Here is a 72,089-nt window from a genome sequence, read left to right as displayed (position 1 = left end):
ACTGACCTATACTATAGAAGCAAATGACTGTATTTCCTGTGTCTTTCTAAGCCCCTTGTTCTATGGTCTCCTTATAAAAATACTTAATTGCTGTAGCAGAGAGAAACACACACATACACACACCCAAGAGACTGCAGAAAGCAGCGAGCTCATTTCACATTAAGTTTAAAGGTATTTGAAACTTACTGAACTAAACGCAAGTATGTTGACAGTAACGTGGCCTTTTGAGCTGCAGCTAATAAATGCAGAACCAAAAATACACCCCACAACTCAGAAGAAAGCCAATGGGGGTAGAAGAGGAACAGCCTGCAAACACATAACGGAGGAGAAAAGCAGAACTAGAAAAAAATACCAGCACCAAAGGAAGAGAAGTAAAACCTCTAAAGCAGGAACAAGCTAACACAGCTCTGGAGGTGGATTGACTTTAACCTTTACCTATGCAGTTCTGGTGATGAGGAAGGAGAAATAATTGAAGGCTAACCCTTTTGTTCTTTAAATGGTTAGGGGAGAAGAACTTAACAGAGGGATATTCATGGGCAGAGCATTACTTCTGCAACCTTTTCATTTTACAAGGTGTTTTAATTGTTACTTTCCCTTCCGGACATCTACAGAAATGCCTTAAACGGACTTAGGAAGGAGGCGAGCGGTGAAGTCAGGGTCCTCTAGGCTCTGTTACACACACACACGCTCACCCCTGGGCCTTGCAGGCTCTGCCACAGGCCAGCACAGCTACACTATAAGCGATTAAAATCTCATGTGGTTCTGAGCAAGTAGCAGTTTGCTGAATTCAATGCAACATCTAAGCGACTGCCTGAGGGCCTGATCCAAGGAAGTCAACGAGACACTTTCCATGGATTTTGACAAGCTCTGAATCACATCTCGGGTTAATACCCTGAAAGGGAAGCAGGAGGAGGGAGAGAGAATGAGAAATAGTCCGTTCAGTAGGTTTTAAAAATGAAGAACAAGGGAGATCACAAAGCAGCTAATTACAAAATGCATGGGTAATGCTAGGAGATCCCAGACCGGTAAGCCTTACTCACAGGAACTGTCACAATGATTATGAAAAGTGAGCTCTGGAAACCTTAGTACAAATACACATTTAGAAACAGAATGACTCGTGCTATGATTAATCACTTCCCTAGCACTGCGATGGCCTTGGGCACTGGAGCACCTCGCTTCCTCCTGTTCTCTAACTGTGGCATATAACAATTTAGTCTCCCCTGGGCTCTGGTGCTTTGGTTTAGTTTTGGTTATTGGGTTTAGCGTGAGGGTGCTGGGTGGTGTCGGTGGTCTGTAATATACCAGAGGTCAGACTAGATGAGCTGATTGTCCCTTCCGGTCTTGAACTCTACCACTCCTTGATTCCACTAGGATCCATGGGGCGAGTATATACCTCAGGCCTCAATGGAGAAAAACTTCTCTACCAAATGTCTGTTAACATAATCGGAACAGGGGCAGTCTTGTCACTGAAAAAGACATCTGTGGCAAAAGAGGAGCAGCACATTCATCCATGTCAATGATAAAATCTTCAGCAAACAAGTCAGATGCAGAGAAATTAACCCAAGAATTTGACAGGCATTGCCACTGCTCTAGTTTTCGTCAATATATAGACAACACAGGAAAATCCAGAAAGTAACCTGAACTTGTATTCTGGCTACCTGAATTTGCCAGTGGTTTGGGGATTTGGAATTCTCTAGATTTTGCTAGTTCTCCAAGTTACGCCAGCTGCGCTGGCTTGATACACAAGAATGCAATTTGCTTTGCTTTACTCTGCAATCTTGCCTTACAGCTCCCACACAGACTCTCATTCCTCATGCTGCAGCAAAATGCTCAGAAGTGTGTTCAACTAAGTAACGTAAGAACAAATGAGGCTAGTGTGTAGAAACTGCTCACTCTGTAGTTCTGTAATCAGAAGTAAGCGTTACAGCTGGGCCAGAATATGGCCAGACACAGCTTTTGGCCAATAATGCAGCATTTCCTCATTTTAGGCTGCAACTTACAATGCCTATCCCTGCACAGTGGGTTGTACTCCAATTTTAAAAGCACACACACAGGTCAGAACTGGTCCAAAATTAAGATCTCAGTAGCTAGGAAAAATGTAAATTTCAGCAGAAACAAATTAACCCCAAACAAACATTCAAAAACAATGCAGAACTAGGACAGTGCAAAGTAACTGGAAGTGAATTTGACTAGGAACTTACTGTAAACAAAAGCAGAACTAGTCCATTTTTAATGTCCAAGCAGAAAAACAAAAAACAAACAAAAAAACCCATCGTAGTGAAAAGTTACTTATTCAAACAAAGCGTTTCCAGCAACATTTCAGATTTTGTAACAGATGAGGAAACGTGTTTTTTACCCCCCCAATAGTATCTCCCTTAGTTCCATCACTGTATTTATTTTAAATCAGTGTCAGAGTTTAAAGCCAGAAGGGACCATTCGATCATCTTGTCTGACCTTCTGTATGTCACAGGCCATTAAAATTCACCTACTTACTCCAGTGTGGAGCCCAATTAAGAGCTTATGGACCAATGGCCTAAACAGCCTTATGTTTTTTTAGTGCCACCACTCTAGTTAACACACACAAACTCTCTAAATATTTGTTCCTAGACTGATTTAGATAAACCCTGTTTAAATAAATGGCTAACAACATATGTCATGTCTCAGCTGGATGCTAATTTAAAACAGTTGAGCAGGAAAAGTCAAGATTTAAAGAGTAATGACAGGCCCTTATATTGATGGCAGTAACATACACAGAGCAGCATCCCTTTCCACTTTTTTCATCCCTGTTCCTACACCTATTGAAGCCAATACTAAAACTCCCAGCAGTGGTGCAAAATTGGGCCCTTGAAGCATTACACAATTGACCAGGAACATTATGGGATTTTTCCACGTTGCTTTGAAGCATTTGGTGCTGGCCAATGCCAGAGGCAGGATTCCAGACTATATGGCCCATTGATGTGATCTGTATTCCTGGAATTTTAACTTCTTACACTGAGACAGTAAGAAGAACGAGAAGTCTTTGTGGCACCTTAGAGACTAACACATTTAATTGAGCATAAGCGGATGCAGATGCATCCGATGAAGTGGGTTTTAGCCCATGAAAGCTCATGCTCAAATAAATTTGTTAGTCTCTAAGGTGCCACAAGGACTCCTTGTTCTTTCTGCTGATACAGAGTAACACGGCTACCACCCTGAAACCTGAGAAGGTAATGTTTGAACAGCAAGTTACATATAAACCGATTTTCACAGAGGAGATCCAGCCTGTTTTACTTTTTAATGTTGCAGCTTGTAACTTAACCCATTGCCTGCAGAATTCTTATGTTTCCAGAAGATCAAAAGTTACTCTTCAGTTTCCATGAGAAATTTCTACAACTCTAAGGTTTATTCTCTGATAGTCACCGTTAGTGACTAGTGACAACTTATTTGAAGCACACTAATGCAGTAATTATCAGAGCGCGAGCCTCAGGAAGGACTGAACGGAGACCAACCGAAAAGAGGAATATAGCAGAAATTAATAGAGCAGGAAGTGTTGCTCTGATGTGTGAAATTTATTGCCACGTCAGGTTTTTCTATGAGTTGCCGCCTATACTCTATTGCCACTAAAATAAGCAATGTCTGCAAAGCATAACGCCACAGGCATGGCTGGGTTTGTTGGGAAGAGAGAGAAGGATTTTCTTGTTAAATCCCAAACGAGAGCAAGTCATCTCCAAATCTGGAAGCGGAACGAACACACACACACACACACACACACACCAAGATTTCCTAAGCTTTAACTATTACAAAAGCAGTGCTGGGTATTATCTCAGCATGCAGCAGAAATGCTAATCACCCTCACACCACTAGCCCTTCTTGTGCAGGGTCAACTTCTTCTGTAGAAGTCTGGAGGCTTCACACCTTTGCCAGACTCACTTAAGAGGAGAGAGGAGTTTGTGCAGATATCTTTTCCCTCTTCTATCCATAGCCATGTTGCTCATCCTGCTTTACAGCCTCTCTAATGCAGCTAGGTCTGGCATCTTTTAGGGGAGGAACTGGGGAAGTCCTCATGCTCCTAATGCAACCATTCTTTCTCCCCCCAGCGTCACATGGCTGTGATCTCAAAGCCTGCCAGAAGCCAGCAGAACAACCCCCCACTACACCTGTGCATAGGTCAGTGATGCCCCAAGGGGCAGATTAGTGTCCCAGGGAAATTCTCCCCCAAGACAGAGTTTGTTCTGCCCCGGGGGCAGGCAATGAGGATGGGGAAGTGGTTAGATTTGCTCCCCAGGAGGGGAAGGAAGGGGGCTGGATTCCCCCAACCAGAGTTTGATCCACCAGGAAAACAGGTGTCTCTCCCCAGAGGAAGGAGGACTTGGGAGGAAGATCTCCATCATCTCCACCCGGTACTCAGTGTTTGCAAGTGGCTCCATCCATGCCCTATTGTGTGTGGTTGGGGGGATCCCTTTCTCCCCCGGCACAGAAGGTCCCCACTCCCTCGGGCTTTAGAGGGGTCACTTTCCCAGTACCCAGCACCGGCTGCGGCGGGGAGAGCTGCTCAATTCCTCAGTCCTTCTCTTCCCTGGAACTCACTGCACCACCTTACATGGCCCCCAGACCCCCATGCGTTCCCTGTCCTGGGTGCTCCCTGCCCGCCCCATGCCCACAGGCCACCCTCTACACCCCCAGCCGCCCCCTGCGCCAGGAACCCACTTCCCGCCCCCCCCGGCCTCAGCCGCTCCCTGCCCCCTGGACATCCCATATGCCCCGGCCCCAGGTGCTCCCTGCCTGCCCCATACCCCCGGCCCCTGCCAGTCCCTGCCCACTCTCTGCCCTGAGAACCCCCCGCCCACCGGCCACCCTCTGCCTATTCCCTGCCCCCCCCGCCCTGGACGCCCCATCACCCCGCCCCAGGAGCCCCTGCCCACTCCTTGCTCTCCGGACACCCTGTGCCCATGGCACCCCTGCCCCCACAGCCCGACACTCACTGCACCCACCTGCCGCCCCACGCCCCCGGCACTCACTGCCCGCTGCCCCTGCCCGCCTGTGCCCCGGCCAGTCCTGCCCACCCTCTGCCCTGGGAACACTTGCCCCCAGGACGCCCCTTGCCCCACTGGCTGCCCTCTGCCCCACAGCCCCAGACACTCACTGCCCCCAGTCTCCTGCCGCCCGCGCCCCGGCCCTGGGCACTCACTGCCCCCACAACACTCACTGCCCCCGTCCCCTGCCCGCCCCGGCCGGCACCACTGCCCCCAGGCCTCATCTCCCCCCAGGCCCCTGCCCACCCCAGCCCAGGCACTCATTGCCCCCCAAGTCCCCCCCCAGCCCGCGCCCCAGGCACTCACTGCCCCCCAGTCCCCCGCCACTCCGCGGCCCCGGCCCGGGCACTCACTGCCCCCCCTGCCCGCCCCGCGCCTCCCGCCCCGGGCACTCCCTGCCCCCCCGCCCGGCACTCCCTGCCCCCGCCCTCCTGCCCGCCCCGGCCCGGCACTCACTGCCCCCCGGCCCCTGCCCGCCCCGCGCCCCCGCCCCGGGCACCTCTGCCCCGCCGCCGGCACTCACTGCCCCCCGGCCCCGGGCACTCACTGCCCCCCCGCCCCGCACTCACTGCCGGAAGAGACGCTCCATGTCGCGGATCTGCCGGCGGGAGAACTGCGCGAACTCGGTGTAGGGTTAAAGACCTTGCGCGCCGCCCGGCGAGAGCTCCCGCCGCCCTGGTTGAGCTCCGTGCGCCGCTGCAGCTTGGCGCTCAGCTCGCATCCGCCGCCGCCCAGGGCCGCGCCGGGCCGTCGGGCTCGGGCTCCGCCGCCTCCCCGTTCTGCCCTCGGGCCCGCCGCCCTCCTCGATCTGCAGCCGCGCTCACTGCTGCGCAGCTCGTCCGTGGCCTGGTCCCGGCCAGCCGATACGCGCGCCTGGCGCGGCAGAGACCTGCAGCGGCGGCGGCGACCGGCCAGCTGATTAGCCGGCCCGCCCACCCAGCGCCGCTGACTGACAGCGGGGGCGTGCGGCGGACGGACCACACCAACACCGGGGGCGCGCACAGGACAGGCCAGACGGGAGGTCGGCACGGGCAGGGACAAGACAGGAGGGGCAGCTGGACAGGGCTGGGCAATGGACAGACAGACGGGGCAGGTCGGTGCACGGTGCAGGGCAGCCAGGAGAAGGCTGGACAGGGCTGGGGCACAGGACAGACAGAGGGGGCAGTGGTGCACAGTGCAGGACAGACAGACAGGAGGGCAGGCTGGACAGGGGCTGGACACAGGACAGCAGTGAGGTTGGTGCACAGTGCAGGACAGACAACAGGAGGGGCAGGCTGGACAGAACAGCGGCTGGGACACAGGACAGACAGGTGAGGTTGGTGCAGTGCAGGACAGACAGACAGGAGGGGCAGGCTGGACAGAACAGCGGCTGGGACACAGGACAGACAGGTGAGGTTGGTGCACAGTGCAGGACGGACAGACAGGAGGGGCAGGCTGGACAGGGCTGGGGCAATGGACAGACAGACGGGGCAGGTCGGTGCACGTGCAGGGCAGCCAGGAGAGGAAGGCTGGACAGGGCGGGGCACAGGACAGACAGAGGAGGGGCAGGTTGGTGCACAGTGCAGGACAGACAGACAGGAGGGGCAGGCTGGACAGGGCTGGACACAGGACAGACAGGTGAGGTTGGTGCACAGTGCAGGACAGACAGACAGGAGGGGAGGCTGGACAGAAAGCGGCTGGGACACAGGACAGACAGGTGAGGTGGTGCACAGTGCAGGGACAGACAGACAGGAGGGGCAGGCGGACAGACAGCGGTCGGCTACACATGGACAGGACAGACAAGGTGAGGGTTGTGCACAGGCAGGACGGACAAGACAGGAGGGGCAGGCTGGACAGGGCTGGAGGCAATGGACACAGGACAGACGGGGCATCGGTGCACAGTGTCAGGCAGACCAGGAAGAAGGCTGGACAGGGGCTGGGCACAGGACAGACAGGGAGAGTTGGTGCACCAGTGCAGGACAGACAGACAGGAGGGGCAGGCTGACAGGGGCTGGACATAGGACAGACAGTGAGGTTGGTGCACAGTGCAGGAACAGACAGACAGGAGGGCAGGCTGGACAGAACAGCGGCGGACACAGACAGACAGGTGAGGTTGGTGCACAGTGCAGGACAGACAGACAGGAGGGGCAGGCTGGACAGAAGAGGGCTGGACATAGGACAGACAGGTGAGATTGGTGCACAGTGCAGGACAACAAACAGGAGGGGCAGGCGGACAGGGGGGACAAGGACAGACAGGTGAGTGGTGCACAGTGCAGGACAGACAGACAGAGGGCAGGCTGGACGAACAGGGGTGGGCATAGACAGACAGGTGAGTTGGTGCACATTGCAGACAGACAACAGGAGGGGCAAGGCTGGACAGGGGCTGGACCAGGACAGACAGGTGAGGTTGGTGCACAGTGCAGGACGGACAGACAGGAGGGGCAGGCTGGACAGGGGCTGGGACACAGGACAGACAGGTGAGGTTGGTGCACAATGCAGGACAGACAGGAAGGGCTGGCTGGACAGAACAGGGGCTGGGGCCCAGGACAAAGCGACAGGTAGGTCTGGCTGGACAGGACAAGGGACAGAGAGACGCATCAGGTTGGTGCACAGTGCAGGACAAACTTACAGATGGGACAGAGGGTCAAGCACAGGTCAGAAGGACAGGAGGGTCTGGCTGGACAGGACATGGCTGGAGCACAGGATAGGAGAGGTTGGTGCACAGTGCAGGACAGTCAAGCTGGACAGGATATGGGCTCTGGCACAGGACAGACAGACGCATCAGGCGCTGCCCAATCCAGGACAAACTCAGGCTGGTGCCCAGCACAGGGGCTGCACAAACAGGGGAAGCTAATAGGCTGTCTCTCTTCCTGATGCTCTCCTAGTCCAAGCACCTCCTTTTAAAGAGAGGGAGTTTCCTTCTGGAGCAAACGTTAGCAACCAGCACAATTCTCTCAGCCTCTCCTATGCCCTGCACCCCAGCTGAATCATTCCCTGAGGGAAGCAGTCACTGGTGTGCTAGTCCTCTACACTCCCACGCGCTACTCCAGGAGTTCTTAAACTGTCTCATAAAGTGGCCCACCGCTTAGGGAAATACTGGCCAACACACCCCTTCCTCCCATTGGTGCTGGTGTGGGTCTGATGGATGGCTGCTGTTTGGGAACCATGGGTCGAGTGATTAGCTAGTACCAAGAGCCTGGACTCCCAGCTATATTTTTATCTCTGCTACAAACTTCCTGTGGGATCTTGGGCAAGTCACTTAAGGCCAGATTTTTAAAGGTTGTTTAGGCTTCTAACTTCCATTGATTATCTTTGTGAATCTGAGCCCTGGCCCTTAAAGTATCTGTGCCTGGCCTTTGCTTGTTAAACAGGGACAGAGAGAGAGAGAGTCTCCCCCTTAATTTGTGTTTTGAGATCCTTGAATGGAAGACACCACACATTTGCAAGCTAATTACGCCCTTGCAGTGTTTTATGACCATATTGTGTGTAATAATGATCTATCTGCCCCGGGAGATTATGAGGCTGCTGTAGGCAGGGAGGGATAATGGATTAGCTGGTGTGTGTAGAGATGTCAAACTAGTATCTGCCAGCATTTGAAAGAGACTAATAGGTTGGGTTTTTTTAATACCGAGCATTGCTATGATAGCTGAACATCTTACAACAATCACAGACAAGGTAACATCACAGAATGCTACAAAACGACGAGCACGCTTGGTAGGCAGGCCTGAGAAGGAATTGTACAAGACAGTAGCTTTGTAAGAGCTAATCATTATTATTGCTGCATTTTAGTATTCAGATCGCAAATCAATTTACTTTGCATGTTAAATGTTCATTAATCAACACCATTAAAGGAAGCCTCTATTGGGGAAGTCCATTTCACTGTCCCTGAAATGAATTAGACGAGGAGATAGATATTTTATTTAAAAAAATACAACCGCTAATTGAGGCTCTCCCTCCCCTACAGTGATGAACTGAACTTTCTTCTGTCCTGTCAAGCTTCTCCTTCTGCTGGAATCCCCTGCAGCCAAGTCATAATCCTGTGTTTGTGACACTGGTCTGTTGCCGTGATAGTGATTGTGATGGGCCAAACTTGGCACCGGCATAGCATGGTTACCCAGGAAGAGCTGGCTCACATGAAAAAGCAGCCAAGCCTCCACTGCCTCCCCCAAAAGAGTCTTTTTTAATTACTATCAAGAAATAAATACGTGCGTATATTTATATGCACAGAAGCACCACTATATGGGAGCTAAGTGAATGCCAGCATTAACTGACAAGTTAGAAAACTGCTGGTAGAAACACTGTATTTATATCCTTATATTAAATTAATATTAAACACAAAACAGCAAACTATCCCCATGTGAAGGAAAGATAGGAAAAACAGTAAGAGGCCAATATAGCTCCATCAGGAACTCTGTAATGACCTGCAAATAAAAAAAAAAAACCCTACAAAAAGTGCAAACTTGGACAAATTGCTAAAAGAAAAGTGCAAGCATCTAGGGACAAAATTAGAAAGGCTAAGGCACAAGAAGAATTACACCTAGCAAGGGAGAGAGAAGGCAATAAGAGGTTATTTACATACTTTAGTAACAAGAGAAGGACAAAGTGTAGATCCTCTACTTAGCGGGGAAGGAGAGCTAATAATGGATGACATTAGGAAGGCTGAGTTGTTTAATGCTTATTTTGCTTCAGTCTCCACTAAAAAGGTTATTTATGACCAGATGCTTAATACAATTAATATTAACAAAAGGGGAAAGGAATGCAAGTCAAAAAAGAGAAAGAATGAGTTAAAGAATATTTAGATAAGTCAGATATATTCAATTCAGCAGAGCCTGATGAAATTCATTGTAGGGTACTTAGAAACTATCTGAAGCAATCTCGGAACCATTAGCGATTATTTTTGAGACCTCACGGAAGATGAGTGAGGTCCCAGAGGACTGGAGAAGGGCAAACAAAGGTCCCATCTTTAAAAAGGGGAATAAAGGGAACGTGGCAAATTGTAGACTAGTCAGCCTGGCTTTGACACCTGGAAAGATACTGGAACAAATTATTAAACAATCCGTTTGTACGCACCTCAAGAATAGGGTTATATTGAATAACCAGCATGGATTTGTCAAGAACAAATCATGCCAAATCAGCTTAATTTCCTTCTTTGATAATGTTCCTGGTCTAGTAGACGGGGGGTGAAGCTGTAGATGTGATATTTCTTAATTTTAGTAAGGCTTTTGATACAGTCCACATTATAGTCTCGTAAGCAAACTAGGGAACTTACTATAAGGTTGGTACAACACTGGTTGAAAGACCGTACTCAAAGAGCCGTTATCAATGGTCGCTGTCAAATTGGGGGGAAAGCATCAAATATGGTCCTGCAGGAGTCTGGCACTAGTCAACATTTTCATGAATAACTTAGATAATGGACAAAGAGTCCTGCGGCACCTTATAGACTAACATGTATTGGAGCATGAGCTTTCATGGGTGAATAGTGCTTCTGATGAAGTGGGTATTCATCCATGAAAGCTCATGCTCCAATACTTCTGTTAGTCTATAAGGTGCCATAGGACTCTTTGTCGCTTTTTTCCGATCCAGACTAACACGGCTACCCCTCTGATACTGTCCACTCTTTTATCTAAGTATGTTATCAAATTTGCAGATGACACCAAGGTGGAAGGGGAGACTAGCACTTTGGAGGACAGGATTAGAATTCAAAATGACCTTGAGAAATTGGAGAATTGGTCTGACATCTACAAGATGCACCCACAATTTAATTGCTGATGCAAAGCAGACTATTTCAGCAGCTGCAATCAGGTAGCTAGAGCTCAGTGCCTGCAAAACCAGGCAGGGCTACAGAGCAGCTGAATACGTAACCCTTAATGATTGCTTTGCGTGTTCAATAAGATAAAGATTCTTCTTTTGTTTCCTTTAAATTATTCCTCTTTGGTTCAGGTCTTAAGTTTTCTGGCAACAGAAATACTTTTGATAAAGGTGATTTATGCTTGTCACCAGCTATTTTGAGAATATCAAGACTTAGGATGGTAGCTGGCTGACTTGAAACAGATATTTTTGAATGCCAGTCTCTTGTCAAAACCTCCTGGTTTCAACATGAGGCCTGACTGAATGAGTGGGAGAGAACTGAGAGCAGCAGTTAAAAGCGTGGTTGTTTTGTGTCCTTTTCAATGGCCTGGCAGTAAGAAAAAAACAAAGACAAAAACTCTATCAGGCAATAGGGCATGAAAATTATATTTAATTAAAGTACCAGTTCACAGTACTAGAGATGCAATTACTAAAGAACATTTATAATGGAATTAGTGGAGCAACTTTTCAGAAGCTGTTCTATGAAGTACACAGCAGTGGTGAAGAAATAAGCAGAGCATGCAAATATGTCTAAGCTATAAAGGAGAACTTGTTCCATAGATTCCAAAGCCAGAGGGACCACTGTTGTCATCTAGTCTGACATCCTGTATAACACACTCCAGAGAACTTCCCCAAAATAATTCCTAGAGCAGATCTTTCAGAAAGACATCCAGCCTTGATTTAAATATTGTCAGTGATGGAGAATGCACCATGACCCTTGATCAATTGTTCTAATAGTTAATTATCCTCACTGTCAAAAATGTACACCGTACTTCCAGTCTGAATTTGTCCAGCTTCAACTTCCAATCATTGGATTGTGTTATACCTTGCTCTACTAGAAGTGAAGATCCCGTTATTAAATATTTGTTCCCCATGAAGATACTTACAGACTGTAATCAAGTCACACTTTAACCTTTTCTTTGTTAAGCTACATAGGGTATGTGTTCACTACCCGTCAAATCTGTGGGCAGTGATCGATCCAGCAGGGATCAATTTATCATGTCTAATCTAGATGCGATAAATTGACCTCCAAGTGCTCTCCCGTTGATTCCTGTACTCCACCACCACGTGAGGTGCAGGTGTAGTTGACGGGGGAGCATCAGCAATCAACTCACCGTGCTGAAGACACCACAGTCAGTAGGGTGACAAGATGTCCCGATTTTATAGGGACAATCCTGATTTTTGGGTCTTTTTCTTATACAGGCTCCTATTACCCCCTACCTCCTGTCCCAATTTTTCATACTTGCTGTCTAGTCACCCTAACAGTAAGTCAATCTAAGTACGTCGACTTCAGCTACATCATTCACGTAGCTGAAGTTGCATAACTTAGATTGATCCCCCCCAAGTGGAGATCAGGGCATAGAAGCTGTTTGCTTCTCACTGTGAAGCATGTTTTCTAACCCTTTATTCATTCTCAGGGCTCTTTTCTGTACTCTCCTTAATTTATCTATTTCCTTTTTGAATTATGGGCACCAAAACTGAATGCAGTATTCAAGCGCAGTTGGACCAGTGCCAAATACCGAGGTAAAATAATAACTCAATGCAAGTGTGAATTGCAAAGCTGTAGATATTTCCATGCATGAGATTGCCGGGAAAGGTTATTGTAGCACATTGGCTCTGTACACTGAATCTTGAGAATAGGTATCATGTTAAAAATAAGCTTTTTAAAAATAATTTCCCTGATTTTCAAAGGTGCTGAGCACATATGTGTTCCCACTAACTTCTACAGAAAGCTGCGGTTGCTCAGGACCTCTGAAAATCATGCCAAATTTACTTCATTTATATGTTTTTAACAATTTGGGAAGAGCAGTAACACACCAAGTACATGGCTTGTACTAGTTTCTTCAACTTCTCATATTGTTTGGACATTACTAGACTTTTGGCATCACGTGCTGAGCACCAAGGGCAAAGCTACTGATTTTTGGTGTCATCAGAACTCTGCAGGAATGATATAACCGTAACAGTTTCCCTGTGCTGCAAAATATCTTGAAATATCTGAAAACCTTGAGCAAAGGTCTGATTATCAGTGATGACCTGTTGTTTAGATAAAATCTTGACTGACAATGGAAATTGGACATATAGATAAAAAAGCTGCTAAACATTGTATTTGCTAGAAAACTTTAATTCGACTATTAAGGGTCTGAAACGACCATTAACCAGCAATTCTTCTTTATGAAGTCACTGAGTGACTGCCCTCTGCAGATTAAAAGAATTATGATCAAGCTTCTGAGATGACCTGAAAGTCTTCCACTTGTAGCAAAGTTACATCTATAGCTGATGCACTGGGAAGAACAATGGATAAAACTATGAAAGAAAAAAATGTAGGAAATAATGGAGCATATGCTAGTTTGATAATGATTACCTTACTAGCAGCTGACTAGAAGATTCAATTTATCACAAGCAAGACAGAGGAGACTTTTCAAATCCTTGGGACAATATTGGAGGGATAGCCACATGCAAAACTAGATTATTCCAGGGTACTACAGCTATAGAAATTAGCTAATGTTATAGGGCAGGGGGAAGGGCAATATATGAGGATTGAAAAATAACGATGCCACAAAAAACCCTTAAGGAAGAACTGCTGCAAAGGTTCAGACAGAACAGATGGACGGGGTCAGAGCAAAATGTTAAAATAAAACAGGTACGTGAGGTCATGTATTGTTCCAAAATAAACTCAGGACATTGTACAGATGGAAGCACATTGCACATCTGGTAAGAAAAATAGGCCAAGTTCTAAACAGAGACAGACTTTACCCAGTGTGTTAGAAATTAAACCAAATCTGCACCAGAAAAGAGCTACTGGTTACGGGCTATTATACCATACATAAAATTAGCAGTGAGACACTGACTAAATCATGTCCACACACTGGACTTTTAGCACTAATGAGCCAGTTTGTTAGTGCCAAAATTTAGACAATTTGCAATATAATAAGATTTTGTCTATACAGCCTAGAATCCAAATTACCCATTGTTGAAAGGATCTGTGCAAACTGTTCAGAATACAACAAAGGGAGAATGACTGTGGGGACAATGTGTACCAGAACCACTAGCTTACTGCACTGACCCAGCAGCAAATGGGCTAACATCTGCCTCACTACTTAGCAAGATTAGCTTTCTCAGATATCAAGGATTATTTTGCGGGGTAGCTACTACCAATGTTTTGCTCTGATTTTGCAAAGGAAAATAGCCTTTAGTTTTCAAGAATGCTATAGTTATAAATAATACATCTGATCAGAGTAATAGACAGGTGAGCCCTTGCTGTTCTGTATTCACTGGAGTATGGGAATTTGGGTTGGTCCCTAAGGCTGCTTATCAAATGTGGCTCCCAGATTGCTCATGCAAGTGTATTATTAAAGTAAGATACTAGTAAATGAACAACGTTCTTTCAATTGGTTGTAATTACACAATGGACTCAGAATGGTTCTGTTCAGTCATATTTATGCAATGCTGGAATTTAGTTGCTAGAACCTGGTGGTCTATTTTCATACCTCATGCTGGAATTTTATTATGGATCTACTTGGATTTAGGATTGTGTCAGGGCTCAAGCGAACTACACCAACATAACAAAATTTAACCTAAGCAGATCTTAGGAGTTTGAGCCTATTTTAAAAAAGGACACGTATAAAGATAAAAAATACATTTCTGAATTTATATATCAATTTGTATTAAAATGACCATTTTTCTTAAACTTCTAATAATCAAAAATATAATATGGTACATAAGCAATATACTTAAGGAAAAACAAGTCCTATGTAATTCAAGATATACTGCAGCATCTCATGTATTTACACAAGGGCTAAAAGGATTTTCATCAAAACAATACAATTAACAACAGGTCTATCCCAAATAGTATTAATTACTTGGCAAATTCCTACCACAGGATTTTGCAAGAGAAATGCCTATGAGGTGGCATTACTATGTACTCTCCTCTTAAATGCTTCTATCACACGGTCTGTCGTCTTCAGCTTTTCGGGGAATGATTTTGTTTTGGGTCCAGGCTGCGAGACAGAGAGAGATTAAAAAATTGTTCTTATACGGGACAACTTAAAGCTTGTAGATTGCAATGTAACCCTGAACTTTCCTATCCTTCTCATGCTTATGTGTTCATCACATCAATATTATGCAATAAATGCAGATTTAAACCAAAGGCTAAACTTGCTAGAGTAGATTGTCAACATGCAGTAGCAGTAACAATCACACAGAGGAGGTGTAGTGGTGCAAGTGTTGTCTATGACACCTACACCTGGTTAGTACAGCACACAAGATGGAAGGCCAGGATGAGAGGATGAGGCCTGGTTCAGTGTATGAAAGCTGCTGCATATCCAGGACTTAAGAAAAATCAGGCCACTTACAATACCTAAATCTGAATCTCAGAATCAAACTTTAAGCACCCGTTTTTTAATGATTCAGTTTAATCCTCATAACAATGAGCTACTGATAGAGCTGGGTTAAACCACAGAATCATAGAAATGTGGGGCTAGAAGGGACCTCAAGAAGTCATCAAGTCCAGCCCCCTGTGCTGTGGCAGGACCAAGTAAACCTAGCCCAGCCCTGACAGACGTCTGTCCAACTTCTTCTTAAAAACCTCCAATGATGGGGACTCCACAACCTCTCTTAGAAGCCTATTCCAGAGCTTAATTTAATTTTCCCTCTAACATCTAACCTAAACCCCCTGGCTGCTGATTAAGCCCACTACTTCTTGTCCTACCTTCAGCAGATACAGAGAACAACTGATCACCATCTGTTTCACAACAGGCCTTAACATACTTAAAGACTGTTATCAAGTCTTCTTTTCTCAAGACTAAACATGCCTGCTTTTTTAATCCTTCCTCAAAGGGTGGGTTTTCTACATCTTTTATCATTTTTATTGCTCTCCTCTGGACTCTCTCCAATCTGTCCATGTCTTTCCTGAAGTGTGACACAGAATTGGACACAGTGCTCCAAGGTGTCACCAGTGCTGAACAGAGAGGGACAACTACCTTCTGTGCCTTCCGCGTGACAGTCCACACACAGCCTCACATAGCATTGCCAATGCGCTTTAATCCTAATGAGCTGTACTGCTGTTTATTGCAGTGATGAAACGGTATGTAGGAGAATCTCAGTCCCACTGCATTCTGCTAAATTGTCTGATGATTTGGTGACTTGCATAAATGCAGATTAGACCAGAGTCTGAAGGGCCTAAACATGAGGAGGAATAGCTCAGTGGTTTGAGCATTAGCCTGATAAACCCAGGGTTGTGAGCTCAATCCTTGAGGGGGCCATTTAGGGATCTGGGGTAAAAAGCTGTCTCGGGATTGGTCCTGCTTTGAGTAGGGGGTTGGTCTTGATGTCCCTTCCAACCCTGATATTCTATGATGAGGGCACTGCTTTATAAGATGATACTTGTGATTGTGCAGAGACAAAGGGAGGTAAAGTATTTTAGAAATATTCCCTTCACTGTTATCCCCACTTCCTTTTCATGAACAGACTGCATGTGACCTTTAAGTGGAACCCCTTTCCCTGCTTCTTGCCTCTCTTCTCACTCTTCTGAGTAAGCTCTGTTCTTTTAGGTCCTGGTTTCCCTTCCGGTTGCATTTGGTCTGAAAATTAGTACACACAACTGCAAGTTCTTTTCTCTGGAGTGTGACTAAGACCAGAGGTTAGGAGAATCCCTGCATCACTCATTGCCCCTCCTTATCCGACCAGTGTCATTATGCCAAATTTTCATCATTAATACTGTAATTACTAATCTTATACACGGTACACCTCTCCCTTGGTGGTACTGTTTAAACGCTCTTGAACTCCTAGTACGTTACATCTGCTGCCTCTCTCCTGTCAGCTCTCATTGTCATTTCCACAAGGAAGTTAATCAGATTTGTTATGCATGACCTACCCTGTATAATCCTTACTAACTGATCTAGGGAATCTGGTGCTGGATCCTGATTTTTTAAGCATCTGCTTGTTAATACAAATAAAATGCACTAGTTTCCTTCCCCCACAGGGGAATGTCATATTATTTGTGGAACACCACAAGTGTACATGGAGCTTTATGGTAACTAAGCAGTGAACAACAAGTCACAAAGAAATGATCTTGTTTCATCGGTGTGGCCTGCCTAGTGAATATTAGGGATTTAAGTGAGCTGTGTAGGGTAGGTGGGTGTAGATCTGTAAAGAAGATTACCAGTTACTGGTTCATAACCCTACCTTGGAATTCCCTCCGTATATCCTTGCGCCTGGGAGAACTAAAACCAATGTTCCACGGTGAAAAGATGGTAAGTGTGAGGATACCATCTGCGACAACAAATTCAGAGGATTGCCAAGCCCAAGCATTCAAAAATCATGAGTCAGGCCCCTCATATTGAGGCAACTGGTTTAAAAAATCATGAGAGTTGAAAAATAATACATTTTGGGTTCTTTTTATTCTTTTGCCTTCTGGATTCTGAGCCTCTGGTGATCACATTTTCAGGCTTTTCTCTGCAACCACGAGGGCCAGGGACTGACTTTTTAAAAAAATGAACGCTGAGAATCTCAGGTAATCACATGACTCCAGGAGATGGATCTTTAAAATGAATTCCAAGTATACTGAACAATTCTAAAGCACCACTTTACTAGAGTGATCCCCCTGTGTGGTGTATCAAGACCATATTATTTCCTACCTGATAAAAAGTAAAATGCAATAACTTGTGTTTACAGATGCTTAAAGCAAATGGTGTGGCCACATCCGTAACAAAAAGACCATTGGGCCCTTCTGGACTAGATATTTTCATAAGCAAATAACAGATGCAGCACAATTCTGTTTCAGACAGAGATATAGAGACCTTTAGATTCCATAAACGGAGTATGATTTACAAAAAAGACCTCTCAGCTGCAGAGAAGGTAAATCGTGACTTCAAGAATGTCTTCCCCTACAGACATAGAAGGTGAACTTTTTAAAAGGGTATAAGCAAAATAAATCTCATTAGACTTTTAGAGGGACTAAAGCATTTTTGAACATTTTACCCAGGTTCTATAAAAGGAGATTTACAATTAGTGGGTGAATTAGGCATAGAATGCATTAGACAGAGCATAGGTTAATTAAGGTGATTGTCTTAGGCTGACCAAGTGGTTAAGACAACCATAACTTTATGCAGTATGATGGGAGGTTTACTGCAAAAATCTACAGTTCACTAACTCGTTATGTAATCAGAAAAAGGCATGCACAGTGCAGACATCCAAGTGTAGGGACAGGATGACTGTGCGCTGGTGTATGCTGCCGCTTTGAAATGGACAACGTCCTTCAAGGTTCTCTAGGTAGAGCTTGCAGAAATTTCAAATTCTGCACCTGTTGATGTTTGTAGTGCCTTGCACATAGAAATAACAACAGGCAACTAAGGAATGAAGAGGCCAGAGTTCCCCTGAGGAGTTCAGGATGTGCATACACAGAGCTTGGGCGCCTCTATGGAATTATAGTCATTTCACTTATGTTCCAAATTTGGCCTTTTTAATTCAATACATGGCTCCCACCTTCTTTGGCAGCCCTCCCAGTTTCCCGCGTGTTGTCATCTGCTCCCCAGGCTCCTGCTGTGTGCGCCTCTGCTCCACCACAGTTCATTGCTGCTTCTCTCCTGCTGTCCATTCGGTTGCAGCACTGGCTTTCCCCTACTTCACCGTGCTCTGTTGGTTGGAACAGGGGACTGGAAATCGGGAGAGCTGGGTTCTGTTTCTGACTCCAGCTGGCTATGTGATCTTGAATGAGTTACTTAACTTCTCCAAGCCTCAGTTTCCCAGTCTGTATAATGGAGTTTCTGCTTTGAGTTCTTTGGATCAATGCCATTAATATTACTATTACATTACTGACAGCTCTTCATTCATATTGCTGGGCCAGTTCAATCTCTTCATTCATGGATGTTATGACACACAAATTAACTATTATTAGTTAGGCGAAATGACTACACTGCTCCTGCTACTATAAGCAAGTGTTCAGACATATTCGTACCTTCCTGGCTGTCTTTTTGTGAACAGGCACAACATGGTGACAACTACTCACTTCTCTTCTCCAGTTCCTCTAAATGGCTCAGGGTGAAAATACCAGTAAAATGACATCCAATTGCAAATCTTGCCTTGGACATCCTATCAAAAATTTAGCTGAGACACATCAGAACTAAATACGACTCCAAATTTGATAACCCCAACAAAAGCAGACTTAGTTACTCACATTCCCCAAAGCCAACATCAAGCTGCAATGAAAAAAGCAGCTAACTGCTGACAATTATAGTTTAATCTCAATATTTCCTTCAAATATGAATGGTCTTTTCTTGTATCAATGTGCAATTCACCCTTCTAAGGGACATTTTGATAAAGACCCAAAGCATCAATTAAATATGACAGTCTGGATAAAACCGTTTTGTAGCTACAAAGCACTCTCCAAGCTCATGACACTATACAGACAGATTAGAGAAACCAAGGAAAAAATAGCAAGTTTACTACTATTTTTGTTCCCAAATCTCAGCTAGTTCTATTCTTGGTTACACATTAATGCGATAGGCTCCTTGGGATCTGCTGAACCCTGTGCGAAGATAGCCACACAGAGGCCCTTCCAGCTTACTACATGTTTGCGATTAGCTCCTCTCCCTCCTCCACATACCCAAGTCAAAACTTGCAGGATCTTGTTCTGTGGTGTGTGGTGTTTGGATTGCAGGGTGACCTCTCAATGTTAACCCTGCAGCTATCTCTGTAATCTTTCACCAGTGCCTGCCACAGAGAGGATGTTTCTAAGCAGCACCTACCAAAATTCAGCCCCCTAAATAATTAGGTTACTGTCCAACACACAGCTCGAGAAGAGGATGTTTAGTTACCAGCTTCATGGAAGCACTGCCATGGCTCTTGTCCCTAGACTGTTACCTTATGCAGTTTAACAGCTCTGTTCAATCTTTTCTCCTGATTCAGCTGGAACTGTGTCCTCTCTAGAGCCTCTTTCAGCAGAGCATTCTCTTCTGCTTCTCTATAGACTTCATCTTCCAGTTTAGTCATCTCGGCCTGGTATGCTTGCAAAGATACCTTATTCGCCCTGTACAAAACAGAAAAGATAAAGTTATTTGGGCTTTATTCTCATCTACGCTACAGCCTCTTGATACATCTCTGGCAGTGTAAAGGGTCCTAAAAAGAAAGGTTAAATTACATGTACTCCCCACTTTAAGGTTCCTTTACACTACCAGGGGCATGGAAAAGGCCTTAATGTAAATGAGAAACAGGCCTCTGTTTTTCCTGTGAAAGGCTGAAAATATTGTAACAAGGACTTCCCACAAAAGTTTCTCCTTAGTCCATGATAAACCCCTCTCCTTAGGGTGCATGTATCTGCTGAAAGGAATGACTATTGAAACAAAAATGTTTTCTCATAACCATAACCAAGCAAGGAGGTAGTATCATCCCACAGACAACATACTTAGTGTGTTTGCTAGGAATGTTTATACCTGAGTTCTGCAAAGTACATGGTGTGTGAGGATAGCACAGCATGTCATTCGGTGTGCATGACTGTGAAGACTCAGGAGGGGCTGCTGGGAGTTCTGTCCTTAGAAATTATGTTGAAAATACCTGCACATTTGGGCCAATTTTGTACATTTCAAAGTAAAACAAAATCCCTTTAAAAAGCATTTTTGTGTGTTCCGGGGATAGCTAGTTTTGTTAGGGAGACTTTACTATCCACAGGGATGGGGATTTTTTCCTAGGCAGGAAATAACCCCAACCTTCTCTTCAATTTTGGGGTGGAATTTTAACCAGAGATTCCAGAGAATCTCATCTAACATTCCACTGTTCTTTTTGGCTTCATTTTCCAAATTGTTTAGACATTTTTCTTGTACGAGACAAACACCACATGTGATGCACATGATTAAGCAGAATAACACTGCATCACTTGCCATGGATTCGTCAAAGAATCATATAAATAATTAAAGACTATATAATTATTGTATCTGTTACTAATAATAAATCTCGAACAGGAAAAACAGACAAGTGTAACGTTGCTGCAGAATAAAAGCAGCAGATGTTCCTTTGCTTCTACTACAAACCTTTAGATATCATTTTCATCTGCAGGATCCTATTTTCAAATCTGAGTTTCTGTGGTAGGTTGTTAAGTGATCAGTCCTAAACTTGGATTTCAAATGGGCACTCAGATGCTTAAAATGAATGAATGCCTAAGTGCTTATATAGGGGTTCAGAATTTGGATGTCCTATTAAAATATCCATTTTTGAGAACTGGGCATACAGTTTCCATACATAGCTTGTAATGGACAATCCTAACAATACATAGGTATTTAATACAATAATAGACATTGTGCCATCTTGTATGGTTAGTTTTTAAATAGAATTCCTACTGCATTTCATTGGTTAGCTCAGGGGTCAGCAACCTTTCAGCAGTGCTGTGCCGAGTCTTCATTTATACACTCTGATTTAAGGTTTCATGTGCCAGTCATACATTTTAACATTTTTGAAGGTCTCTTTCTATAAGTCTACAATATAGAACTAAACTATTGTTGTATGCAAAGTAAATAAGGCTTTTAAAATGTTTAAAAAGCTTCATTTAAAATTAAATTAAAATCCAGAGCCCCCCAGACTGGTGGCCAGGACCTGGGTAGTGAGAGTGTCACTGAAAATCAGCTTGCGTGCCGCCTTTGGCACCCGTGCCATAGGTTGTCTACCCCTGGGTTAGTTTGATGTGGCCTTACAAGATACCATCTTAGAGAGCTATGAAGTTCAAAGATGGCATTTCCTAGCTTACACTAGCTTTATTTCCACGCAGTAGCATAGTGAATGTTTTTATGGAAACACAAAAGGATACTGTAATTAAAACTGAATTGTAAATATGCTCCTTTCAATAAATTTCTCACAAATTCTTGTCACAGTTTTGGCTCTTTTTGCTAAGACAGCTGGATCCACTGTCATGGCTCTTGGCAAATAGTAAGTAAGTGTGTTTTCTCTACCTGAGTTGTCCAATGTCTGACTCATACTCTTTCAGTAGTTCTTCTTTCCTTTCTAGCCGACTCTTAAGTTTGCTGATCTTATCGTAGAGCAGCTCAAGGTCCTTCTGTCGTTGCATTCTCACTTTTTCCCTCTCATCCTGAGAAAGATGCTTAACAGACTGCACTCCTGTCAGCTCCTTCACATTCATCAGACTTCCAAGAGCATGAATTAAGTTGAGATACTGTATGGAGATAGAGAGTGAATTATTTACTAGGAGTGCTGACTTCTAATTAGAAAAATGTCACACTGCTCAACCCATCTGCTTTCATTCTGCTTTAGTGTAAAGGATTCAAAGGTAGTAAATAAACTATCGTGTGCTAGCCTCTTCCTTTAAATTTAATCTATTTTTTTTCCTTAGCCTCTTTATGTGTTCCTAAGGAATCAAGCAGAACAAGAATGTATCAAATATGTAAATTCATTCATAATATATTAGACAGATAAATTTGACTATGAAGCAGTTAAGTGCAGAACTGGATCAGCATCCAATGGTTCTAAAGTCACTATCTGTTGGGTTGTCACAATGCCCACGCAATGGAGGCATAAGGACTCGAAACTAACTAGACTTTGGAGGTCAGTGTTGTTTCCAGGAAGTAGAAACCAGGATGAAATGTCGCTGTTGGGTTTAAAATAGGGAGATTTTATTTACAGTCTTTTGATGGTGACCAGCACATTTTAAAAAAGGGGAGATAAATAACACGCAGCAATTGGAACATAAATAGAAAGAAGATGAGTCAGCGCGCTGACTGTGCCATTGGGCAGTGGTTCTCAGCAGCGGCTCACAAAGCCATTGTTGGGGATATGCAGGCTCAAGTGGAAACATTCTCAGACCCACACTGTGGGGAAGTGGAGAGGTGTCACTCAGATAACCTCTGCTGAAGTAGAAAGCAGGGGGGTGAAGCATTCAGATGATGGGCAGGCTATAAAGGCCTAGAGTGGTATAGCAAAAACGCCTTCCACCTCAACACAGCATGGGAGTTGAACCAGTTGTTTTACTGGACTTTTGGCTCAGTCTTCCACTTCCAGTCAGTCAGAGGGATACCCAACCATTTACTCGCATACGGAACACTCAATCCTCTCTGTCTCCTGAAGTTTCGAGGCTTCTCTATGTACACAGCCCTTCTTACATCGTGCATCACACGTCCAACAGGTTTGGTAATGTTTGAGTGAAACACTCTGCCCTGTTAGTAAGTCTTGATTCTGACAGGAAAGTATTTAGTGTGTTTTGCTGACTCGCTAATGCTCGTGGCTCATAATCCCATCCTGCTACAAGACAGGAGGCAGTAGAGACGGAAAAGCCGTTCTGAGGTAGGAATCCTAGGAGCAGCTAAACTTGGCAGAAAGGCTTGAACTAAACATTGCTAAATTGCCAAACCTCAGGAAGGGGCTGAGTATTTGGCTTTACATAGTGTGTGTGGTCTGTGTTTTAGAGAAGGTTAAGGATGGCACTTGCTCCCAAACTCATTAAAATATATTTTCAAAATCCCTATGTCTCAGGCTATTTATTCCTACATATCCTCTCTTCTTTTAAGGCAAAGCATACTCCAGCACATAGCCACTACTGTAAGCTATCATGCCATTCAAGGGGCCCATTAGCTGGAGGGCAGTCTGGCTACATAATTCATTTGGGCTTTATTTTAATGCCATACTAAGGAGACATTCAAAGATCTAAGGTCTTTCAAGGGAACATTTTTTTGGACATTAAAATGAAGGGAAAAGAAACACATGCCATTGGGAGCTGCTCGGACTGTATATTTCCCAGGCAGCTAACAGAGGTTTTGACATTCCTGCAGATATGAATTCATACTCTAAGAAATACATGAGATCCCAGGGTATTTGGAAGCTGATCACTAAATTCTGACACTGATTTTAACAGGATCCACAATATACAGTTCCTGAATGTGATTGTACCTTGTCTTTTATTTACATACCATCTTCTCGCTGAGGTCTAAAGCATCAGACATTTCCAGCTTTGCTGTCCTCTCTAAGGCTACATTTGAATATGTGTTGGGAAAATGGCTTGGAAGCTGAAATAGACAGAGTAATGGATCTCCTTACTACTTGTAGACCAAATCTTGTTCTCCCCCCCACAGAAAACAAACAAACAAACTAAAAAAATACCCACCAATGTCAAAGTGTGTTACTTCTGGCTGTCAGAAGGCCTATTATGTTGCTGTGCAAAGTACAGCATCGGTCTAAACAAAGGGTCTGTCAGCAAGTATCTGCTTACACTATATGATATGTTCAACACACCTGATTTCTGGTTCACCATGCTTCTTTCTTCTCTTATCCACCCTTAAAGGGGCACCACCTCCACGTGAAGCTTTCTACTGGTTTTTAATTGGGGTCCACCTCTTGCTCAGTGCCCAGTGATTGTTGGGTTTTGATTACATGTGTACTGTTCATTTTTTCCTGCTATCACATTCACGCTCTTCTCTTTAGCTAGAGCTTGCCCATATTACCATTGACTTTTTAAGACAGAAAATGATTTAAAAAAACTATAATGTGAACATCAAAACATTCACTTCAACTTAACCACTTGATTCCACCAATTGGCTTCCTTGTTTTTTTACACTCATTCACACTATCAGGGGAGTTCCTTTATTGTTCTCCGTATACATTTTGTTGCCTTTCACATGGTTCACAGCCTAAAGGCAGACAGTAAGATGGACCCACAGAGGATGTAGGGGCAGTGGGGCCAGATCCTCTGCTGGTGTTAATCAGCACTATTCTCTTGAAGTGAAAAATATTGAGAACTGGGTGTCCAAATCTTCTATGCAGCTTTGCAAATCTCAGCCTAAAAATGTTAATTCAACATTCATTGTGTAATGCTGAGTTAAAGAAGAGAGATACTGGAAAAGTTCTATATAGATATAGTTACAAGAAGTCACTTTTTGTAAAGACAAACGACTTCAAGAACTGTACTAAAAAGTCAAAGATATTAAGGAATATTTATCTGTAGGTTTTCTTATTGCACCTTAAAAATGTTCCTATATATTCTAATAAAACCACAACTAAAACAACATATAAAATTCTGTTTACCTTGGCCTCCATTTTTTTTATTGATGATGGCACATGTTCCTTTTCTAAGCCTATTTTCTGAGCTATTTTCTCAGATAGGTCTTTCTTTAGCACTATAAGTGGCTCAGGAACCTTCTCGTTAACAGCTAAGGGAACAAGAAACCCCCCCACGCAAGTTGTTACATTGTCACACGTAAGATGTAATGGGTTTACTAAAAGCACACTGTTTTAATAATAGTTCTCAAAATTTCCTAAAGACATTTTTCTGTAAAAATATAAATATAAAATGGGTGACACATGGAACTCAGGGACAGAACCCACAAAAAATCTAGTAATCAGACACTGTAATTTAGGGATTGCACTGGAAATTATTATTCTAATCCCAGAATTTTATGGGGATTATACTTATCTTCAGTATTTTTCTAAAGATGTATAAATTGTGGACAGAGAATGAGGCTACTTCTATACTTGGAGCTAGGGGTATGATTCTCAGCTTGCATAGACATACTTGCACTAGTTTTCATCTAGCTACATATAATAGTGTTGCAGAGTACACAGCCAGCAGTGGCACAAGCTAGTTATGCTAAGTATGTACCCAGGGGGTCAGGCACGTTTGTACTCAGTATGGGTTAGCCACACTGCGACTGCAGCTACACGACTATTTTTAGCGTGTTAGCTCGATGAGCACCAGCATGAGCATGTCAACGCGAGCTGGGAATCACTTTGCCAAGCTTCAGATATAGACATATCCAGAGAGAGAACAATTTAAAAAGTTAAATTAAAACAGGAAAGGAACCTTACAGCAAAAACACATATAACTTATTGTATTAATACTGCTCGCAGAGCCAAGTTCGTTGCTGGTATAAGCAGGGATAACTATTGACTTAAGTGGAGTTGTACCTGCTTATATCAGGAGTAGATGTGGCCCATGATATTTAGATGTCTAGTCAGACCTCTGCTCAGTATCTGAATCTTAAAATATAGTGAACAGAGCTTAACGGGTTCTTCTTGCTGATTCATTTTGCTGACCTCTGAGCAGAATATAGCCCCTTCATAGGTATAGACCTACACACACTTGTCTCTGAATGATACATAGTATGCATCTATTATCATTTAACTATGGGCCTGGCTTTGCAGACGTGTAAATCCATTCAACTCTATGGAGTTACGCTGGTGAAAGCAAGAACAGATTTTGGCCATATAAGGGCAATGGTTGCACAATGTAGGTTAGTTGCCTTTCCTAGCTTTAAACGTTCTACTGGTTTACGCCCCACTCTTGCACAGACTTATACGCATGCTTAACTTTAAACATCTAAGTATTCCTATTCTGTTGCATGGGACTACTCACGTGCTTAATGTTAAACACGTGGGTAAGTCCGAGAAGGACTGGGGCCTTAGTCATGACACACTATGAAAATTCAGTAATCCCAACATCACAAATTTGATTTCTTTCACTGTTGTGCAAGAGCCCAGTATCCCTTTCAGTTATATTCAACCTACACAATTACCAAGAAATGTTCTGGCAGAAGAATTGCATGCTGTACTTACTTAAAGGCTGAGACTTTTCCAGGGTCTTGATTCTGTCTCGGAGCTCAGTCAGTGCATCTTTCTGACGCTGAATTATCTCCTCATGTCTGAGGCCTTTACATTTAGCTCCTAGGTCCGCCAAGTCCAAAGTCTGCTTCTGAAATCAGAAACCCATCCAAACCATCCTTGATTATGTTACAAATTATTCTGCTCTGCACAAACGAGCACCATGTAACTCTTGATTAACTGCCATATCATAACCTTGCTTCAAAGTAAACACAGGCATGCAGGTGCTTAGGCCCTAAAATTCTGCAGCTTTCCATAAAACTATTACCCCACTTGCAGTATTTGTGATTCTGATCTCACCAGCTAGAAGTCATGTGCTGGTCATCTTAGGTGTTTTGAGAATCAAATTCTGGGTGCTGTGGGAAAAGCAGCTCTCTCCATCAGTTTGAAAGATAAGGAATTAAAACAGGAGTAGTCAGCTGGACAGCAGTGCCTATGTAACACACTGGAGAGTGTGTGGTATAGGTCCCTCTCTGCATCAATCCTCAAAGGACAGGAGTTGTCCTAACTGCAAAGTTTTGGCTCTTCAGTTAAAGCTGTTGCAGCTCACACGTTTTAGCTCTGGAGGGCTCTAGTTCAGTCCCTGCTGTGTCAGCCAAGATGGCAGCCGCCACACCTCGATGCAGCTTATTCGGCATTGGTCTCAATGTGTAAATTGAATGTTAAGTCAGCTTTTTCAACCCCTTTCAACAGAGGTTTAAATTAAGGCACCGCTCTCTTCAATTATTTTCATCCCTGCCTTCTCAAGAAACTGCATCTCACATTGATTTGTTTGTTGTTTTCAAAGCAATTCACTCTGAACACCACATCTGAAGTTGATCTTATAAATTATGCCCCATTTGTTTTTTAACAATATATATAAATTATGCGTTTCAGTATTCCACCACAGTTCAGTGACTGGCTTTACGATTAATATACACAGATGTCTATGTAAGCATGTTAATTCAAACTGCATCCAGCTAATGATAACTGGCAGATACTATCTAGAGTCTCAACGCTTATTTTCATTATATTGTTTAAAATCAATTCATTTATAAAATGAAAAATAAGTAGCGCTGCACATATATAGCTGCAAACTTCCCCACTTCCTGTCTGTGTAATAAGAGGCAGGTGATAATTCTCAGTGCAACGCCCAGCTACGATTCACCATTTTGGCTGTATAAGTCAAGTCAGTTCGTCTTGCATTCTGCCTGTTATTACAGAGGATTTTCATAAAGATGTTAATTAAAAAACCTATTTTTGCTATTACGAACAGATTCAAAAAGGTTGTATTTTTGACAGTAATATATACACAGCATTTCAATACAAAGCAGGAAAACAGTGCACATTTTTCCCTTTTCTTATTCACAAAAATATCCTATACTGTATATTAGACCCTATCTGCCTACGTACAGGAGTGGCACCAGGGTTTTTGGCGCCCTAGGCGGGGGTCTTTCCGTGCCCCCGGTCGTTGGCGGCAATTCTGCGGCAGGGGGTCCTTCTGCACTCCCGGTCTTCGGGGCACTTCAGCGGTGGGTCCCGGAGCGAGTGAAGGACCCGCTGCCGAATTGCCACTGAAGACCTGGAGCGTGGAAGGACTCCCTGCCGCCGAATTGTCGCCAAGGGTTGCAAAATGCCTCCCCCCCAAATCCTGGTGTCCAGGCGGTCGCCTAAATGGAAGCGTCGGCCCTGCCTACGTATCACAGGAAAGAATAGGAATGTGGTGTGGGAGAGCTAGAGTATGGTATCTTTTTTCCAAGCTGCTTTACACAATCTAATTGGCAATTATAACAACATTTAGCACTTTCAACACTTCATATTTGCAAAACAGCTGTACAAACATTAGCTAAGTAATCATCACAAAATGCCTGTGCAGCAAGTAAAAACTGTTATCCTGAGTTTTCAGAAGGGGAAATGAGAGAGGTTAAATATTTCAAAAGTTGCTAATGATTTTGATGAAGTGGGTTTTAGCCCACGAAAGCTTATGCCCAAATAAATTTGTCTCTAAGTTGCCACAAGGACTCCTCGTTGTTTTTGTTGATACAGACTAACACAGCTGCCACTCTGAAACTAGTGATTTTGACTACTCAATTTTTTGAAAAAAAAAACCAGGAGTACTTGTGGCACCTTAGAGACTAACAAATTTATTTGGGCATAAGCTTTTGTGGGCTACAGCCCACTTCTTCGGATGCATGGAATGGAACATATATTGAGGAGAGATATATGCACATACAGAGAGCATAAAAAGGTGGGAGTTGTCTTACCAACTATGAGAGGCCAATTAAGTAAGGAAAAAAAAATTTTGAAGCGATAATCAAGATAGCCCAGTACAGACAGTTTGATAAGTGTGAGAATACTTACAAGGAGAGATAGATTCAATATTTGTAATGGCTCAGCCATTCCCAGTCTCTGTTCAAACCTAAGGTGATTGTATCTAGTTTGCATATCAATTCCAGCTCAGCAGTTTCTCACTGGAATCTGTTTTTGAAGCTTTTCTGTTGCAAAATTGCCACCAGCAGGTCTGTCATTGAATGACCAGACAGGTTAAAGTGTTCTCCTACTGGTTTTTGAGTGTTATGATTCCTGATGAGAGAGGTTAAATATTTCAAAAGTTGCTAATGATTTTGATGAAGTGGGTTTTAGCCCATGAAAGCTTATGCCCAAATAAATTTGTTAGTCTCCAAAGGTGCCACAAGTACTCCTGTTCTTTTTGTGGATACAGACTAACACGGCTGGTACTCTGAAACCTGTCAATTTTTTGAGTACCTGATCGGGGACACCTTGGGCCTGGACTTTCCCAAGTACAGAGCATTGACAACTGCCACTAAAGTTAAAAGAAACCACTTTTGAGAATTTCAGTGTAAGCGATTTGCCCAGGGCCAACATGTCAGTGGCAGAATTGGTAGAACTGGGTAGAGAAGTTTTTGACTCTCAGTCCTGGGCGTAGCCCATTAGAGAATGCTGCTTGTCTAACAGTGAATGTACTTCTATGACAAAGCCAAGTAAACAAACTCTTGTTCAAGAACTTTAAAGCCACTATACCTTCAAGTCTTTTTATCATTTTCCTCTTACTACTATTATGGTCAATAAAGCCATCCATTATAAATCCCACATCTACATCAATATCACATTTATTGGTATTGAGGCAGCACCCAAAGGCCCCAATCAAATTCAGCATCTTTTTGCATTACAAATTGTACAAAAACATAGAAAGACACAATCCTTGCCTTGAAAACATGTGAACTCTAATTTAAAACAAGATGCAGCAGAAGAGGTTAAAGAATAGAAGAGGCAGGTTGGGGGAAAGTGAAGGAATGACAAGAGTAGCACTAGCTTAGGATAGTTAGGTGCACAACCTGATGGTGCATAACATAGATAGCATACAGCTGTGCAGTAAAACGATTACCACTACAAACCTAGATAACAGGAAAGCCTGCTGGAAGGCACTAGACTCATCAAGGCAGTGAGTAACCAACCTTTTCTGTTGCTCTGGTCTGAGATTAAAAATGTGGCTCCCTGGCCCAACCCACCTAAAGGCGGGAAGTAAATACAACCCTCCACCTCATTCCCTCACAGCTGCCTAGAGCACCAAATCTGGCAGTGAAAATTTCAAATATATGCCAAAAAGCAATGGATCCAGCAGTCTGATTCTTATTTCACCATTGTACAGTTGATTCTGTTCACCACTGTTCACCACTCAGTTTGATTCTGTTACTGCATCAAGAACATCTTGCTCTAGGTTTTCTTTATTTAACAACTGTTTATTCTTTATTATTCAATTTAGTCTATTGCATCCTCAGTTTCTTGACTTGTTTTGATTTGGACTTGCCTTTTTGGTTTTGGGGACTTCATCCTTTGTGGTATTACTGGCTTGAACATCTGTTTGTGGTAGCTTTTCAAATTCACTCTCCTTTTCTTTTGCTGCATTCTTCAGCTTTTTCAGTTTTTCTTTCGTATGCCTGTGTCAAGAGCAGAAAATATTGCTGAAGAGGATAACGGGTGAAGGTGAATAATCAGTCTGCTGAAAACAGCAACATGAATAACTATTAAAGCATACAAATGCATAGACAGGAAGAGATAACTAGCAGTGATTTAGCTGCAACTCAATTTTCAATGGCTCTTCCAAATCCCTGTATAAGATTGTTTGAGATTTCTACAGAGGAAAGTAAAAATTTACATTTTAAAATATTTCCAAGGGAAGTAGTTATCTAAATGAAATACTCATTTGACTTATGAAGTCAGTGGGTTTTTTTTGCTGGGCTGGTTAGCTCAGCCTCTGCTATTCTGTATGTTGAGGTGGCTTATACCTTAACTCTTCAGCTGAAGTTCTCAGGTCTTTATCCTTCTTGTCCACAAGGTCTGACATCGCAAATAGCTTCTCTCTAAGCATATTCAGTTCACTCTCTTGGCTTCTAACAAGAATTAGGTTCCGCTCTAGTTCCATCTTTTGTTTCTCACTGAGTTCTCCTGCATGGAGAGAGGTTTCAGTGGTTATTGGCTACCTTAGTGCCTGATGCTAGGTGCCTTCAACTCTATTAGGATCAGGGTCTTGGCGAACACTTCTCTTCCCAATGCAACATCACGATGGTTGAGAACAATGAAGGTGCTTTTTCCGACAGTCCATAGCTGTGTACACCCAAGGACCTCCGCTACAGAGCTCACTTATTCTAGCAGTCCATCAGAGCTTGAGTTTACTGCCCCTCAGAACCCAGAGCAAGGTATATCTTTTCACTTCAGCAGTTGTGTCTATATCATGCTAGTGAAGTTTTCCTTCTAGGTTGGAAAAGTACTGAGATGAGATAGGCTGTAATGTTTATTGTTTAAATGAATATCCTGTTTGTAGTGTAGGTACATGCACCCACATTCCATGGTTACCAGCACACTAAATAAATCAGATGCACACAATTCTAGTTTTAAAACTATTTTTTCAGACTTCATTCCACAATATTCCTTCCTTCCTATTCAGAATACAATATTTAAGCCCCTAAAGGATAAAGCATTTAAGAATTCTGGCCAAATTTTTCAAAAGGGTCTAGTGATTTTGGATACCCAACTTGAGACATCTTAAAGGGGCTTGACTTTCAGAAGATGGATGCTGAGCACTTTCTGAAAACCAGCCAGTTTTGCTTTTGCCTAAACCTCAATGAAAATGTTCCAGTGAGAAAATAATATCCATTTTCACATTCTTGTTTCTCCTTCCATTAACACCTATTTTCTAAGTATGTTTTGGGGGAAGTCATGGCAGTACTGTAAGTCACATGATACATTTCACAAACCTATCATGTCCGACATTCTGGCTTTGGCTTCTGAGAGGTCTTTCTTTAATCCCAAAATGATGGCCTGCTTGGACTGGATTTCCTTCCGAGCAGCTGCTAATTCTCCTCTGAAATTCATGAGGCAGATAATTGCAAAACCCGATTTCATTTGAAAGATTAATATTACTTAAAGTGTACATGTCATATAGGGTAAGATCATATAAGTAATACACACACATTATTTTTAAAATGTGATTTTAAATCCCCTAAATCCAGGCACGCAGAGTTAGGTATTACTGTCTCTCTCACTTCTTAATTCAAGCCAACGTGCCTAGATGTTGCAGAATGGATGACAGATAAAATGACGTGGTATTTTGCATCAGACCTACTCCAATCAAGGTAAAACACTATATAACATAGTCTCAGCTGGATACAGCTCAACAGTGAAGATGAGAGCAGCTGTGGATCTGTGTAGAATTCTGAGAGCCATCACTTGGCCTATGGGCAGTACATTGGCCATCCATACTCAAACCCACAAAAGCAATGAATGTAGTCGTCCAGGCAACGTCAGAACTACATGCTCTATGTTTTTGTGGCTTAATATACTTTAAGTCCCCAGAACTGATACTGAGCTGAAGAAAAACCACAAAATAAGATGATATAAAGACTGGCTCCCCTCTCATGTACGAATTATTTCACATTTAGATGGGACTCTATGCACATTTACTAGATGTTCTGGGCCTGAGTCTCATTTATACAGCAAAGAAAAAGCCATGGCTGGCCCGTGCCAGCTGACTTGGGCTCACAGGCTTGGACTGTGGGGTTGTTTGATTGCTGTGTAGATTTCCAGGCTTGGGCTGGAATCCAAGCTCTAGGACCCTGCAGGGTGGGAGGGTCTCAGTGCTCAGGCTCCAGCCCGAGTCCAGCAATCTACACGGCAATGAAACAGTCCAGCAGCCTAAGCCCCACGAGTACAAATCAGCTGGCACAGGCCAGCCATGGGTTTTTCTTTGCTGCGTAGATATACCCTTAGGGACCTGAAAGCGTGAATAACTTCCATTTACACCCATGGGGAGGCTCCTTTATATCGCCAGGGTGGTATAAAGGGGGCTTATTGTAAAAAGTCTGTTGCTGATTGCTAGTTTTCTCCTTAAACCCTTTTACGTGATGATCAAAATCAGAGAATAGTTGTCAGCTGCTTACATCAGAAAAACATGGGCCTCTTCATTGTCAGAAAGCTCTTGTGAAACAGATGATGCTGACTTCTGAGGCTCTTTCTGAAATACTAAAGTAAAAAATTAAACAGATTAGCTACAATCAACTAAGTTACTAGTTTACTCTCAAAACCTATATATACTTGAGGTCTGTTTGTCTTTGTGATGGAACCTGAGTTTAATAGAAGGCTTTTGAGAGATTGTTCAGTAGATTTCCCAACAAGTGAATTACATTATTTGATTAGGGTCTTTCTTTTTGTAAGTCTGTGTGTTCAAATCCGGTCATTCACATCTTTGTATTAATAGACAGCAAGCCACTACAAGGAAATATTTGGCTTAGTAACCATAGCACATTATACAGAAAATGTTAGATTTGGTCCTTCATCCTGTCAGTCACTTAGGCCTCCATTCAGGAAAGCTTTTAAACTTGTATGAAAGTCCATCCCTATTCAGCTGCACTTAATACATGCTTAACTCTAAGTATGGGCTTAAGTCTCATTGATTTCAAGGGTTACAGATCCTTCACTAAAGCAGGGCCTGAGTGCATCTGGAAAAGTCATACTAGAAAATATAGTAAAATAAAAGACTTTTCATAAATATATTATTCATACTCTGATTCATGTTATCACTAAATTACTAAGATATCCAGATCTCAGAGTAACACACAAGAGAATGCTCTTCCAGAGTAGAAGTCAATGTACTATAGTTTCTGTAAATATGCAGCTAATTTAACGGTAGCCGAGCATTTATTATAATAATAAAAAACAGCCCCCATACATCCATTTACCTACTTTCTATTTTTTCCCGTAAAGCTACATTTTCCTCCTCTATAGTCTTCTGATGCTCTGTGGCTTCCATTAGTCTGTCTTCTAAAGCCACAATTGTCTCTGAATGTTGCTTGATTTGTTCTTTATATTCCATTATCTCTTTCTGAATTTTCTGCTTCAGTAACTCATTCTCATCCTGAATGAGTGTTAGATGTCTGTCTTGCATCAACAGGTGCTCTTGCAACATGGCCTAGGAAACATTTATTAAGCCTCTGAGAAGTTTTCTGCGGAAATTTTTCAAAGCTCTGCTCCGAACTTTTCTTCCATATCATAAAAGAAGTGAATGAACAGTAGCAAGACCTGAGAACTGTTCCCAGTCCCTGCCCCAACATTTTGGAACTGGTTCCAAAGGGAAAGTGGGGATAGTTGACATTTGTGGAGGGGCTGGGGTTCTTGCCTTTTTAGCTCTCTCAGTTACTGGCTGCTTCCCCTGCTTCAGGGATCCAGCTACTGCAGCCTACGTGTTGCTGTCACTTCCCCCAACGAAGGTGGTTTCAGCTTCTCTTGGACACTGCCAGTGTGCTGCCTATTCCCTGTCCCTTGTTCTGGTTCCCCTCTTCTTCCCCCAGCTCTCAACCCATCTCATAATTTCAACTGTAAGTGTGGACTGGTGGAGTTTGACTGATTATGTAACTGACCCTGCTTGAGCTTGCGACCTACAGAGCTAAAACTATGAGCTACTACTACAATATCCACAAACTTTTCCTGTGGGTTATAGTTCCCTAGCAGGTGACCCCTCAAATTAATAGGTTTGCAGGGGACTCTGGATGTGCTTGAACTATCCTGGCTCATCGAGGTGCAATGAAGAAATTGCATTCAAACAAAAATGTGTATAATGGAAAACCTAGTAAATCTATTCTCCTCTGTACTGTAGTTACCTCTCTCTTTCTAGCCTCTTCTAAGCTGTCCACTGCTTCTCTCAGTTTGGCATTTACAATTTCTTCTTCTTTCATTTTAAGTTCAATTATCTAAATCAGAAAATAAGCAGTAGATGAGAAAAAAGAACCAGATTCTTTCCTTTCATTCCTAATAGAGTTGAAATCTATTTGAATCCCACTCAACCCATGCTATACACGTAATCTCTGGGAACATTAATCTTGTGTAAGTAGGCACATGCCCACTGAAGTCAATGGTGATATGCCCTCTTACACCAATAGTGAATTTGGCACAGTCATAAACAAGATTTAATTTTTTATTTAGGCACCAGGAATTTGCAATAAATTAAGAAATAATAGGTAATTATTTTTTTAAATTGTGAATATTAAATATTTCAACTGGAGAAACTCACAATTATATTCTTGCATTCTACTGCACAGATTTAAAAAAATGTCAGAGGTCACTAGCTATTACTGTACCAGAGTTAATTCCAATTGGTGCCAAATATATCCAAATAGATCTTTTTGGATAGGGACAAAGAAAGTATATATAGGCCTAGGAACATCAACAGGGAAGAGAACCTGTCTGCACATCAATGTTGCTGCAAAGAAATACAGCTGCAGGTGCATTGATCTGACTATAAAGGAAGTGGTGCAGATCCTCATCTGCTTTACCTGCTAGCTGCTTCCCTTGCTTCTAGGTTTTTAATCATTTCAGAGCCCTATGGATGATTGGCACACACCCAAAAAAGGTTTTCCTAAAGTGTGTGTGTTTGCAGGACCAGCGCTACGGGTTTTAGCGCCCTAGGCCCATGGCAATTTTGCCGCCCCACACCCTGGTCCCGCGGCTCCGGTGGAGCTGCCGCAGTGGTGCCTGCGGGAGGTCCACAGGAGCCGCGGGAGCAGCCGACTGTCTGCAGGCACGACTGCAGCAGCTCCACCGGAGCCGCCTGCCGCCCCCTCTGGCAAATGCCGCCCACCAATAATCCTGGCACCCTAGGTGATTGCCTAGGCCACCTAAATGGAAGCGCCGGCCCTGTGTGTTTGGTGTGTGCATACACATGCTGGATGTATAGCTAACACATTCATCTCCTCTTTGAGTTTTGCCTGACACTGAAACCCCTCATGGAACACAGTCCAATGGGCTCCAAGGTTAGAGTGGATTTTGAAAATGGGAATGTAAGATGTTCTATTTCATCTCTTTGGATTTCTAAATACCTCAGTCAAATGTCTCCATTGATCTTCCAAATGTTGGACCTTTTTCTTTTCTTCCTCCATAGATAACTTTAATTTTTCTTTTTCCTGGGCAACAGCACTGTCCAGAATCTGAGACATCATATCAAATTATCACCCAAGTGCCGACAGTTCGCGTAACAAATAAAGAAATATTAGTTAAAGGAAGGACATTGTTGAGACGGAAAAGGCAGAGAGTGACTAATATGAGTCAGGGTTTTGGAGGGAGGATGGATTAAGAAGGAAGAATAGCTGGACTTGGCACAACATTAAAAAGAAGAGTGAAGAATACTTCATCAGAGACACTGCAGAGATGACGAAAAGAAAAAGAGAAGTGAATGGTCCGCTGATCAACTGCTTAATTTGAAAACCAGAAGTCTGGGAAGGAAGTTCAAGAGGAGACTGATGAATAATTCAGGCAAATTTGTAATACATAGCATCATTTGAAATATGGCTGCTAGCAAGAAGTTAAGTCAAGCTGGAGAGAACTGATTTTTTTTTAAACCAAGTGTCTCCCCGCTGCCCCCCTGGTCCCCACTAACCCTGGATTTTCTGAAGATCTGTATTTCCCTGAATTTAAAGGAAGTCAGTGAAGACTGGTAAAGTCACAGATCAAAATCTGATCTAACAGGGATATTTTTCTTCACAAATATATATGCTGATATATTCAGTTGTGGAGGGGTGTTTCCAAAACAGAGGCTACAGCAGTTTTACAAAGGGATACATTTATGCCACCATCCCACCATTCACAAACAGACCTATAATATGCATTACACCAATGAGTGCATGTGAAGGGGGAGGAAAAGGTGAGATGTAGATTCCAGCTTCAGCCTCCTGGGGAGTTATTCTAAACAATATCACTACTGAATATATTATAGTACTTCTATAAACCATCTTTCATACAAAATTATCAAAGCACTTCACAAACATACTGTGAGGTAAATTAATCTATTGTTATTCCATTTGAAATATCAGTCATCTGATACACAGAATGGTTTACATTTTCTTGCCCAGTCTCAAATTAGGAGTCAGCTGTGGAGCTGTGAACAGAAGGGCTCCTGATTCTCAATTGGTTGCTCTAAACCTTAGATAACAATGCTTTTAACAGCGACATAATTGTTTTCTACTGGCTCCTTCTTATATTCATTTAGCATTTGTGCAGTAATTGCGAGTCTTGATCTCTCTCCTCACTTTAACAGAAACAGGCCCAAAGCAGAGCACCAGATCTGGGGTAAAATCCTAGCTCTGTTGAAGACAATGGCAAAACTCCCGTTGACTTCAAAGCTGCCAGGAATTCACTCCTGGACTTTTTAGAAGTTTGGATCTGGATCTGAATTTTGGGGCTAGAGATTATCTTCTTTATACATGCAAAACACAACAATGTATGTATATATACTGTTTGAGCATAAAAGAAACATTTTTAAAAATAAACTGCTTTACTATACCTTTCTATTTTCTTTCTCTTTTTCTAAAAGTACTAGTTTTATCTTGTCCTGTAATTCTTTCTCATGTTCCACTTGTAGTTCATTCAGCTTTTCGTGTAGCAGAGAATTCTGGGATTCCTGTAATTTCTCTAATTGGGCCTATAGAGAAATATTAGAAAACAAAGATATTAAGGAACTGGCTCTTTAAACATAATGAGAAGGAATCATGTGGACGTTCACTAACATTTTAACAAACTGTTCAGAAAAGAATTATGTTTAAACAACATTTGTAAGTAGTGAATTCAGCTATAAAACTGGCATTGGACATAGAATGTTTCCATAACACTGCATTGCAGGCATATCCTACACTTCACATCTCTGCTCCACTCTGGATTAATCAGTCAAGGTCTCTAAACCAGATCGCTAATAGTTATCACCATATTTTCTTTTAATACAAATCCACTAAAAGAGTCTCGTGACTTTTTTTTTTTTTTTACCTGCAATGTTTCAATTCTGCCCACAGTTTCATGATTATTCTCCAGCAGACTCTTCATGTATGAGGCCATTCCTTGGCAAGAAATGAAAATTAAAATGACAGGGGTTTATATAATCTCTTTTTTTATTACCTAGGGATTTTCTCACTTCTGGTCATTTACTGATGGAATGTGATGATGCATGGAAAGGCCTAGCCAAGGGTGCAGTTTGTTTTGCTTTCTAAATCAATAGCTTCAAGGTTGGCCTTTTTAATTCTAGATTTCACAGTCCTCACTATAGGTTCTATTCTCCCCTCCTTTTCACAGTGCCGAGGAGACCAAATAGATGCAAGAGAGTCAGAAAATGGTCTCCCTGGAATCATCCAACGCCACAGTGTAGCTGCTACTAGCCCCCTCTTTACCAACTACATGTGCACAACCCATGCTCGGAGAAGGGAAGGGCAGGGAGAAGTCAAGGAACAGACACTCTACACAGCATGTTCATCTCACAGACACCTAAAACAAATGAGGGAAACAACTGCAGGAGCTGATATAACTTGGAGCAGCATAATTTTTTGCCCTCCTCCTTCTCCCTCCCCCCTCCATGGCCTTTGTGACACGTTACAATACACATGAGACTGGGTGTGGTGGTCTGGCAATGGAATAAGTATTGCTACTAATGCAGGGGAAGAACCTGGAGTCACACTCAGGTGGGGACGCTGTATGGAATGGGCTGAGACCCAGAGGATCGTCTTAAAATCTATTGTTCAGGATTTTCTGACTTATGTGTGAATTTGAGGCCACCTGCTATGCCCTTTCCATGCTGTTCTTCAGCCTTGAGAAGATGTGGTTCATGCTTTGGTCCTCATCAGTAGTGGGTTAATGAGCATAAATTCTCCTCTTCTGCTGTTTTCACACAGGAAAGGAACACACTGCCTATTCATTTATTTGTGCAGTAACTAACCTGTGATGAAGAGGGCACAACTACCAGCTTTTTCCTTGTATGACAATCACAGTTCCATGGAGCAGCATATTGTCCCTGGATAAGAATCACTTGCTCATACTGGAGAGGCAGCCCTGGCTAGTAAAAAAGCCAAGAACTCCTGGGTTCTTGTCCCAGCTCCATCAGTGACTCTCCTAAACTTCTCTGTGCTTCAGTGTCCTTGTGTGAGACATGGGGATAATAATTAGCTACTTCACAGGTGTGGTGTGAGGAGTGTCATGTTTGTCAGGTGCTAAGTATTGTTATTGGTATACAGATCCCCAAAATGCAGAGTAGATGTCATTTTGGATGTGTTATTCAAGATACAGACAATTTACCCCGTCATCATCTGCTAATTGGGTAAAAGCTGTGGAAAACATATGCATACCACACCCATTGGTTTCATGACACGCTGTGGTCTGTAACATCTACAGGGTATGTTTTAAGCTAAGGTAACTATAGCTATTTAAAGAGATCATGCAAAATAATCAAAGAAATCAGTGGGCCAATACCTGGAACACAGCCACAATAAAATGTTCCCCTTAACTGAGGCTCATTTTAAGAACAGCTTGAAACTAGTACTTTCCCCTGAAAGGATGATCACAAAATGCTGGTGTTGCTTAATGATGCTGCCATTGTGGCTGTGTTTCGACTAATTTCTGCTTTGGGGATTCCTTCAAAAGAGGAGGAATCAACTTTCTCTTAGGTAAATGGCGTTCTTAGGCCTTTTTGCACCCTTTTAATTCAAATTGTATGAGTAGATACAATTTTTATAGCTCTGTATGCATGTACAATGTGAGAGAAAAGTTAATTTCCCCTCTTCTCAGTGCAAGGAATCACCTTTGGATCAGATTACATCAGGGGTTCTCAAACTGGAGGGTCAGGACTCCTTAGGGGGTCGCAAGGTTATTACATGGGGGGTCGCGAGCTGTCAGCCTCCAACATAAATCCCGCTTTGCCTCCAGCATTTATAACGATGTTAAATATATAAACAAGTGTTTTTAATGTATAAGGCAGGGGGTCGCACTCAGAGGCTTGCTATGTGAAAGGAGTCACCAGTAAAAAAGTTTGAGAGCCACTGGATTACATAATGTGAGTTGCATGACATGATGTATTGTTCTCCATCAAGACATGAAAAGCTGTTTGTTATTCCACACATGAAGTTAACTGATTTTCAGCAAATCAGAACCGAAACCGCTCTGTTTCACAATACAGATTAAAGTGGAAGGGAAAGACAATACAATCTGTTACCTTGCACCAATGAGTTAAGATAAGGGCTCTGGCACTAAAATAGCTAGCAGTGCTAAATTCACTGCCAAGAGCCTTTTCTTTTATTACAAAAGGAAAAGAACCACCACCATAGAATAACTGGCATGGAGGGAGATATGAAACTGCAGAAGATCCAAAATGTAAATAGTATATTTAGAAGGTCAAAGATCAAAATATGGTTTAGGTGATATCAGCTATGCTACGTGACTTTAGTATCTGTTTGGCCATAAATAAAGGGATACAATAAGACAGATGGACAGAAATTGCTTCAGGATCTGATTCTTTTAATGCCATGGGATGAATAATGACCATAGCAGAAATCAGCTGATTTGATAATACCCAAGCACTTGCTAAACCCAAGAGATGCAGAAGGAGCCAAGCTGCAAACTTAAAACAAAAAACTTCCACAGTTTGGGAATGTCAGGAGCTGGGGTTTTGGTTTGGGCCGTGATAAAGATAGTGACCAGCCATGCAATTCACTCACAGCTTTGGACCCAGATGCAAACTTCTCCAAATTTGGAGATGTTCACAGGTGGGGTTTTGGTTTGGAACCATCTCTCCTAAGAGGGTCTAAGAAACTGGAAGCCCATACATATTAGTATTTTAAAGAGGGATTAACAATGGTTGAAATGTTAATTTTGTCACAGACATGACTTGCAGGACAATAACTGCCTTTTAGGTTTTTCTTGTGAAAATTATCTTTATTACCGTACTATTGAGCAAGACTTCCCCATGAATTTTTATGCATTTGACTCTATATAAAGTCCAGGGAAATGGAGTGTGGGTTTTAAGATGCATTGCGACTATTAGTTAAATATTGTATTGTAAAATTAAGGATATTTAATAGATTATTCTGTTTCCCTAAAGAAAGAACTTTAAAATATTGTATCCTGTGATTTTCTTCTTTTTTGCTAAATACTAAAATGACAACTTCTGTCTTTTTTTGCCATGACATCCTATATTTTTGCCATAACCACCATTGGCTTTAATGATGATTTACAATGCTGCAGGTCTGCAAACTTGTTCAAAATAGTGTCAGCACAAGACAATAAGGAAGCGAGGCACCCAACTCCCACTGAATTTCAATAGGAGATGAGCACCTAGCTCCATTAAGCTCTTCTGAAAATCCCAGCTACAAATACTAAAAGGAGAGCTGGCAAGTCTAGTATCAAAACTATCTGCTGTGGTTTTGTTCACAACATGTTCCTCCTTGTTTTGCTTGTCTAGTCAATTCCTCTGAGGAAGTATGGTATTGAAATGCACAAGAATGTTGCTTTCTGCTGCTCTCCAGATGTCCCCAGCTGACTCTCTTCTAAGACACTGTAGTTGCTAAACCCAGCCTTAGTTATTGTGAAAAACTGGGTCTAAGATTAATATGTGACAGTATTTTAAGCTGCATTTTGAACTCTCATGCTTAGTATATAGGAAAAATGTTACACATCATGTAAGAAAAAGAAAACCAAGAACCTTTGTCAGAGCAAGACATGTCAATGCCCACATCCTGAAGGAGCTGCTCCACTGCTTCTACCCATGAGAGTAAACTTCTTAGAATTTCAACTACCAATGTGTGGATCCACAAGACAGAGGGGTCAATGCACAGATCTTGAAGGTTACAAATCTCTCTTTTCAAGCTACTGCTACAATAGGAGGTCTTTAAGAAAGCCTGAAAGAGAATGAATAACAAACAATCCAAACCTCATGATTATGGGTCATTTGTGTCTAAACACAAGAGTTAATACAATAAACACTTTATAACAAAATACACTGTAGTATGACTACAACAATCATGCTCTGTTTTAAAGATGCCTATTTATTTATTGCAACAACTTTCAGGAAAGTGGTTTCTGTGGGATATAACACAACTTTGTTCACTCCATCAGATACTGCATGTGTACTGTGACGCATAGCAGGCCCTATCCTGCAATGGCCATTTCCATTGTCTTCTGAACTCAACTGGGTTTTCAATCCACACACACACACACACACACACTTAAAATGCAAAGTCAATCAAATACACATTCAGCAACAAGATTGGAAATAACTATAGTTATTTCAAGACAATTTGAAAAAGCAAAATTATGTGGTTTTCCACTCCTATACACTAGAAAAATTATCCAGGTCAAATCAAGAATATACTATATCCTCAGGAGCCTTGCATCTAGTACCGAAAGTCACTGGGAGCTGGGTGCCCAACTTCCTTGAGCTTCTTTGAAAATCCCAGTCTACAACTTTTATCTGTCATCTTTGCTCCAGTTTCAATAAATACATTTTGCTGAGCAGTCTGCATGGCCAAAAATGGGGTTTCACATTAACAGTATCAGAGGGGTAGCCATGTTAGTCTGGATCTGTAAAAGAGCAGAGAATCCTTGGCACTTATAGACTAACAGACGTTTGGAGCGTGGCTTTCGTGGGTGAATACCCACTTCGTCAGACGCAGTCTGCGTCTGACGCAGTGGGTATTCACCCACGAAAGCTCACGCTCCAAAACGTCTGTTAGTCTATAAGGTGCCACAGGATTCTCTGCTGCTTTTACATTAACAGTAGTTTGTTCAGATCAAATGGACAATGGATCATATTCCTCACATCCCAGTGATGCACTAAAGAGCCTAACTTGGAAGACTGAAAATAATAAAATAAAGAACTGCATCTTTTTTTTGGAGTTGCACATAACTTTTGTATTCAGAGTAAATTCACATGCAAATGGCCAACCAAAGGTCTAACTTGCATACGTACATGCAATTACCATGATTTTGTTGTATGAAGTTCTAAACATCTGGGGCTCCCAGGCTCCCCGAAGCGTGGCAGCCTGCTTGGCAGCCACGAAGCCCGGGGAACCCCAGCTCCTTGGCAGCCCACTAGGGGAGATGAGGAGGAGTCAGGAGCCTGGAAGTCCTGGGAGTTCCAACTCTGCAGCAGCTCACCGCGCAGGCTAGCAAGGAGGCTAGGAGCCTGGAGAGTCCCAGCACCGGGGCTGGCTCCAGGCCGCAGCGCGCCAAGCGCGTGCTTGGGGCGGCACGCCGCAGGGGGCACTCTGCCAGTTGCTGGGAGGGCGGCAGGCGGCTCCGGACGGTCCGCTGGTCCTGCGGCTCCGGTGGACCTCCCACAGACACGGCTGCGGCAGGTCCACCGGAGCCGCGGGACCAGCAGACCATCCACAGAAATGCCTGCGGGAGGTCCACCGGAGCCGCGGGACCGGCGACTGGCAGAGTGCCCCCCGCAGCATGCCGCCGTGCTTGGGGCGACGAAATTGCTAGAGCCGGGCCTGTCCAGCACCCAAGCTCCCCATCCAGAAAACTGCTGAGAAACAGGGGAGATGGGCAGGTAGGCAAGCTGGCAGGAAACAGGATAAGTTTCCACTGGAATCCTGTTTGGTTTCCTTTGAAAGTTTCACTGAAATCAACATGCTCCAGCGGAAAATTTTGTTTTCGACTAATCGGCATTTTGTGGTGGGAAAATGTTTCATCCAAATATTTCCGTCCAGCTGTAACAACAACAAAGCATTGCCACAGATTTGTAGAGCACGAGAACATCTCTCGAATACCATATGCAGCAGATCTTTTCTCTGGTTAAATATCTAAATTAAGTCTGTGTTTAGGACAATCATGTGCAATATATCTGAATTATCGTCTAATTCACTTTCAGTATACAAAAAGCACTTAAATAAGTGACCTGTAATTCATCCAATGATTTCTTCAACACCTCAACAGTTTCAGATACTTCCTTCTCTTCAGAGTCCTTGGAAATTATTTCCTCCTGTAATAACTTCTCTTCATGTATCTGCAGATTTTCATCAGTGATCTGTCTTATCTTTTCCATTAACTCACAAAGGGGTATGAAGGCAGAAGAAGAAATAAATGCACAAAAAAATGGAAGACATTCCCATTTTCACTTGAAAAGACTGGCTTAGTAAATGTACGCTTACATTTTTCACAACAATTCTTATTTCAGTGTATAATAATTGACTAAAATAGTTTAGTGCTTTACTAATTACTAAGGTCCAGATCCTCAAAGGTATTTAGGTGCCTAACTCCCATTGACTTCTGGCTAAATACCTTGGAGTATCCTAAATAACTTTATGGATCTAGGGCCAAGAAATAAATTTTTATGAGTTGGCTGAAGGAATATCCCACCATCAAGGGGCCAATTTTCAAAAACAGCTTCTCAATGCACATGCACATTTTATGCTTGGAAACAATTTTCACGCACATATGGAAGAATGTGTGTGCTAGCACATGCATGCACACACACACTCAGAATTGCTGCATGCAAACTGAGTACTTTTAAACTAGTTATCTGCCAAATCTGTATGCTGCTCAGTACTGACTTCAATGGATACTTAAATTTAAATATGTGCTTAAGTGCTTTGCTGAATCAAGGCCAGAGCACTCGGCACCTGGCAGGATCAAGATGTCTCTAATGTGCAACCCAATTTGTCTCCATTTTGTGGAACTTCCATGCAGTAAGTGTCAGCAGCAGATCCTGCAGACTGAAATGAAAGAGAAAATGAGCCTTTCCCCAGGACATGGGCAAACTTTCAGAGTCTTGGAAATCTAGGACTCATACTATAATTTGGTGCCAAATTTTACCCATCCTGACCATCCTGAAGTGTGTTTTCCTATTAAAGCATACTTGCTCAACCCCAGATTTGGAGGGGGGAAATGATCACATTTCTTCTTAAAGACAACAATGTTAGATATTGTTGATTTTTCAGGTGAAACCAGTAAATCATTATATCTTAAACTACACCTTACGCAAGTATTTAACTTGGATGGTCTCCTGAATCTAGATGAAGAAAGTGGTAGAAGGCAGAAAGCCAACTCCTGGAGCAGTAAAACATTTGAATTTAACATTTTTTTAAAAAGATGAGCTCCTTCCTTTCTTAATTGGTATTCCAGTGAAATAAGACTCAGATACAGCACCAGATCCATTTACCAGGACTGTACAATTTATCCATATAGTATTCAACTCACTTCTCTGCCCACCTCCCTGCTCCAAAATTCTCCATTAAGGTATCTTAGCTCTGTACTCATGAGCATCTTTTGGACCACCATCATATGTCACCTTGTATAAGGTATCTGCAGCACCTTGTCTGCATGGAAAGAATCCCAGCAGTCTGGGACGGGTACAGAGAGATTACAAAATTACCTTTGTTTTTCAATTGGTAAAATGTGTCTGTATCACTGGGAATGAGAGCCAACAAGCTAAATGTGTGTAAACAAACAAAATCAAAAAGATCTGCTCCCTCGGTATCAGAAGGCCCGAAAATGTAAAAGCATCAAGAAGTTGTGTTTGCTGTCACCTGAACAAACCTGTTGATCTGTTACAGTCTCTGGAATTTCTGCTTCTTGTGAATAGAAGATTTCAATCATTTGCCTTTTGAAACACTCCAGCTAAAGCAGAGATTGATAAAGTAAACAAAATCACTAACAGCTAGAGTCAACAGAAACTCCATTTGGCTAGTCTGCGCTATTCCCGACAAGTCAATGAGGAGGGCACACCAGTTTAATAATTATGTAGTTCTATGAACATTTTCAGTAATTATAGAGGGCAGGAAGAGAAATTTTGAATGAATTTTGAGGGTATTCTGCCCATGATCATTGACCTTGGAGCCCAGTGACCACGCTTGCCCTTGCCTCAAGCTATAAATTCATCTCACAATCAATTTTCTAGCAGAACAGTCCTCAACAAACACTACTACTAAACTGTACATTTACACCACATTGATAGCATAGCCCTGTAGTTAATAATATTATTCATGTTGTCTACTAAGTTAAAGAGTATAATCAACAGTAAGACACAAGGGGGATTGTTAAATCATTGTCAGTGAATTAAAACTGATTCTTGAAAAATGAATGCCATCTTAAGTACTGTATGTTGGGAGGAACGTGAAGAAAGTGTGCATAAAAACAGAAACATAAATACATTTAAAAAAACAGAATAAGGATCCCTATAATAATTCCTTAGCAAAGACAGCAAACAAAATACAAAACAGAATAAGAAAGAATTTAACTACATAAGCAGTAAACACACAAACAAAAGGATCCACTGAGGAACAAAACTGATGTCCAAATCTGCTCCCATTAGAGTTAATACAAGTTTTGACATTAATTTTACTGTGAGCAGGATTGGGCCCACAGTAACTGATGTGGTAAAGCTCAAGTGCTAGATGAGGCTCTTGGTAGCCTCTTGTTAACATTCCAGCCCCAATCTGAAGGGAAGATTGAACTGAGTTCTCTGCCTCTGATTGAGTCACCTCTCTGGACACTACTAAAGCACCTCTGTCAGAGATGATTTATCTGTGAAACTCATAAAAATGTTTCTGGAAAGCAAAGGCACCAGATTGCATCACATGTCAGATATTTAAACAGTTTTCCAAAGATCCCTCTACAAGGTCTTAACTCCCGGCCCTGCTAGCATTTCAAATTACACAAACTAGACAGACTGCTAGACTAGAACAGGTTGCTAGACTGTACGTTCTGGGTGCGATTTCTAAAGTAAAATTCCCATTGCCGGCACTGAAGGCTGTTGAAAATGCCACCCACTGTGTATTTTTCAGAAACAAATTATAAACATTTCCAGTGAAGTGAGCTTAACATAACTTTGTTTGCTAGGTGGTATTTGTCTCTTCCCTTGTCTGTGACAAAACATTATCCAGACTCTCATCTAACGTATCTACAAGCACAAGCACTCGTGGGACAAGGAGTTTGTAATCTGTGACAATTGTGTGGGTTATGCGGGGACACTGGCAGGACTTCCCAGTGAAGCAGCTGTTACTAGGGGCCTGATGTTTATCCTTTGCTCCATTAGTCCCAAAAGTAATGGATAATTAGCATAAACCCATTCAAAAAGTTAATGCTATAGCAGAGCTTCTCTGGCCAAGGTGAACAGGATTTCTTTGCTGAGAACCTTGCTAACAACACTGGGCTACAGACCACTGAGGAAGATGGAAGTGAGATGACTGCATAGTTTTACAACACTGTTCTAATATGACTGTCAAACCAAAAAATATATCCTTGTCCATATTAGACAGGAAACTTTGTTGAATCCTGCTAGCAACTATCTTGTTTAAAGATGGTGGTAGCTGACTCTGTTCTGTAAGGAGAGGGCCCTAAACTAGGAAATGAAACATTTAAAGGACTTGTAATTGCACCAGAGCAGATACTTAAACAAAAGTATTTTACAAAGGGGCTTGTTTTTCCTTGAAGTGAGTCAGGCAGCAGTTGTGGATGATTTATATAGAGACTGGGTGATGGAGAGGACAACAGAAGAAAGAAGGAGCATAAAATGCCTATGCATCATAAAACACTAGCCATCTGTAAATGAGATATGGAAACACACCCCCTTAAGTATAACCTAGCCATGATACACACAATTTGGAATTATCAATATAGCAACTACAGAGTTCTGTGCTCCAAATTTATATTTCCTCTGTGGCATTCTAGCTTTCAATAGCTTTTATGGCAGTTACAAATCATTTTTTCCTACAGAAACTACTGTTTTCTACTCCTATTGTTAGCTGTAATGCAGAGTACAGAGTAATTTTTTTTTCAGCAACCCCTACCTGAGCTTTTGCCTGTTCCAAGTCAGCTTTAATGAGGCCTTCTCTGCGCCCCATCTCTTGTAACTGCAGATATTTCCTTTCACATTCTTTTTTCAGTTCCTCTTCAGCCTGAAACAATGAAAGCACTTGAATATCAAAGTGATACCATATAATAATGCCATAAGCAGATCTATCATTATTTCCTACAGAAATCTTATCAAAAACAGTAGAGTCCACATATAACTTTGGGTCATGCAATGTCACTTTTTTTTTTTTAATTTGCAGTGCTGGGTACTTAAGCTGTTTAACATCCTAGCTATAGGTCATTGGTAGCTCATCAGTCATATAGTTCTAGCCATGCTGCCCATGGTTTTAAATTAAGTCACTGGTACTGGAGCTTTTTGGGTCTCCACTTGCACAAGATAAAAGAGTTACTGAATGTGCTCCATTCTACAGCCAATCTATAAAGAAAGGATTCCAGTAGGCTCCCTGACTTATGAGTAATATATAGACAACTCTTTTGAGTCTCGACAGTACCAGTATACCTGATAAATCTAAAAAGGACATATCTAATTCTCCATGCATGTGTAATGTACCAGCTAGAGTGTGTGTGTGCGCATGTCTTTCCTCTGCTGAATGTAATCAGACCTATTCATGTACCTGCTAGTTTGCGATTATCATACCGTTTAGTGCCGGGGTAGGCAACCTATGGCATGCATGCCAAAGGCAGCACGCGAGCTGATTTCATGACTTCAACACTGTCCGGGCCGCCCCCCCGGGGCTCTGCATTTTAATTTAATAAATGAAGCTTCTTAACATTAAAAAGCCTATTACTTAACATACAACAATATAGTTATATATATAGACTTACAAAAGAACTCTCTAAAAAGTTAAAATGTAAACAGCACCGAAACCTTAAATAGAGGAATAATAAGACCGGCACACCACTTAAAAGGCCGGACCCTCTCTAGTGGCTGCCAGCAAATATATTCATTGCTGCTAAATACTATGGCCATAACGGAAAAGTCATTCTTTAGGTCAGGTGGTAGTATCTTTTTTTGGTGCTAAGGCTGTGCATTGGTTTAAGCGATGATCTTGGAACAAGTACAGCTATAATTAACATCGACATGAAGGTACCAAATTGGAAACCACTGCTAGAACACAAGATTCTACACATCATGAAATAAGAATTCTTATTGCGGAGCAAGTAGTGAGATCAAAAAAAAAAATCTAGGCAATAGTCCTATAAGCACATTAATGGCCTTCAAGGGGGCAGATATACTCAGGAAATCAGACGGGCCTCTGTTATCTACTCCACAATTGCAGCCTCATCACAACATCGTCTGAAAAGGAGCAAATACAACAGAATTATAGGAAAAAAAACTGGAATTATATCGGGGACATAGCAACACACCACCCAAGAAACAGCAAGGATTGGAAAGAATAAGAGTAAATTTACAATCCTTGTAAGGAGAGCATCTCATAGCAGAAATACCATAAAAACATATCTACATTATTCATTTCATTCTAAAATAAACAAAAATAAATAAAAAAATAAAATAAAAATAGAAATACGCTATTTCAAGAAAAAAACAGCTGCAAAGCAGTACCTGAAACGCGCGGCTAGCCCCGAGCTGCCTCTGACCATTAGAACAAAAAGAGAAAACCGCTGCAGCAAGGTTAGGCAAAAGCAAAGAATTCCTTGCGGGGCATCTATCCTTGTAATGTGTGCTGGGTATAAGCCTAATCAGGTCTCCACAACGAATGTAGAAGGGGAAAATGGCATGTCACTCACAAATAAACAAAAGCTCATACCCAAAGTTCAGAACAGGAACGTGCAATGATACACCAATAGAGTCAGGATCCATTCCATCTCAAGAGATATGCTGATTCATCTTTTCAGGATGACCTCAGAGAGAACTACAGGCAGAAGGAAATTACCTTATTTTTCTGCAAGCCGACTAATTTCCTTTCGCAGTCTTCGCATTTCTCCTGCAGCCCCTTCACTTGCAGCTCCAGCTCTCCAATGCGCTCAAAATCCAATAAAAGAATCAACCACACAAAAATATAAGTCACCCAATTAATAAGATTATATCAATAAACCACTTAGTTTAATTACATTAACTTCAAGACCTTTTTTGATTAAAACAATCTAGTAATTCTATACGCAGAGTCTAAACCTTTACAATAAGAAAACATTTGCCTATCCCATCATTTAAGAACATTGATTACAGAGCTGGGTGAACTAAGTCACTTATGGAAATTAAGAGCAACATTTCATTTACAGTACAAACAGACCAGTTATGTTTTCATTACCTCTGAGCTTTGTTCTAAACCCAAATAAATGAAAAAAAAATACATTACTAATCAATATACTGATTGCCAAATTCAGTTTAAGAATCTATTCATATCAGAATAACACTCTAGAAAACTGCTATTAAAATATTTTCAGGAGTCAACATTTCTCCAATCTGTTATGCAGTTGGATCCCTTTCCATGACAAGAACCGGATTATAAATACAATTCTTAACATGTCTAGTTAATTATTCTCTCAGGGATGCGGAGTTTTAATTTGCTGCTTGCCTATATGCTAAAACAAGCCAGGCAACTAAAAACTAAGAAAACTAACTCACATTTTGGTATGTAATTACTTCTCTCTCTCTGAATTCATGCTTCATTTCCTCTTTAATTCTAGAACACTGGAATGAACAGCAACCAAGGAAAAAATCATCAAGCAAGGAAGATATGATCACTTTTAATACTATGCTGAGCACCACCAAAATAGTATGGCACCACAGTAAAGGCTCAATACCACAAGTTGCTGAGTGTCCTCAACTCACAATAAAGGAAATGAGAGAAGGGGTGCTCAGCATCTTTCAGGACTGGACTTTTAGAAAAGCATTCCCTGCTTTAGAAAAGAAAAACAAAGACAATTAAGAGTTAACAAAGCTACGTAAGCTAAACCCCTTGTGCTTTAGAAAAAGAGTGCTATTGAAAAAGCAGAGGTAAGGAAGAAAGGAATAGAAGAATTGTTTGAAACATACAAGATGATCAGAACTAGTATTAAACAGAAATTTTAAACCAAATACATGAAACAACACATGTATGTTCTGAGATAGTATTCTGAGCTGAGAGAAACTGGTTATATTTATAGGACCAAATGTTATCAGAAGTTCAGATAATGAGCCAGATTCTAACTGACACATGTATACAGACACACATCAGAAAGCCCCTGGACACAGGGTAGGGCAGCGTGAAAGTTATATGCCCCGACTCTGGCTCTTTCCAGAACTCTCTGCAAGCCCCCCCAATAAGGAAAATGATGGGGGGGGGGGTTCTGGGAGAGGGTTATATGTAAGGACTCTGTGTTTCCTGCATATAAGCATATGCCTCCTGGCCTGGTAAAAGAAATTACACAGTCTCCCCACCCACACTAGAGCTGGGAGAATATTTGATTTTTCAGTTACACAAGCAAACTAAAAAATCCAAAACAACTTTTGTTTCAAGTCAACATGAAATGACAATTCTTTGGTTTCTCTTGATGAAATGAAAAACAAACAAAAAAATTCATTTGGGGTACACCAAAATATTTTGCTTAGTTTTCAAGTGCTTTTAAACCCATTTGTTTTAGTGAAATTGAGCAACATTTTGAAGCAATGTTGTTTTGAAACAAAAAGTCTTTGACTTTTTCAGAATTTTTTCCCCCACTTTTTTTTTTTTGCAGTCAAAACTATCAGTTGAATTTGACCCAATTTGGTGAACAGTTTTGACTCATCCAAAATTGTATTTTTCAATAAACAAACTGTTTGCCAAAAAAAAAAAAAAAAAAATTCACCCTGCTCTATCCACATTGCTATCAGGATTAACTTGAGGGGACAACATGGGTGGTAAAGTGCTATGCAACTCAGGCTGCTTTTAGTGCACCATTTTGCAACTATTTGTTTTCCACAATCCCTTGCGCTCTATCCTGCAGCCCCTTCGTCTCATCACTAATCTCACTGGTTTGAAAAGAACACCTCACACAACATGGCTTGCAGGGCCAGCCCTATAATGCCATCACCTTGAAGGAAGTGTTGAATTTGTGCAGTGGAATTTGTATGAGATGAAAGATCCCTGTCTTCTGCAGTGCTACACAGAATCATGGTGAACAGATCCTGAGAGGAGCCGAGTGACTCCTGTAAATTGCTAAGCACATCAACTCCTGTGTTCGCGGATGGAACTGTATCCACATTGAGTCACACAGGGAACTTAGGAGCTAGCTATTTTTAGGAACTTCAGATGTTCTCACAATGAATCCTTGAGTCATATGCCTCCAACCATCAGCTACTTTGTGCCTTCCAAGTTAAAATTGAATAAACTAATCCAAAAATCTAACTCAGAAGGAAAGGAGAGGAAATATATTTCTTCACTTACAGGCAAGAAATCTGGGTTACTAATAATGAATTGGTATTTTGCTGTTACAGCTGCCTGCTCCTTAGGAATTCTTCAAGTATGCTATTATGGTACTCCGAAAAACCCTCAACAGTACACTGTCATGCACCACTGACTGCTCCTTCTCATCTAGAAATATGCATCTTGCACAACTCATCCCTCTCATGTTTCAGCCAACTCAGTGTGATGTTCAGGGAGGAAAGATCTGAAATGAAGGGGACGTAGACAGACGAGTGGGGATTCGGTGAACATTTCTTGGTCGCAGAAATCCAGTATGCATGGTTTTTGAGGTCTCCTTCTCTCACTGCTTAGGAACTGCAAAGTAATAGTGTGGTTTTAGGTTACAATATTCTGTAATGCAGCTTGACCAAAATCAAGCATCTGCTCTAAATTTCATTTGATTATGCTGTTTTGCAAGAAGTGTAAGTACAGCCTGAGGGTAGCATCTTTGTACAGATACAGGACATGTTTAGGAAAAGCCATACAGCAGCTTTCTTAAAAAACAGAATTGAAGACAATCAGAAGTGGGCTTGGTTGTGAGACAGAGCAATGATTGGATCTCAGAGGTGGAAAATCCTTGTTTGGAAATAACCTGATGCGAGTGTTTTGGACAAGCAAACAGAGGAGATGATTCATAAAAATAGCACCACACCCCACCGAAGGAGAAGGTTTAGGAAAATTCACAGCTGGAAACTGGTAACTCTGAAAAAGAAGGATCCATAAAAACATCCTGCGACTTGCTGGTTTTACAAATGAACCTATCTAGGTACATACCTGGCCCTCATCATTGTAATACGTGAGCAATATGGCTCAGATTTCCATTGACTTCAATCTGAGTGGGATCAGATCAGAAGCACCAAGCAAACAACAAAAACAAAAACCATTCACTAAGGGAGAACAACTGATGAGCTCCTTTTATAGGGCTCAAACATAGGGTCCCAGAGTTGGATGAGGATTAAATGTAGGCCCTGTGAGAGAGGAGGAATTTCTCCTGCTGGATGATACCTATATAGTAGCCAATTCAGGAAGTATCAGACACCAGATCATGATGATGATGAAGCAGCTCTGTGATGAAAAGCTGAGACAGCAGCCAGATGAACTCTTGGAGAAGGGTCAGATTAAACCACCCCCACCCCCAGAAGGTAGTAGTACTCTCCCAAAGACCACCCAAATCCCAAGCTCTGCTCACATCCCAGAATTCTCCAATTCCACCACCAAAAAGAGGCACCATATTTTGCTGGTTTGATTTTGCTTTCCTGCTGGTTGGCACACAAATGTGCTCACATGCACAAATAAATCCACTCCCTTCGGCTTGGGCTTTTCTTCCTGCCCCATGGCTTTCTGATAGGGTGTCCAGCCTGGCAGGGAATATGCTCTCTCTCTTAGCCGGCTGGAGGAACCACAGAACTCTTCTCTCAGGCAGAATTGGTGAGGTTGCTAAGCAGTTGATTTGCGCTTCAGGGAACAGGGCATGCAGGATGGCTCTCTCTTGCAATCTTGTACCGGGAAGATCAGTGGCTGCTCCCACTGGATTTGGAGACAGGCAGCAATAGCATTAAGTGAGGGACCAGCAACATTTTGAATTTGGCACCATTGTCTCTTGTGAATGGATAGTTGTGTTGTCATTACTCTAATATGGCTACAACCTAATAGCAGAGCAATCAGAATAGCACAGCAAACGGAGTGAGCAAACCTGTTGGACACAAGCTTCTACACTGGGTTTTGGGGAGCCTTCTTTTAGACATGCTTTCTTGGAAAGGCTCTTGGAGAAGTTCACTGAACTGGAAGAGAATGACCATTCAGACTATGAAAAGGATTTTCACTTAGTTGAAATAAAGCACTGTTGCTAAAATTGGAAGGAGGAAAATGAAAAAAAAAAAAAAGACATATAGGCTAGCGCCTGAGTTTTTCACCTGCCTTGTAGTAAGGGAGTGTACTTTTAACAGGAACTCAGTGCTATTCAGTGGAATTCACCATGCAGGGCAAGTGGGATTTCAATGTACCAGAGCCACATAAAAATCTTGAATCACATCCACACGAACAGCAGAATGAAATTTGAGAGTGATACAGAAACTGCATAGGTTGCAACCTAGGTTGCATAGGTAAAATGGAAGTCTGGCATAAGAGGATGAGACACTGGTATGTCAACACTGAAATCAGGTGGTGTGACTGAGACTATGTAGACATACCTGAGCTAGCTTTAATCTAACTAAATCAAAGGTGGCTCAAGTAACAACAGTAGTGAAGCCATAACAAAATGGGTTGCAGCCACCCAAGTATGTGCCTAGGGTCCTGGAGGGGCGGGGGGGAAGGACATACTCCATTTTCCTGACTCTTAGTTCTTGCCTAGTATGAAACTACTGTACAAATACAGAAACTAAAGATATTGGCTCAAATTTGGCTCTGGTATAACTCTGGTGAAATCAGTGGAGTTGTTGAATTGGATCCATTTTGTTCTTGTTATTTTACTAAACCATTTGTAGTACAGTAAATAACAGTGCACATAAGTATGGGTGTCAACCTTGGCAGAAATGACTGCAAGCTGATTATCCTTCTCCCTGTTTTCCTTCTTTAGTTTATCTGCATTCAGTTTTAGTTGCAGTATTCTCTGCTCCTTTGCTGAAATATCTCTCTGTAAACTGGTCACCAGTCCTGTGAAGAACAGAATTTAGGTTAAAGAATATAAAGGCATTGCAATTATGAAAACCTGCTAAACAATATCATGATATAAACACCGAAGAAGAAAAAATATTTGTCATATACTAACAATATCTAGATTTGAAAGCAGATCTAAATTTAGTCCTTGCACGCTGGGAGTTATTTAGTGTGACCATTAGTCCCAAGGAATTCAGTGCTTTGGAGAATATGCTCCTTTGGGCAAGAACAATTCTCAGCTCAGATTTTCTTGAAAAACTATGTTTAGGTCTGAAACTTTGATAATTGTCCCTGTGGACTGGTGTAAGTAAATATAACATGGTCTGTTTGTTTTTGGAAAACTGAGATAGAGTGAAATGACTTCGCTAACAGGACTGTATTGTTAGCTAGTGTTTAAATAAAAACACTGAGTATTTTGTGTCAATATTGAAATCCTTTTGATTATTAAATCATTATATAAAGGAAGGCTGGAAACTGGAAAATGGTCTGCACTCTGAGACAGAGCCCTTGAGAGATGTTCAGAACACTGGACATAGGAGGCTGGATCCACAGTAGGTGTAAATCAGCATAGTGTCCCCTAAGTTAGTGGAGCTATACTGATTACACAGCTGAGAGGCTGACCTACAGTGACTAGCAGTTCCTTATATTCCAGGGTTTTTTTTCCTTTCCTTTTTGTTTTAATAAACCATCTGTCCCACAACTCACCCAGGTTTAGTTCCCAATGATCCTTATTTCTACTCTAGTAGTTCGTCTGTCAGAAGATATCTGTAAGCCTCAAAGAAGTTAAAGTGAAATAGAAAAAAGGAACCAACAATTTTAGAAGGTCCACAAAACTACTACAAATAATTTCTGGCCAGAAAAGTTGTAAAGTATATATTTTCACTGCTAAACTATACTAACTGTGATCCTAGCCCTAAAAACTGCATGTTAAAGTATACTACCTGAGATGCCAGAGGAAATATACCTGTACTTAGAGCTTGGTTTCTCCTTAACTTCTCACCCTCTTTTTTCAAGTTTGCAATTTCTAGGTCTCTTTCAGAGAGGGAATGGCATAAGACTTGGCTCGAATCTCTCTGCAGATTGCTGATCTACAAAAGATAAGCAAAAAAATAAATTATTGGTCACCTTAAATAGGGAATGGGCGAACCAGATCAGGTCAAACAAACTCTATCTTTGTTCTACATTTGGACCAGACTTATTTTGAGATTTGAAATTGATTAATTAAAACAAAAAGCCATTTAACCTAACACCCTCATGTCTATACTTCCCAGTTCAGTCGTGATCAAAAGCTGCTACGAGAAAAGTGTTCTTGCTACATTTCCAACTCCATGGATATGCCAGATATTTAGACAGTCTGTCCAATAGCAAGTTAAGGAGGGCCTTTACAGCTCTCAGTTTTCAGTCTATGCAGATAGCTAACTTAAAAGTCTGATATACGGCACTGAGAAATGTAATCACCTCTGTCCAAAGGTAGATGAAAGACCTACCCCATTACTTATGATTTTGTAATTTGTACTGCTACTTGAGGTCAAAGTGGCTTTCTGTGCGTTTGTCCCAGATGCCTATTTCTAGAAAACAGAATATTTGTTAGGAACTGACAGCGTATCTGTGATTCAAGCAGTTGCCCTATTTGCACGGTCAGCCACTAGAATAAGGAAAAGGCAAGTGGAACGGTAATTATATATGGTTTAATTGGTTTTTGTTCTTTTTAATTTGTTTGTACATATATTTTAAATATTTTATCATTCTGGATATATATTGTAACATATTTTATTTTTTGTGCATTGAACAATGGCTAAGTTGCTATTAATAAATTTGACTTGATATTTCCAACTGGGAAAAAAGCATAAGAACCTTCATTTGTGAACTTGTTTTCCAAGATCTCCATCCCAATTCTGTGGACCTGAGTGGTTTGAATAGTTTAGACAAATATTCAAACCTGAGAGTTTATCCAAACTGAACAGGATTCAGCCATGATTACTCTAAGCACAGACAAAAGTCAAATAGTCTCTCTGCTACTGAAATATTCCAGCAAACACTCAGAAAAATAAACCACAGATCCTTCGCAGCTAACTCATATGAGCAGCCCCATAGATGCTTGCATGAGTAAGTCAAAATATTATATATTATGGGCCAACTTATAGCAACAGAAGGAGTAAGCCTAGTATTTCAAAGTCATTGGTTTATGTGTTTTTTTCTAGAGTCTTCAGGTAATTGTCAAGAACAAATACTTCAGATGATAACTTACAGAAAGTACTCAAAGTCATTTGCATTTTCTAATGCAGATAAAGATTAAACACATTACTTCCTGGCTGTCATGAGTGAAGATGAAACTTTGCAGTCTACTTTTTCATATCATGGCCAAAGAGATAAAAAGAAGGAACAAAATTGTTAAAATAATTGGTTTCATGAGCCTAATTCAGAGGGGATAAGTAGTCAGTTTGAAGGGGTCCACTGTGGAAGTGTGCAGCTCTACCTGTAATACATCATCTTCAACATAATACAAGACCAGAGCTGCTGACAAGTCTTGGAAAACAATCACCAATGCTTTGTATAGCAATAATTCTGTTTATGTATCAGATTTTTAAGGATTGCTCCTTTCTTGCTCTTTATCACTGTGTGCATTCACATGACCACAGAGCTTAAAAAGGACACTGTCCACTTGAAATATAGTCAACATAAAAATACGTTCAAAGTAGATTCAGATATTATACATGCCTTCCAGTCACCTCCCCAATTCATATAGCTTTTTGATCAGACTTCCATATTTTAAAAATGTTTTCTCTCTCCTGTTGCTGTATGAAAGACGTACACAAACAAATAGGGAAGCTGTCTATAAAGTGTCTATATACAAAGGAACAAAGAGTCCTGTGGCACCTTATAGACTAACAGATATATTGGAGCATGAGCTTTCGTGGGTGAATATCCACTTCAGCGTCTGACAAAGTGGGTATTCACCCACAAAAGCTTTTGCTCCAATACATCTGTTAGTCTATAAAGTGCTACATGACTCTGGGCATGTCTAGACTACGCGCCCTATCGGCACGTTAAAATCGATTGCTCGGGGATCGAAATATCGCGTCTGGTCTGGACGCGATATCTCGATCCCAGAGCGTGCTTAGATCGATTCCGGAACTCCAGCTAGACGACCGGACTTCCGGATTCAACACGGCGAGCCGCGCGGATCGATCCCACGCGGTGAAGATGGGTGAGTAAATCGATTTTAGATATTCGATTTCAGCTACGCTATTCTCGTAGCTGAAATTGCGTATCTAAAATCGATTTAATCTCGTAGTGTAGACCTGGCCTCATTGTTGCTTTTTACAGATCCAGACTAACATGGCTACCCCTCTGATACTATATACAAAGGGTTATCAAAGAGGTGAACAAACTGAAAAAAACAACCACTGCTTTTTCTCCTCTAAGTTCTTTTGTTTCTAGCAACAATTGTTAGTTTAAAAAAAAATTCACAGAGGAGTCTGATTAAAGATGACAGTATCCCTTTAAGAGTTCAATACCTGCTCTTTCAAGGCTTTAATCTCTTCCGTCTTTGCTTCAATATCTCGCTCAAAGGTCAGTAGTTTTTGAGTAAATTCGACATCATTCCTAGCAGCCTGAGCCATCTTCTTTGTCATCACTGCAATTTCATCCTGAAGATTGGCTATCACTGTATCTTTATGTTTTGACTCACTTTCAAAACGCAAGAGATGACTGATTTCATCTTTCATTTTCAGAATTATTTCATCCTACATGCAGAAAAAATTTGAATATTATACACAAATGTGGATACACCATTCTGGCCTGTTCCAAAAAAGGCTTTCAAATTATTTTATTTTATGATAAATTTTCTGTCTCCAAAATGCTACACTTGCTCATTCTAGTATTATTAAAATATAGTGGTAGTCCAACAACCTTAAAACAAAATTTCAGATACTCACATTTGCTACCTTACATTTCCTCACCCTGAAATTCACTAGCTCCAAGACATCTCATTCCTTTGTCCATATAGTAATTCTCACTCATGTGTATAGTCCCATTCAAAATCAGTTACTCTACAGTGATGTGGGTGAAGGGAATTTTACTATTAGTCATTTTAAGACCCTATTTGAATAGCATTTCTGCTTTGTTTGGCTACCAGTCACACTATCTGCTTTCAATATATTCCTGTCGATATAAAAAATGTTTCTGTGATCTACCTCCATGTCACATTCATACATCACCTTTTCCTGAAGAAGTAAATCCATATGATGACTTCCTGATAATGGAACTCCACTTGCTCCAGATTGTCCATTTCCTGGTACATTTGTCAAGATTGAATATAAAAAATGAAAGTGGCTTCTAATGACTTGCAGAGAAATTCAACACAAGAGCCTGTTCTGATTAGGATGAATGCATTTTTATCTCCCTAGTTTATCTACAAGCATTTCCAAAGCAACCATCATTTTAGTATCTATGCACTTTATCCAAGCAACTGCAGAATAACAATAAAATGTTATAATAAATGACATTCACGGGCATAAACACACTATATAATCAGTGAAGTATAATATAGTTTCAAGATAAAAATCCTCAAGTGGAGGAGGAGAAGATATGATGTCTGAATGTTTTTCTGAATATGCAACATTGAATAACTGTGCATATATTAGCTATAATATTATGGCATATGGCATACGAATATCTAGGGCTATATAACTTATAACATTATGAAATACAGAATATGGATCATTTTGGCCTTGATTTAGAAAAGCATTGAAGCATCAGTCCATCACTCTTCAGGAAAGCACTTAAGCATACACTTAGCTCTGAGCATGTCCTTACATTAACTTCAATGAACTTAAAAATTCAGTTAAACAAATGCTTAAGTGTTTTCCTCAGTCACTGCTTTTCTATTGTGCTGGCGTGATTGTGCAGCAATGCTTTTTTGTCTGAAACATTTAGATACATTTCAATTTGATGATTTGCTATTTAATCTTTTATATTACTATATGTATCAAAAACAAGAATAAGAAAAATAAATATTTGATTTATGTCATTCTATAGTGTTAGGGACTACAGTAGAGTTAGGGAGATTACCAAATCCTATTATTTGGCCCTAAAATTTGCTGGCACGCAAATTCTTATACAATATGTCAACCATGGTTAAAAACGTAGTTCAGCTTTTTCAGCTGTATTTGGGTTTAAAACTCTAGAACTTTTCCTTAGCTATGACATTCAGCGGCAGCTCCAGGCACCAGCGCTCCAAGCACATGCCTAGGGTGGCAAGCCACGGGGGGCACCCTGCCAGCCCCTGCGAGGGTGGCAGGCAGGCAATTCAGCAGCGGGTACGCCGAATCCACAGGACCAGGGACCTCCTGCAGGCGCGCCACCTAAGGCAGCCTGCCTGCCGTGTTTGGGGCGGCAAAAAAGCTAAAGCCGCCTCTGATGACATTGTCCTGTTCTTTACACTTAGAAAATATGTGCAAGATATGGTTCTATTTTTAACTCACTCCCAATGAAAACGGCTGATAATCACAGATCAAAAGAGAAAACAAAGTTACTCCAACCAACAGATGTAACAGTTGAATGTATCACCAATGGAAAACACAGTAAGTAGTAACAGAGCAAGTTACACTTTCACAGAATCATAGGACTGGAAGGGACCTCGAGAGATCATCTAGTCCAGTGGCCTGCACTCATGGCAGGACTAAGTATTATCTAGACCATTCCTGACAGGTGTTTTTATCTAACATGCTCTTAACAATCTTCAATGATGGAGATTCCTCAACCTCCCTAGGCAATTTATTCCAACGCTTAACCACCCTTGAAGTTCGGAAGTTTTTCCTAATGTCCAACCTAAACCTCCTTTGCTGCAATGTAAGTCTGTTGCTTCTTGTCCTATCCTCAGAGGTTAAGAACAACAATTCTCCCTCCTCCTTGCAACAACCTTCTATGTACTTGAAAACTGTTTTCATGTTCCCACTCAGTCTTCTCTTTTCCAGACTAAATAAACCCAATTTTTTCAATCATCACTCATAGGTCATGTTTTCTAGACCTTTAATCATTTCTGTTGCTCTTCTCTGGACTTTGTCCCATTTGACCACATCTTTCCTGAAATGTGGCACCTAGAACTGGACACAATACTCCACTTGAGGCCTAATCAGCATGGAGTTGAGCAGAATAATTACTTCCCGTGTCTTGCTTACAACACTCCTGCTAATACATCCCAGAATGATGTGCCGTTTTTTTGCAACACTGTTACACTTTCACATATAATGAAAACCTTGAAGTAAATTTCATCTCAAAGCTGAGCTAATCAATACACTGCTTAACAAACAGCAATTCTATACTATGCACCTGATCAAATGCCCACTGAAGACAATGCAACAACACCATCGGATTGGGTCTGTATGCCTAATTCTCCTGTCACTTGCCAATGTAAATCAGAAATACCTCCACCAAAGTCAGTGGAATTACATCACTGTGAAACTAGTGTGAGAGGAGACTCGGTCCCAGTATCTGACAATCCTTCTATAGGCTGACAAGTAGATACGTGTGAAAAAACATCATTTTGCATGGAAATCATGATCAAGTTTACTATTGGACAATGCTATACAAAGGGTTAATGAAAGCATCGTGAAATACCTTGTCTGACTGCAGTAGGCCTACTGAAAGTATCTGGAGAGAAAGAAGAAGTCATACTTCTCCCCCAAGCACTCACAGGTCTTCTTCTGTTTGGTGGATGGGGTGTAGTTCCATTTGTTCCATGCATCCAACTGTTGTGAACACTGGATGGGTGCTGAGACTGGAGGAAAGGAAGCTGAGGAGGAGTTGTTGAAGGGGTATAAAGTTTTGCCTCTGAAATTAACTGGAGCTGCCCAGGCCACGCTGTGTGACGTTTCATTGGTGTGCAAGACGTCTGCAGGGGGAAAAAATGCAATCTTGTACAGAGGGTGGGGAAAAATTACTTATCACAGTGTGTATGTTATATATTAATACAGAACCCAGCAACATGTATGAATAGAAGAAAAAGTCAAATCAACCTGCATTACCTTGCCATTTTCAACTTCGAATTTCATCTTTCATCATGCTACCTAATCACTTAGCTTTGTTTGGTCTTTCCGTAGTTCTGAACAGTCATCTCTAAACTTGGATAACATAAACTATTGTCATTTACAAAATCTTCCACCTCTTGATTCACCTCTTTTCCAGATCATACATTAATATCTGTACAACATCGATACTAGTAAAACTCATTCTGATGCTCTGTTGGCATACTATGCTATCACAACAACTGAAATGAAGTCTATCAAACTATCCATGTGATTAAAGTTAGGCATGTTCTTAAGCGCCTACCTGGCTGAGGCCTGAGTTTCTTAATCAACTCTTGCACAGAATTTAGCCAAAGGCTTTGTAAAAGTCAAACTGGTTCTCTTTTATCCATTATATTATTGACAAGATTTAAGAATTCTAGTAGATTACAAAGCACAAATTTCTTTTACACAAACAATACTGGTTTGTACCAATCATATCAAGTTTGTGGATCTTTGGAGGCAAATCTGGCTAGGTATTCATAGAGCTTGTGGTTGGGTTATGATTTCATGTGGAAACCATTGGTCTGCATGATTTCAACCCAAAACCCTGCCATTTTGGCAAAGTTTCACTTTGAGACAGTGGATGGAAACCCATGTTCAGAGGAACTGAATAAAAGCTTGTACCCTGGGGTAATTGTATGAAGGGAACTATGCCAAATAAAGTGATTAAGTGAATGGTTTGTGAGCAACAACACTGTGTTGTGGACAGGAGACTAAACTGGAGGCTGTCTTCTTCAGCAGTTCTCAAACTTTTGTATTGGTGACCCCTTTCACACAGCAAGCCTCCGAGTGCGATCCCCTTTATAAATTAAAAACACAATTCTTTTATATTAAACACTGTTATAAATGCTGGAGGCAAAGTGGGGGTTGGGAGAAGAGGCTGACAACCCGCGACCTCCATGTAATAACCTCACAATCCCTGAGGGTTCATGACCCCCAGTTTGAGAACCCCTATCTTAAACTGTCATTTGGTATTCTGAAACAAAGGCTATCTCCATGAGGACACCTGGGTTGAGATCAGATTTTCCAGCCTGATAGCCCTACACCTCAGAGAAATGATGTAGGGCACTGCATGCTCATCTGTTAATAAGAGCACCTTTCAATTGATGTAGAGATGAGCCAAAACTGAAGCTCTGAATTCCAATTCCTTTTAATTTCATGGTGTGGGTTTATATTCCTGCCCCAGAATAAAAACCTGGCCTGTGGTTTCAATCTTGGGTGAGATGCAAAATCAAGAGAGGTCTAGTTTCCAGTTTGGTTGTGTCTGAATTCTGATGAAAACTGCCAAAGCCTTGTGAGCTCTGATCCATCCTATCCAAACTGTATCCCTGGTTCAGCATTAAACCTGAACCCAATCCTAATCCTGAGGCACAACTAAACATTGCTAACTTGACTCATCTCTAGAAGAATCTGCACCTTCCACAAAGGGAGGACCCTACTGGTAACCAGTAAGCATGCTATATAACACTTGCCTTGCTACCGGACAAGTCCCAGAATTTGAAAAGGGGAGAGCCTGAGTTTCTTATCAGCTGTATGGCCCATGAAATCAAGTGCTCTGGTCATCACACGAGTATTCTTCCACAGAAGGGGTGAGCAGGTCTCTCTCTAGGCAGCCACCCAAGTTTTCAGGCAAAAGCTAATATTGCTCCCTGGACTTCAGTATTCCTCCAACTATCATTCTTTACCACCATCTTTTTTGGATACAGGTCTGCGCTACATGACTGGAATATGCTGACTTTCCAAGCAAGAGAAGAGGCTGGACTCAAAGAATTTCTTGATTGTGGCTTAGCTGCAGCTGGAAAAATATAACCCCTTTGGGAAACAAACAATATTTTGTCTGTTTTATTCTTTTAAATCTGTTTACCACTGAGGCGTTAGCAATTGACTCCTCAGAGTTTATCTTTTGCTCTGTGACACTGTGGCAATATAGGTACCTAAAATTCTTTCAGGCAAAGGAAGGTTACATAATAAGACAATACATACCAGCAGAACGTGACTCTGCCCTCCTCACAGTCCCCCTTAAATAACTTAACAATGGAGAAAAAGGACAAAGTTTGTCACTTTTGGTTCACTTAAGGTGAACTGAAATACTTTAAAAATACATACAAAAAAGATCCTATGTCTTAAACAGAATGCATGAATGAATTAAAAACTTATAATTTTTTTAAACATTGCTTCATAAAGCAAACATTGTGAAAATAATGTCCTCCTTTACTTACCTGCCCAGACCCAATTTCAGGGTCCAATGTTTCTCCTGCAAGAATTGATAACATCATACACACCTAAAGCAGCATTATGAATGCAGCTCCTCACTCTGTATAGGTGTTTGTGATGCTCAGATCTTGACAGGTTAAAAAAAAAAGGGTTTTATTTACCTTTAAAATGTATTTGTAATTTCAGGTCTACATATTTGTTTTGTTCAGGACTGAATAATTTAACATTTTATACCATTATAATTAAAAAAATTGTTTCACCTTTAATACTAAAAAAAGGGGAAATCATCTTTTTATATATATAGCAAATACTTGGTGCACTGAAACTTAACAATGATTTACCCTCTATAGTGAGCAATGTCAAACATCAAAGCTATTACATCAAAAGGAATCATAAAGCCTGAAGCTTTAAAAAGGCACTGTTGTGCTGTTTCTGTGTCAGTATGTATTGTACATAAAATATTTGTTAAATGAAAATGCCTGAGGTTCTGGTGTGGACAAACTTTATTTAAACAGTTTTTCTGCCACAGCATTGGAATTCTAACTGCACCAGTTCATAAAGTTCGTTTCACCACCTAAAATCAGGATTTTCTCCTCAGTTATCAGCACTCTGTGTATCTTTGAGGAGAGGAGTCCAAACTACTAAACTGGGCTAGGACATCCAAAATCTGCATCCGGATACTCAAATTAGCACTCACGGACTATTGTATCTGTACTGAGGTGGTGCTCAGGGGCCCAGGTTCATGGCTTAATTTTGCTTGGCACTCTACACACAACAGTGATAATCCCAGTCCCTGCCCAGAAGAATTTACAATCTAATTTATGTATAGAAAATGTAGCCCACTGCTTAAACCACAGCATTGAGAACCAGAATTTCTGGGTTCTGCTCCTGGCTCTTCCACTGATTCACTCTGCGACCTTGAATAGGTCATTGAACAGCTTCCTGCCTCAGTTTCCCTACCAGTACAATAAAAGTAATGTTTCATTAATTTACAGGGGCCATATGAGGCTTAATTATTATATGTTGGTAAAGTACTTTAAGATACTGTGATGGAATGAGTTATAATGCTGCAAAGTGTTAATATAAATGTGCATTTTGTGTGACCAATGTTAGCCTGAGTGATAGAATATGTCACCCCATTAAGTCACCCACTTTGGAAAGTTGGGCCTTGACTATTTATTTGAAGTGCAGCATTTCTGTATTTGCAATATGGGAATACAAACTATTGCGATATCCTTTGCTGTTTGCTGCATTTGAGCACTCCTTCCCAAATTCTGGAGGCATGCCTCCAAAGACAAGCCTGAATCTATCAGATTGTTTTTTATTCTATTCAAGGCATATTTCTAGATCTCCAATTTCTTGAGATCATCAAGACCCAGAGCAATAAAAGTATTAGGGGTTCTTATCAATTCCTTCCCATATAAATTGCCCAAAATCTTGGTGATACCAGCTGACTGTCCAGTGACAAGAGTACTACACTTCCATTTTTAATGTCATTTCCTATACATGTGAATGTTTTTATTTTACACTCTGTTCAAGAGTTGTGGTGTGACATTGTGTCTTTGCTGGATGCCTGTCTCATGCTAAGGACATGAATGACACTATTGCTAATAAAGCAATCACATATAATCCAGATATACTTTTGAGTTTGAAAAAGGATCAAACTGCTTTTAAGCACAAATTTTAAAAGGTAACAGTTTTTATGATCTGTTATTTTTACCATTTAACTTTTGAAAACACAACTTGAAAAGGAATTGGATACTCTATAATTCTAAAGAAGAATCAGAAAAAATGGAGATATTTCTGAGTCTTCTAGAGGCTTAACTTTTCTTGTCCCTAGTGCATTTGTAGAAGAAAAATCCAGGAGGTTTTACAACCTCTCAATGAATTGCCTGAGATTATGCAGCAGGTGGAGCTAGAGACCTCTTATTTTCCAATTCCCTCTCAATGAATCCATGAACCTTTCTTTCCCTTGCTTTTAAGAGAGAAGGCTTCTCAAACGGAAAACAACTTGCCTCAGTACCATACCTAGCTATGCTGACTTTTTGAAAAAGAAAATGTTAAAACCTGAGTAAGATGTCTAGGCTGTGATTAAAGTACAATTATCACACTTTATTTCTGAAAGAGTCTCTCTGTTTGAGATGCATGCCCTACACCTAGGGCCCTATCAAATTGATTGTCTATTTTGGTCAATTTCATGGTCATAGGATTTTAAAAATTGTAAATTTCATGATTTTAGCTATTTAAATCTGAAATTTCATGGTGTTGTAACTGCAGGGGTCTTGAGCTAGAAAAGAGTGGGGGGGTGTCACAAGGTTATTGTAGGGGGGGTTGCGGCACTGCTACTCTTACTTCTGCACTACTGCTGGCGATGACACTGCCTTCAGAGCTGGGTAGCTGGAGAGTAGCGGCTGCTGGCCAGGAGCCCAGCTCTGAAGACAGAACCACTCCCAGCACCTGCGCAGAGTAAGAATGGCATGGTATGGTATTGCTACTCTTACTTCTGCGCTGCTGCTGGCAGGGCGCTGTCTTCAGAGCTGGGCGCCTGGCCAACAGCTGCTGCTCTCCAGCTACCCAGCTCTGAAGGCAGTACAGCAGTAAGGGTGGCAATACCGCAACCATCCTAAAATAACCTTGTGACCCCCTTGCAATTTCCTTTCTGGTCAGGACCCCCAATTTGAGAAATGCTGGTCTCCCCCATGAAATCTGTGTAGTACAGGGTAAAAGCACACAAAAGACCAAATTTCACAGGGGGAGTCCAGATTTCACGGTGCATGATGCGATTTTCATGGCTGTGAATTTGGTAGGGCCCCACCTATACCTAAAACAGGACATACAACTAGAACTGGCCATGTCTTTTAATTCAATAGAACCTTTTAAAGTACATCCATTGTACTAGTTAAGGAAGCGAGTATCAGAAAAAGGTAATATGGAACATGCAAAGAGGATGAGGGGAATAAACAGAAGGAAAAGAACAGAAGCTCCTTGGGCATGGACCATCTTTTTGTGTTGTTTGTACAGCACCTAGCACAATGGGAACATAATGGAGGGGCACACAGAACCCTTAGTGGCAGGCCTGGATTAATAAATATTCACTGGATGCACTTGCACGGGGCTCCCATTGCAGGAGTTCCTCAGCCACCAGAGAAAATAAATGGGGCCCGAAAGGAGGCACGGCAGGACCCCAAATTGCCATAGTACACAGGGCCTCTGATGGTGGTGGTGGGAAATTGATGGAGCCAGTGTGGAACAAGCATACAGACTCCCTGCCATGGGGGAAAAGGCAGGGGGGATGAAGGGCATATGGGGAAGTGAAAATGGAGATAAGCCCAGAGCCACTGGTTTGTGTAGGGGAGAATGAGGGAACCTGGAATGGCAGAACAGGAGAAATGGGAGGCACACAGATCCTCTGGTAATGGCAGAAGCAGCACAGAGTCACTGAAACAGAGGAGGATGGAAACACAACACACAGAGTGTGGTGGAGTGAGAAATGGAGGTATGCAAGGAACCCCTCGTGAGTGACCCTCTAGTACATAATAATATTGAAAATGAATGAGAACTAGAAAGGTGAGGGATGGAAAAAAGGACCAGAAATGCAGAAATTACAAGAGGGAGAAACATGAGAGAGGGGAAAAAACTCATAAAATAAGCAGAATTTTTTAGCTTTTATTTTTCTGGTATATTAACATAGAAATATGTTTGGGTTTTAAATGTAACCAAATATATAGCTATTGGAGCCTTATTCCACACTGTAGCTTAATGTCAAAGGGAGTTTTACCTCAGAAAGGAGGTCCTGAATAGGACCAAGGAAATGGTAATTTGATATAGTCATATGATTAACAAATCCAGTCAGACTTCAGCAATTTCAGCCCATTTTTTACCAAACATTTAATTCCATTCTTTGTATCAATATAATTATTTTTATAAATAAAGAGGGTTGTCCATTCCTCAGTTCTAGATTTTACACATCTGTCAGGTTCCACTCTGCATTATGCTTACATGAGCATAATAGGGTGGACAAATTAATTAAAAACGGAATTTCTAAAAGATCTTGGGCGAAAACTCCTCAGAGGGGCCAGAATTTCACCCCTGGAGCAGACATTCATATGCAGCTACTTTACAAAATAGAAAAATGTTATCCACTCATGGGGCATTACCTGAGAAGTGTTTTCTATCACTAGCTCATAGGATGTTCCTCCTGAACCAAAGCGCAGAATATCCCCTGCACCCACTTTCACTGCTGCATTCTGTATATGGCAATCATTAACAAAAGTGCCATGAAGCGAGTTGAAATCTTGAAGAACAAAGCTGTTTTCTGAATCGCTGAATTCAATGACTGCATGGTGATCTTCAATACCTACAGACTGAAATTGGACAACGGTTTCAGAAATCAGTGCAAAGAATTTCCCAGAGTTATGGATCGCAATGGGGATTTTGCTGGGATTTATTTTGTTTTGTCTCATCTGGCTAATATCATACCATAATATGTTTTGGCTCAGAGGTAGTCAAAATGGGTGTTGATTGCTCATCTATTATGCAAGATACAGTATGGTTTTTTTTATTTTGTTCAATGGCTAGATTTTTTTAAAAAAAAAGCTTCACATTTTTGCATTTTATGTCCGACAGGTCATCTGAATAGGTATCAAAATATACAAGATCACAGCAATAAAAATGGATAACTGATGTTACAGAGAGATGCATATGATAATAATGAAGGTATCAAATTAAAAACTTTCCCCACCCCGTTGATTTTTGTGATCTTTCTCTATAGCATATTATTTCATATCCAACCTAGGCCCCAATACTACAGACACTTAAAACACAAGTAACTTTGCACATTTAGTACTTCCATTGAACTCAGTGGGACTACTACTCACATATGCAAATATTTACAGTATCAGGACCCTAAATTGTAAGCTACTTGGAGCAAGAACCTGTTTTTTTTCCTCTCTGTAGTGTAAAGCTTGACACTTACTATAGAGTGCTAATATACAAGTGTTAAATAGCACCAACATTAAGATCTACTTCTACATATATTTTGGTGTGTGTTCTAAATAAATAACCACTATTTAGACCACTTTTGAGCATGAAGTTGCAGACTGTTTTCAGTTGGCTCTTGTTGACTAACTTGGGTGTTGTACTTTTGGGTGTATAACATCCCTAATGAATACTCATGGTTTAAAAACGCTTATGTGTAGAGACATCTGTGTTTTTTAGCAAACTAATTTCAAGAAAAGGAACTATTTTTAATTGTGATCTTAAACTTAATTACAGATGAAACAGCTGTAAAATGACATTCTTATCCAACCCTTATTCACATAGGCCTTGATTCGAAGCCCCCCAAAGTCAAAAGAAAGATTTCCATTGTCTTCAATGGGCTTTCAATCTAGACCCTAGCACTAATGAAGCATTATTTTCTGTAATATCCTATCCTTTTCTAATTGCTTTAGCTAGTTCATGTATGAACACCTGTAATGATGGCGCTTAAGCAACCTCCTTGGGAAATTATTGAGTTGTCTAATTGAACTGGTGGTTCCTAACGTCTATGTTAAGTTTTCCTTTTTTTCGTTTTAGGCTGTTGCTTCATGTTATACGACCCTAACCCATATCAAATAATTCCTCTCTCTTTTGGTTGTCTAACTTAAATATTTAAACACATTCTCTAATTGTTATTTTATTCCTGTGGCCTAAATGAAATCAAATAAACCACTGCTGACTAAGAAAGACTGAAATTATTATAAATGGGGTAATGAAGTTAAGTAAGAGTAAGTGCTGTAAAGAATAATAATGAAAATAAATGTCATGCTCATACCTTCAGAATGAGATCTGAATCTTCATGTCTTCCTATAGTAGTTACTTTTGATCTCAGCATAAAAACACCATCTGAACTTTTTAAAAAGGCTTTCATTGTCTCTTCTTTTTACCTGTAAGGTTTTATTTTTAAAAAACTCATTTCCTAAGTGCTATCCAATGCACTTTTGCAATTACTCCAGTCAAAACATTTCAAATAGCTTACATGAACAGTATCAAATAATATGGAAGAAATACCATAATTTATTTACAGGGATGCTGTCAGACTGAAATTAAAATTAAAGACAAATTATCTAGCCTGTGTAATTAAAGAAAAATAATTAAAACTGATTTTCAAGACAGCCTGAGAGAGTTACGCATCCATCTACCATTAAAATTCAAATCCCATCCAAAGACAGAAATAATTTTAAATATCTAATTTACTTTTTATACCATTCATGCTATTTGGGTACAGTACTTTCAGAACTTCACTCTGAGACTGAGAGGCATCTGGAGACTGGTCAATTTCACTTTCTCTTTCACTAACAGATGCTGCAATGTTTGGGTTTCATGCAGCCTGAAAATATTTAGATCCAAACAAGCAAATGTTTTTATTGACCTTTTAAAAATATCATTACCAATGTTTCTTGGTAAATTTGTTTCCCCACTTGCAACCTAAACTAGCTGACAGTTTCACTTTAGGAGGTCTAACACTCACAGCAGGGTGAACAACTTGTGTACCCTCTGCAAAATTGGTATCCTATGCAGCTGACAGCATACCAAAAAGATGACTACCTCCCACAGTGAGTTTCATCTGTAAAAGAGCAATTCTACTTTAAAACTTTGCATTCAGTCCTGCAAGTGCGCTATGCACAGAACTCATATTTCTGCTGGTATAAGTTCTGCACATCATTTTGAAATGCATTTCACAGTTCATCAATGATGTGCTACCAATATTTTAACAAGGTTCTCCAATAACCATTTGCCCACGTAGCCTATGACAAATCCTCTGTTCAAGAAGCACTGGAGAAACTATTCATTTGTATTCCACTATATACAAACATACCTTTTATATCCATAGCCAGGAATGAGAATAACAGCACTTAGCAAACAAACTAAAGCTTCACATCATTGGAAAAGCTTGTACTAGGATACTGAAAATTACACAACAAATATTGAGAGTGCAGCAGAGTTCATTATGTATAATTTGAAGGAGGGCATGAACCCTATTAAGGTCTCCACATGTAAAGCTACATGCACTAACCTAATACACTGTCATTGCTGGAAAGCAGGGAGAATGGTCTGGGAGTCAGTGCTGCCCCACGTCCTCTCACGAGGCTACGGAAAAGTAGAAAGGTAGCAGCTTATGTTGAGTCCAAGGGATACATAATCATGCAAAAATCATGTGGAGAGAGGATATTCTAGGATATGTGTACCTGCAAGGGAGGGTTATATCTCAAGTTTCTCCAGAAAAGTGGTCAGAGTTCAAGGGGCCATTGGTTCCTTAGGACAGTGGTTCTCAATCAGGGGTACACATACCCCTGAGGGTACACAGAGGTCTTCCAGGGGGGACATCAACTCATCTAGAGATTTGCCTAGTTTTACAACTGACTACATAAAAAGCACTAGCAAACTTAACAGAAACAAAAATTTCAAACAGACAATGACTTGTTTATACTGCTCTATATGATACACTGAAATGTAAGAACAATATTTATATTCCAATTGATTTATTTTATAATTATATGGCAAAAATGAGACAGTAAAAGCAATTTCTCAGTAACACTGTGCTGTGACACTTTTGTCTTTTTATGTCTGATTTGGTCAGCAAGTAGTTTTTAAGTGAGGGGAAACTTTGGGGTACACAAGACAAATCAGATTCCTGAAAGGGGCACAGTAGCCTGGAAAGGTTGAGAGCCATTGGCTCAGGATAATGTGTTGGGGAATTCTGGGCTTTGGGTAGTAGAAGGGCAATAAGAAAAGTTGAAAAGGGAAACTAGCAACAGAGCATGGTGCTGAATCACTTGATTGCTTATTTCTTTGCTTTTTACAGTTTGCATTGGTGTCTGTCAACCTTAACTCACTTGTCCTGCTCTAACTATAATTAAAATGGTACAACTCCCCTAGGGGGGATTCAGCCATACCAGTATAAATGTGCTTATACCAGGACAACTTATTCCTATCAGGAAGTGGAATAATAATCTATAACAGAATAAGGCATCTTTGAATGGGCATAACTGTGTCCTTAGTTTTGAAGCTGTTGTGCCGTGATATGCTGGCTCTCATACACACTACTGCAAGTATTTTTTAACCCTCTGTGTAAAGTTGCAGCCTCCGTCCCTCGCAGATTTCTAGCCTACCCATAGAACAGCCTGTACCATACTGCACCAGTGAGTCTCAGAAACAAAACTTTATCCTCCCCAGAGCCCTTAATC

General features: G+C 41.3%; 2 protein-coding genes across 2 annotated transcripts in view; both read right to left on the bottom strand.

Moving 5' to 3' along the window:
- The window catches only part of EFHD2 (EF-hand domain family member D2), a 20,355-nt gene extending 14,626 nt beyond the window's left edge, over positions 1-5,729 (bottom strand). The window contains exon 1 of the mRNA XM_032779574.2: positions 5,582-5,729. Coding sequence (XP_032635465.1) covers positions 5,582-5,601 — 20 coding nt within the window. The 5' untranslated portion in view covers positions 5,602-5,729. The remainder of the gene's footprint in view (positions 1-5,581) is intronic.
- Positions 5,730-14,493: 8,764 nt separating this feature from the next.
- FHAD1 (forkhead associated phosphopeptide binding domain 1) lies at positions 14,494-70,862 on the bottom strand. The gene is made up of 29 exons (XM_032779575.2): positions 70,721-70,862; positions 69,677-69,788; positions 68,022-68,228; positions 61,202-61,475; positions 58,801-58,874; positions 58,099-58,326; positions 55,545-55,668; positions 54,447-54,577; positions 50,128-50,193; positions 49,436-49,525; positions 47,516-47,623; positions 45,264-45,344; positions 43,624-43,773; positions 41,422-41,617; positions 37,728-37,798; positions 37,252-37,389; positions 35,792-35,899; positions 34,577-34,666; positions 33,663-33,888; positions 32,861-32,942; positions 31,679-31,785; positions 30,710-30,869; positions 30,232-30,361; positions 26,379-26,514; positions 24,852-24,976; positions 23,741-23,836; positions 21,773-21,993; positions 19,698-19,863; positions 14,494-14,836 (listed from the first exon to the last, which is right to left on the bottom strand). The coding sequence occupies exons 2-29, from the start codon at positions 69,770-69,772 to the stop codon at positions 14,738-14,740; spliced, it is 3,780 nt and encodes a 1,259-aa protein (XP_032635466.1). The 5' UTR covers positions 69,773-69,788; positions 70,721-70,862; the 3' UTR covers positions 14,494-14,737.
- Positions 70,863-72,089: the final 1,227 nt, after the last annotated feature.

The sequence above is a fragment of the Chelonoidis abingdonii genome, chromosome 23, assembly GCF_003597395.2.
Source record: "Chelonoidis abingdonii isolate Lonesome George chromosome 23, CheloAbing_2.0, whole genome shotgun sequence".
Lineage (NCBI taxonomy): Eukaryota > Metazoa > Chordata > Testudines > Testudinidae > Chelonoidis > Chelonoidis abingdonii.
The sequence above is the reverse complement of the archived record's forward strand: the minus strand, read 5'-3'. Positions and strand labels throughout refer to the sequence as shown.

Coding starts and splice junctions, on each gene's coding strand:
- FHAD1 (XM_032779575.2), bottom strand. CDS start 69,772: ATGAAAGCCTTTTTAAAAAGTTCAGATGGTGTTTTTATGCTGAGATCA. Junction 58,327..58,800: donor ATTTACTTCTTCAGGAAAAG/GTGATGTATGAA, acceptor TTCTGCATGTAG/GATGAAATAATTCTGAAAAT. Junction 41,618..43,623: donor AATCATTGGATGAATTACAG/GTCACTTATTTA, acceptor ATTCTCTTTCAG/GCTTTCTTAAAGACCTCCTA.